Source organism: Chrysemys picta, chromosome 13 (genome assembly GCF_011386835.1).
Source record: "Chrysemys picta bellii isolate R12L10 chromosome 13, ASM1138683v2, whole genome shotgun sequence".
Lineage (NCBI taxonomy): Eukaryota > Metazoa > Chordata > Testudines > Emydidae > Chrysemys > Chrysemys picta.
In genome coordinates, this window is record NC_088803.1 from 20,705,163 (window position 1) to 20,777,251 (window position 72,089).

The window sequence follows — 72,089 nt, forward strand, 5'->3', positions numbered from 1 at the left end:
GCTGCAGCCACTGCTCTGAGACAAGGTGGCAGCCCTGCCACCACTGAGTCCAGAGGGGCGCTATAATAAGCGACGGGCTGTTGGGAGTCCCCGTGTTTTTGAGTTAACAGCCCTTGGGCTATGCCATCCTTTTCATGGCAAAAGAGGGTGAAGAGTTTGGAGTAGTCAGGCAGGCCCAAGGCGGGGGCACTAGCTAACCACTCTTTAAGCTCTTTGAAAGCGGTTTAGGCTGTCTGGGTCCAGGGAAGGGGCTCCGGCACATCCTTGTGGGTCAAGTTATGTAAGGGTTTGGCAACAGAGGCGTATTCAGCCACCCACTGGCAGCAATAGCCTGCCATTCCAAGAAAGCCACGGAGCTGCTTTTTAGTGGTGGGCCTGGGAACCTGTAGTAGCACTTTAATCCAGTCATGAGACAAATGTCTCTCCCCTGCTGCCAAATCGTGTCCTAAATAGTGGACGCGAGGGAGGCAGAGTTGCAATTTTGATTTTGAAGCTTACCAGAGCCTGTAGCAGGGCCAGAGAATCAGCCTGACAAGCCTCTAAGGTTGGGGAGGCTATCAGGAGATCGTCCACATATTGTACCAAAGTGGACCCTTTGGGAAGCGTAACATTTTCCAGGTCCTTCCAGAGGATCTGGGAAAAAATGGTAGGCGATTCCGTGTAACCTTGTGGCAGTCTGGTCCAAGTGTATTGTAGACCCTGGAAGGTAAAGGCAAACAAATACTGGCTTTCCGGGTGAATGGGAATAGAGAAAAAGGCAGAACATAGGTCCACCACGGTAAAGTAGGTGGCCGAAGGGGGAATGCAGGAGAGGATAGTAGCAGGGTTAGGCACAACCGGGAACAGCGGGTGGACGATTGCATTCACAGCTCGCAGGTCCTGAACGAAGCTCCATTTTCCCGTACCCAGCTTTCGTACGGGCAGGATAGGGGTATTACCCTCACTACTGGTATGAACAATAACCCCCTGTTGAATCAGGGATACCAAAACAGGCCTGATCCCTTCCACAGCAGCTTTAGAAAGGGGGTATTGTGGGATCCGGGGAAGGGGTTAGGTTGGGTCTAGTCGAATTTTGACGGGTTTTGTCAATGCAATACAACCCACTTGATTTGCATGGTCCTCCCACAATGATGGGGGAACTTGGGCCAATATTTCTCTCTGAGCTGGGGAGAGATCTGAGCTTGATGTTTTGTCGGGGGAGGGTATGCCTGCAGGACCCCCAAGACCTCATGCTGGGCGGTTTCAGGAGCCTCCAGGAACACCCCCTTAGGGGTACAAAAGATGGAACAATTTAGTTTACATAACAGATCCCTTCCCAGGTTGACCAGGGGACAAGGGCTGAGGAGGAAGCCATGTGTTCTGCCAGAGGGCCAATAGATACCAGCAGTGGGGTTGATACAGGATGGGGTATAGGGATATTACCGACTCCTACCGCATTAATGATCTCTCCAGACAAGGGAAGGGAGGGGAACTCCTCCACTCGGAGTGTGGACCAGGCAATTTACAGGGGTCTTGTTGATCGTACAGGTAACATAAGGGCAGGATTGGTCCAAGGAAATAGCTGGGGCAATGAGGTCACATGAAGTCTCACAGCTGTCCTATCTATAGCCCGCGGGTGCAGGTGGTGGAGATGCAGCCGGCGGGCCCGGCCACAGCGGGGTCTGAGCCCCTCCCTGCTCCCCATAATCCCACCGCTCTCGATGGGGGCAGAACTTTTTGAAATGTCCTTCCTCTTCACATTTAAAGCAACAGACTGGCAGCCCTCTGGGGACTTGGCCTGTCTGGGGCATGATGGCGGGCAGTAAGCCTCCCTTGGCATTTCCATTTCCCCCCCATAGGGTCGATTTTGTTACTTCCAGCGATACATTTTTTTCTCCTGAACTTTGGGGTTCAAATTATTGATTTGGAGAGCCATTAGGTGGGTCTCTGCTTCCTCCCTTTTCTTTTTGCTTTGGTGGAAATAATGTTGGGCCGCAGCCAGGATTTCTTTTAGACCCTTCCCTTCCCAACCCACCAGGCCCAAACGTAGCTGTTCACTGATTTTAGGGCGGAGGCCCTGGACATAGACTGCCACTATGGCTTGCTCCGCTTGGGTTTTGGCATTGTTAGTGCCCGAGTGTTTCTCAAAGACTGATTTTAGCCGGTCCAAATAATCAGCTGGGTTTTCCCCTTTACTTTGTTTGCAACTGTTTATTTTTGTCCAGTCTGCCTTGGGCGGGCAGACCTTAAGAATAGCATATAAAAGTTTTCCTCTCATTTCGGCCAGCTGTGCCCTTTCTGGCTCCACTTTGTTTTCCCACTCCATCATCTCACAAAGACGCCTCTGAGTTTCTCTGGGCATTACGCTCTGCAGGAACTGGTCTAGATCTCCCATAGTGGGGTTATAGCAGTTAATAACAACCTCCAATTCCTCCCTGAAACAGAGAGGGTCGTCCCATATTTTTGGGAATTTAAGGCCCAAAGCGCACGTATCTGTTGGGCTCCAAGGGGCATGGACCTCCATGACCCCGTCTGCCCCAGGGAGCTCTCTTAAGGGAAAATTTTTCACCTCATGGGAGGTCCCTATTTTCTCATCCGGGCTGGTTTTGAACCTCCGTACAAGCTCCTTTCGAGCTTCACTTACATCCCCCAAGATTTCTTTCTCCAGCTTTTTAAATTTACTTGGTTGGGCATCCTCCCCTGACCCCTTTAATTTATCACGGCAGGCTACTTGCAGTCTGGTACGGTAGGCCGGGCCAGGGGATATGCACAGCATCTCGGCCAGCTGATCGGCCTGATCAAAGATGCAGTGCATCCACTTTTCCATTTCCTCCTACTGGACTGTGTAGAAGACAGAGAACAGTTTACGCAGGTCTCCTGCAGTGCCGGCTTTTGGTGCCATGTAAATAATAATGAGTGACCCACAGAGAGTAGCAACCTCAAGACTTACAATGTCCTTGCCAGCGCTGGATGTAGCAGCCTGGTTGGGGATGTTACTGTTAGTGTTTTGTTGCTGCACTGCAGAGCAAATATGCACGCTATAATGTTCCCTGAACAGTTAAACAACACAAAATTACTGTGATAAGCCCAGGCGAGGCTTTCTTTGGCGAGGCCACCTTCCTAGACCTTCTTTCTTTGGCAAGGTCATCCTCCTAGATCTCCTTCTGAGATCAGCTCAACATGCACACCAATAGGGAGGATTTAAGGAGGTTAGTCCTTACACGCCCCCCTTCAGCAAAGGGCACCAGCCCGCTTCCGAGAGAACGGGATGGGAAACCCCACTGCCTCCGGTACGGTGGGCAATTTCCAGGGACTCCCCTTCTCTCCAAGTCAGGGGAGGGAGCCCACGGCTCCAAGAGGAAGATTTGGGGTAAGGTCTCGGTCATAGGTCAGCCACACAAAAGGGTTAGGAAAGGTGCGGTCCAAGCACACCCCTCCTCTGGCACAGAGCACCGGCCCACCTTCAAGAGAATGGGATGGGTTACCCTACTGCCTAGGAGTATGTGGGCGGTTTTCCGGGGCCTCCCTGCTCTCTGGGCAAGGAGGAGCTTAATCTAGCACTTTACGGAAAGGCAAGAATAGGGACACCATACGACCCACAGTCTCACAGCACACCTAAATCAGGATATCTGTTACGGCATCTCTCACCACTACCAGCCTATTGCTGGTGGGAGCCCTGCCACCCCCCTCGGCCACTCCGGGATCCTTTTTCCCAACAACACCTGTGGGAACCACTTTTCCTGGGGTCACCCAGCAGCCGGTCAATCGTCCTCCGAGGGGACCAATCCCCGAAGGCCGAGCCACACAAAGCTAATCAACACAAAGCAGAAAATCTTGCGTCCCCGTCAGGACAAAGATCGGGCCCCACAGGACGGTCCAGTCGGACATTCAGCCTCAATAAACATGCAGCAGGGGAGACCATCCCTGGACCGACCCACGAGGCCCACAACTCTGAGGGAACCGGAAGCTTCAATTTACACTCTCTCCCGCTGTCCGTGTACAGCCACTCCTCCAACTAGACAATGAACTATGCCCAGACATAGGGAGAAGGCATTGAAACGCTTATTTGACAGTTCTCTTACCCCTTAGACTCGGACCTTTCCGCCCGAGCCACAAGCAATACTATGTCAGTTTCTCCCATCTAACCCCTAGCTTATGACACAATTATATGACAGCATAGCATAAAGCAAGCAATTGTGCATTAGCCGGCAGCAAGGCAAGCATCAGGCAAATGAGTCTAATCCCAACAATAGTTCAGATCACAATGTACCCCGCCCAGGCCCAGAGCCTACGGGCAACTCCTCACCGAAGCCCAAATAGAGATAACGGTCTCTTACCTGGCGCCTGGGATCGGTGTGGAAGCGGTCCGCAGTCCTCCAGCCTGGTGGGATATTGAGTGATCCCGGACTTGCCCCCAAAATTGTCATGGAAAAGGTCACCCATGCATTGATTTTAGTTCACAGACTCAAGCCTGAGGCCAGTTTATTGCAATACATACCAACGCGTTGGGGTTGCAGTCCGAAAACTACACCACCAAGCACAGCATGCAGGCTGCCTTTTATTCTTACAAACCGCAAGCATAGTACGAATTATACGTCATTTACGTGAAATAAGAGTTGGGGTCTGTCCCTTTTCCGATACCTTCCTTATTAATTTTCCGAGAATTGGGTGCATATTGGGTGGTGGGCTCCTTGGTGGTTTCTGATATGGGCAGTACTTGGCACCAGTTGGGGTGTATTCTCGGCAGGGTGCATATTATTTTTCTGGGGTTTTACCATTTTAGGGCATAGGGTTTTATTACAGGATGCCCAAATAAGATATATGATTGGATAGCATTGCAGTTAGCTGGAATTATAGGAGAGGTTGGCCTTTTGCTAGAAGCAGTTTCTTCATGTAAGCGGTTATTATATTTCAAAAACAAGCGGTTATTATGTTACTGAGGCTTTCCGCACTACTCCTTCTCCCTCCCTCCTCTGGTCATAACCCTTGACCGAATTTGGCAGGAGACTCTGTAGCTTAGTCTTGTTCAGGCCTTAACCTATAAAGGCCCTTGTAAAGGCTGGTACACTGAACCCTTGCTGGAGTCGCATTGGGGCCTTCGATGTCAGCTTGACTGACATAGGGAAGGCCAGCCAGGCCCATTCCCTCACAGGAGCAAGATTACTGTTAAATTTAGCAGTGCTGTAGAAGAACAAAAGAGGGACTATCAAATGATCCATGCTAAGATTTTTATAGGAATTTATCACAGTTAGGTGGCCAAGGTCCATATCAGCCCAAGTTCTTGTTGAGGTCCTGGTTGAAGAAGCAGAGAACTGAGAGATCCAGGCTTTCATCATTGGCAAAGGGAAGGTGGGAGCTGGCCACGTGAGGATAGGTTGGACAGAAAAGGGGGTGGTAATTCTGGCTTTGAAAATAAGGACAAGAAATTTTCGTTGGATATGGTGAAAAAGTAGGAGCAAATGGAAGTACCCTCAATTCATTTTAACTTTAATTTCTTTAATCAGTAGGGGAGATATTCTATCACCCACACCCAGTCCACGCATGATGCCATTTTCTTCAGCGAGTCACGGGACAAAACGAGGATCTACTCAGTCTAAAAGACCCTGCGTCTGACGAAGTGGGTATTCACCCATGAAAGGTTGTGCTCCAATATGTCTGTTAGTCTATAAGGTGCCACAGGACTCTTTGTCACTTTTTACAGATCCAGACTAACACAGCTACCCCTCTGATACTCAGTCTAAAAGAGAGAGCATAGGAATTTCATTCACTTCCTTATCAAAGCAGCCAGTTTGCCTCCAGCTTTCTTCAAAGCCTCTTTGACCTCCTTGTTCCTCAGGCTGTAGATGAGAGGATTGGCCAAAGGTGTCAGGACTGTGTAGAAGACAGAGAACAGTTTGCGCAGGTCTCCTGCAGTGCCGGCTTTTGGTGCCATGTAAATAATAATGAGTGACCCATAGAAAGTAGCAACCACAATGAGGTGAGAGGAGCAGGTAGAAAAGGCCTTTTGCCTCCCAGTAGTGGATGAGATTCTCAAAATGGTGGCGATGATGCAAACATAGGACGTCAGGGTTAACAGGAGGGTAGGAAGTATAATTGCAAATGACAGGATTAGATCCACCAGTGCAATCAGGCTGGTGTCACTGCAGGAGAGTTTGAGCATTGGGGTGAAATCACAAAAGAAATGGTCAATTCTGTTGGGACCACAGAATGTTAACCTGACCATCATAAAAGTTATCACAGTGCTGCAAGAGAAGGCAATTATCCAAGAGCCAGACAATATCTGGATGCAAACCCGCCTGCTCATAAGTGCTGCATAATGCAAGGGATTGCATATTGCCAAGTAGCGGTCATAAGACATGAGTAATAAGAGTAAACACTCGGCAGTCACCATGAAGACAAAGAAGGACAGTTGTGTGATGCAGCCACTAAAGGAAATGGTTCTGTCCCCAGTCAGGAAACTGGCCAGCATCCTGGGCAGGATGGTGGAGGTGTAGCAGGTCTCCAAGCAGGACAAGTTCCCCAGGAAGAAGTACATGGGGGTGTGAAGCTGCCGATCAGTCACAACTAGGGCCACAATGAGAATGTTCCCGGCCATGGTCACAACGTAGATCACTAGGAACAGCAGGAAGAGAGGAGTCTGCAGTCCCTGGAGATCCCCGAATCCCAGTAGGATGAATTCTCTGATGGTCGTTTGATTTCTCCACTCTACATTTTCCATGTGATTTCTCTAGAGGAAAATTTGGGAGAAGAAAAATAAATAAAATAAATAAAATAAATAATAACAGTAAAACACTCCTGCTAGTCATTCAACGATTCTCTGGTCCAGAGACAATATTTTTCTTATTTAGGTCTCCACATTTCACAGTTTCTTTTCTCATCTTCCATTCAACCATGTCAGAGTTGGATGCCCTTTCATTCATTTAGTTATGTTGCTGAAGGTGAATGATGATGGAGTGATAGCAAAGCCATACATGCTGTTGCTTCAGATAATAGTGATTAGCCAGGAAAAAGAATGGGAATATCTATGGAATGGTTTACTCAAGAAAAACAAAACAAAACAGGTATCATTAAGTGTCAGAGAGCTCTGAATTTTCAGTGCCATTGGAATTTGCAGGGGAGTCACGTATTTAAAAATATTATTGACAGAGAAGCAGATGCCTTTTGAAACTGAGTCCGTAATGTCTCACTTTTTTTTTTAACCCTTTTAGAACATGCACATGCAGAGATTTTAAAGGAGATTTCCAGGGGAGGTTACTCTATATCTGTAATTTATACAAATACCACTCATATTTTTCTGTTTTGCAATTTCTGAGAAAAATGATTTTATTTTATCACTGATTTGAGCTGCATGAATTTGAAAAAGTTGCATTAATGATTGCAATTGAAGGTTCATATGAGAGACATATGAATCTTTAGCCCATCTGGCACGTAAATATCTTGTGACGCCGACTACAACAGTGCCATGAGAATGCCTGTTCGTACTTTCAGGTAACATAGTAAACAAGAAATGGGCAGCATTATCTCCTGCAAATGTAAACAAACTTGTTTGTCTGAGTGATTGGCTGAACAAGAAGTAGGGCTGAGTGGACTTGCAGGCTCTAAAATTTTACATTGTTTTATTTTTAATGCAGTTATTTTTTGTACATAATTCTACATTTGTAAATTCAATTTTAATTATAAAGAGATTGCACTACAGTACTTGTATTAGGTGAATTGAAACATACTATCTCTTTTGTGTATCATTTTGGGTTTTTGTATTTTTATAGTGCAAGTACTTGTAATCAAAAATAAATATAAAGTGAGCACTGTACACTTTGTATTCTGTGTTGTAATTTAAATCAATATATTTGAAAATGTAGAAAACATCCACAAATATTTATATAAATGGTATTCCATTATTGTTTAATAGTATGATTAATCGTGCAATTAATCGCAATTAATTGTTTTAATTGTGTGATTACTCGCAATTAATTTTTTTAAATATCTTGACAGCTCTAAATGTTATTTAACCAGTCAAGTAGAACAAAGCAAATGTTTTATACTTATGTTAATAGTATGCTATTTTAAAACACACATATTTAATGACTTCATACTGTGAAAATATCATACTGGAAATTATCTGGAGAAACTTGAATTCTAACATCAGATACATTAGTTCTTGTATATGTTACTAAAATGTATGACTGTAAGCACAAACCAGAATTGTCCACGTTCTCCATCAGATTTTTCTGGAGAACAAGGAGGAAGAGTATTTTTTCCCATTGAGATTTATTGTAGAAAAATGGGAAAGCCTTGAGTGCCAGATAATTTTAGCACCTAAGTAATAGTTTTTTTTAAATTTATTTCCCATAAGAAATGAAAGAAGAAAACCCTATATTGAAAGCAGGAGTTGTACTTTTTACATCTGATTCTTTGTATATATGTAAATCCTTGAATTTAAAAGTTCTTCTCTTCCTTTCAAAGAAAGCCAAAAGCAAAAGCATATATTAAAGCAAGGGAATATACTTTTAACATACGTCTTTCTTCTATACAAGTCAGAGTTAGAGTGCAAATTTGTAAAGCCCAGGACATTAACAATCCAGTAATAGGTAGAATCTGATATCTAGGCTTGACAGAATCTCTCTTTTTTTGTAATGTCAAGGGATTATATCAATGTTTATTTTAAGCATTTGGTAAAATATGTATTGATTTAAATTGTCACAGTTGTGGGACATTATGGGAATATAGACAATTATTTAATGACAGTAGTCACTGAGATTAAAAATATTACAGCTTTATAACCATTAAAACACAAACGATCAACATCACATGTCAGAACATACAGAGTAAATCACCTCAAATCAACCGATCATACCTGGTTTTACTATTTGTCCACTAGTCCTTTTGTAACAAGCTTACTTCAAAAGTCTAAATAGCTGGATTTGGCAGCATTTGTCTTACTTTGCCAATCTGTACATTTTGATTGTTATCAATGGAAATGTTTTTTTTTCAGTGGGTGTGTGCACTGGGAAATTTACATTTGCTGACATTCATCAATAAAAATCTTCCAAGCCGAATGACGAGTTTTATATTGGCAGAGGCAGAGAAGCAGAAGTACGGTGCATGTTCTTAACAATGTCTTCCCTATATTCTCATCATTTAAGGAAAATCTTATTAAATTAGATAGCATATTAAAAATCTTATTAACAAATATGACATGACTTTTTTTCTGTGTGAATTATTATGGTATAGCCCTACTGTAGTAGATAAACCACAAATATTTCTAAGTAAATGACTATCTCAGCCCTAAGTGGCAAACAAGATAAATCCTTTAGGTTGAAACTTCACCCAAAGGGCCAGAGTTCCATACGTATTTATCCACTTAAAGACGCAGCTAGGTAAGTAAGCAGGTTAGGCACCTAACGTCACATTAAAATCAAAGGGATTTTGGTGCCTAATCTGCTCCGGTGCTTTAGAAAATCTCTCTGGATCTGTAAGTGACTAAATAGCTTTGAAAATCTGGCTCCAAGTGAAACATTTTTAGTATTTGTTTTTTGGAGAAAAAGTTAAAAGTTGATTAACATGATTTTTTTTTCTTTTTCCTATAATTTTGTGGGGGGGGGGAGAGGGGAGGAACTCTAGACTTTATTCCATGTTGCTCTTAGTTTCTTTTCATATGATTTGTGCAGAGTCAGTTAAGACACAATCAATGATGGAGAAAATGAACACCCTTTTGGTTAATAGAAAGCATAAAACTTACCTGCAAAGCTGCAGGCCTACTAGACTGATGCTGTGACATCTCCTCTTCACATTGTCGTTTTCTAATTGCCTAAATTTTCTCCCAGAACCTTTCATGTACTTTTCCCCCCCTCAGTAGAGAAAATTAAAACAATATGTAGGATAGCTTTGTTTCATTCTAGAAGGATTTGTAAAGGGAATAATGCATCCTTTGATATTTATATCCTCTGTAAAGGAAGACGTCATCTTCCTTTGATGCACCTACTGTTGGATATTTTAGTTAAGGTGATGGGGGACTTAATTAAGAGAACATTTCATTTGTTGGCAATATTAACTCTCAAGGCAATCAAACTTCTAACCTTAGCTGAATTATTGAGGACTTACATACTAGGCTGAGGGACACTGTAGAAAATCTATCTATCTATCTATCTATCTATCTATCTATCTATCTATCTATCTATCTATCCACACAAACATAAGGATCTTCTATGGTTATCAGCTGATGGAGTTATCCTTTATCTTGAGGTGTAGAGGCTGAAATGTTAGGAAAGTTAATGGAGCACCACTGATGTACATCACTGGAGGATCTGGTCTAGGGTATAAGATCCAAACTGTCCCCCAATACAGAACTTTTCCATTCAATATAGGTTATAGACTCATGGACTCATAGACTTTAACGCCAGAAGGGACCATCATGATCATCTAGTCTCACCTCCTGCACATTGCAGGCCACAGAACCTTACCCACTAACTCCTGAAACAGACCCCTAACCGCTGGCTGAGTTACCGATGTCTGCAAATCATGGTTTAAAGATTTCAGGTTACAGAGAATCCTCCATCTGCTCTAGTTTAACCTGCAAGTGCCCCATGCTGCAGAGGAAGGCGAAAAACCCCTCCTAGGGGTCCTCCTTCAGGACAGCTCATCCTATACCCTAGAATATCTCTTCCCCACACAGCCATTCCAACCTGCTAGGAGACCCTGAAGGAAGCTGTAGTTTTTTTTTGCTAGGGGGAATGCTGAAGAGCAGCAAGAAGGTTTTGCTGCCTGGTGTCCTCCAGCCAGACAGTCAGGGCCAGAGGATGGAGAGGATTAGAGGCAGGAGCAGCAGCAGAGAGAGCTGCTCGACCAAGAGAGCTGGAGCAGGCTGATGTCTGGATAGCAGCTAAGGGGCTTACCCGCTGGTATCTCCACACTGCAGAGCTGTAGCATCCCCAGCAGAGAGGTGGTGGGCGTTCATGTTGAGAAGAGCGATAGGCAGGCCTTTTGCCAGTTTTAAGCCAGACTGTCATGCAAGCAGTGGTGGGGACAATAAAGGGTATGTCCCGTATTTGGGGATGTGTCAGTGGCCACCCTAAAGAGCGGGTTTTTTAAGGACTACATACACTGGGTGTGAGAAACAGATTTATGTTCTGGATTTTTGTTGGGAAGCATTTGAACAATGTTTTGGTAATAAACCACCCCCAAGAAGAGGTAATATTTAAGCAAGAGAGCCTGTTGTGGAGTCAATGGGGACTATAAAGGAGGGAAACTGAGGCAGATGCAGCTGTTCTGCCATGGCCTGCTGCTGGAGGGCATTCCAGGTGCGGCCGCCCTGTGACACACGGGGAAATTTCAAATTTTGCCAATCGAAAAAACCAATTTTCTATCAGGAAAATAATTTAAAAAAATATTGGGTGGGCAGTTCCACTCAAATTGTAATATCTCATTTTTAAAAAAATTGTCCACAATATTTTATTTCAAATAATTTAAAAATAAATAAACAGCATTTCCCTAGCATATTGACTTATGTCAGTCCAGCCCCCTTTGTCACCTATGGGCTGGGTTCTCTGGAGGACTACATCTCCTACATTGCAAAGTGGATCCAGCAGTTTGAATTGCACCGTGCATCAGGGAGTCTCAACTCTCATGCATCATGGGAGATGTAGTCCAGCCAAGTAGAATGGTGCCACCATTCTCCCTTAGGCCAGGTCTACACTACCACTTAGGGCACATCTTCACTACCCGCCGGATCGGTGGGTAGCAATCGATCTGTTGGGGATCGACTTATCGCGTCTTCACTAAAATCGATCCCTGATGGCTCTGCCGTTGACTCCGGAAATCCACCGCGGCAAGAGGCGGAAGCGGAGTCGACGGGGGCACGGCAGCGGTCGACTCGCCGCCATCCTCACAGCCAGGTAAGTCGACCTAAAATACACAACTTCACCTACACTATTCACGTAGCTGAAGTTGCGTATCTTAGGTCGACCCCCACCCCGTAGTGTAGACCTAGCCTTACTTCGGTACAACTTACATTTCTCAGGGGTGTAAGTTACACCAGACTAAGCACCAATGTGGACAGTGCTATGTTGGCGTGAGACCTTCTTGTGGAAGTGGATTTATTATGCCGAGGGGTAACTAATGTGTGTGAGCTACTGTGAAATAAAATACCATGAAGACAAGGCACTGTAGTTTTATTGTGAGGTAAACTAGGCAAGGCAGCACTATATGTAGCGTCAACTTCCAGCCATTGGATTGTGTTATATTTTTCTCTGCTAGATTGAAGAGCCCATTTTCAAATATTGGTTCCTCGTGTAGGTACTTATAGACTGTAATCAAGTCACCCTTAACCTTCTCTTTAGTAAAGAATAAAATTGTCAGACACATAAAAGAACATAAATTGTTGGGCAAAAGTAAAAAAAATGGTTTCTCTAAAGGGAAATCGTGTCTTACTAATCTATTAGAGTTCTTTGAAGGGGTCAACAAACATGTGGACAAGGAGGATCCAGTGGACATAGTGTACTTAGATTTCCAGAAAGCCTTTGACAAGGTCCCTCACCAAAGGCTCATAAGTAAATTAAGTTTTTATGGGATAAAAGGGAAGGTCCTTTCATTGATTGAGAACTGGTTAAAAGACAGGGAACAAAGGGTAGGAATTAATGGTAAATTCTCAGAAAGGAGAGGGGTAACTATTGGTGTTCCCCAAGGGTCAGTCCTTGGACCAATCCTATTCAACTTATTCATAAATGATCTGGAGAAAGGGGTAAAAAGTGAGGTGGCAAAGTTTGCAGATGATACTAAACTGCTCAAGATAGTTAAGACCAAAGCAGACTGTGAAGAACTTCAAAAAGATCTCACAAAACTAAGTGATTGGGCAACAAAATGGCAAATTAAATTTAATGTGGATAAATGTAAAGTAATGCACATTGGAAAAAATAACCCCAACTATACATACAATATGATGGGGGCTAATTTAGCTACAACAAATAAGGAAAAAGATCTTGGAGTCATCGTGGATAGTTCTCTGAAGATGTCCACGCAGTGTGCAGAGGCAGTCAAAAAAGCAAACAGGATGTTAGGAATCATTAAAAAGGGGATAAAGAATAAGACGGAGAATATCTTATTGCCCTTATATAAATCGATGGTACGCCCACATCTCGAATACTGTGTACAGATGTGGTCTCCTCATCTCAAAAAAGATATACTGGCACTAGAAAAGGTTCAGAGAAGGGCAACTAAAATGATTAGGGATTTGGAGAGGGTCCCATATGAGGAGAGATTAAAGAGGCTAGGACTTTTCAGCTTGGAAAAGAGGAGACTAAGGGGGCATATGATAGAGGTATATAAAATTATGAATGATGTAGAGAAAATAGATTAGAAAAAGTTATTTACTTCTTCCCATAATACACGAACTAGGGGTCACCAAATGAAATTAATAGGCAGCAGGTTTAAAACAAGTAAAAGGAAGTTCTTCACACAGCACACAGTCAACTTGTGGAACTCCTTACCTTAGGAGGTTGTGAAGGCTAGGACTATAACAGCGTTTAAAAGAGAACTGGATAAATTCATGGAGGTTAAGTCCACTAATGGCTATTAGCCATGATGGGTAAGGAATGGTGTCCCTAGACTCTGTTTGTCAGGGGGTGGAGATGGATGGCAGGAGAGAGATTACTTGATCATTACCTGTTAGGTTGACTCCCTCTGGGGCACCTGGCATTGGCCACTGTCGATAGACAGGATACTGGGCTAGATGGACCTTTGGTCTGACCCAGTACGGCCGTTCTTATGTTCTTATGTTCTCCTTATTAATCTAAATAGTCTTAAAGCTGAATTCGCTTCGCGTTTACACCAGTGTAATTCATGAGTCAGGCTGCTGAACTCCAAATATGCAAGAAACAGCCCGGTGGATTCAAGCCAGATGACAATCCTTAAAGTATAGGGGCCAGATTCCCAGCTGGTGTCAATCAGCCCTAGCCACATTTGAGTCAACAGGGCCAGATCCCCAGCTGGCGTCAATCTGCCTAGCTCCATTAATGTCAGTGGATCCACTCCAGGCTATATTTGGCCTTCAGTTACCCTGGTGTAAAGCTGGGGTATCTTGATTGTTTGCATTAGAGCTAATCAGGCCAGATTCTCCCATACTTTGCAGATTGTGATGGGACAAAATGGCTGCCAAATGGCACCCAGTGCAAATAACAAGGCCTGATTTGGATGGGAAGGGTAGTTTAGTGGATTGGGCACTGGTTTGGGGTGCAGCGGCTGTCGGTCCAATGTCCAGCCTTGCCCCATGTTCCTTTTGTCTATCTGGACAAATCATTGAAGCTGCTCCATCTCTCAGTTTTCCCCATCTTTATAATGGAGATAACAGAACTTGCCTACCTCCCAGGGGTATGTTAGGATCAGCTCTGTTACAGATTGTGAGGTGCTCAGATGTTACAATGATTGGGACCATCCAAGTACCTGGACAGGTTCTGCTCTTCCTTGCACCAGTTTCGGTGGAGTAACTCCCAACTTGAACCAATGCAGCTGAGCGTCCAGTGTGGCCAGAAGTATTTCAGCCTCACTTTGCTAAGCTATAAGCAGCTGCTCAAGGTGCCACAGAGACCCAGGCACCGAGGAATCTGAAGGCAGGATTCAGGCCCTGACTTCAGTGGAGCGATTTCTGACTCACAAGTGGGAGAACAGGATCAGGTGCAATATCCCTAGAGCATAATCACTGGTGCAAAGCACTAGGAATCTATTGGCATGACTCTGGATTTATGCTACCATCTCAGAGTGCATTGCGGCCTTGAACCCCTCTGCTTATCACACAATAGGTATATTGGTATCTGGGCAATGCAAGCTTCCCTTTACCAGCTGACTTCAGGGCTGGACTGTATTTGTGGAGCCCTGTGTGCTCAGAACAAGGCTGAGACCCGCCAGCTCGGTTCACAGGGGGTCATCAAATTGCTGCCAGCCGGCAGTGACTTTTGCCCCCTCGCAGCGAGGAGGGGGCTGGAATGGAAGCCACGCCCTTCTCTACACTATGATTCCCACCGCTGCATACATGGGCCTCCTTCCACAGCCTCCTGCCTCTTGTGCCTGCCCCTTGGCTCATGCATGCAATGTCAGCGTAAACTGAGGCTGGGTCAGAACAATGGGGCCCCATTCTCCACTCACTCAGACTGTGGAGCTGCATTGTGGAATCACTCGTGATCTACAATCAGCCTCATTGACTTCAGTAGAGTTACTCCTGATTTACACACAGGCTTAGGTCCTGCTTCTCCACTGAGTTTCTCTAGCTTTGCATCAGGGCATTTTACGCTAGCCAGGGATGTGGCCCTGTATAGCCATGCCTAGCAGTGATGGAACCATCGGTAAGCCCACTGCCCTCAAAGTTCTCAGCCCCTTTGGCTGCGAGAGGCCACACAGGGGCCGGTGAGTGTCTGAGGTGCCAGCCAGTTCTGGGATGGGTGTGTACCAAGAAGGACCAAGCCTGCATGCAGGAAACCCGCCCAAATGCCCAGGCTGATGGGCCCCAGGGCCAGTTACATGAGGGTCCATCGCTCACACTTCATGAAAGGAGTAGACCCCAGTGCTTTCTATCCACTGTAAGAGCTTTACTAGCACCAATCACACTCAGACCGCAATCCTGCCATCCAGCTCAGAAAAAGGAAAGGCCTTTGCCTTCAATGGGAGGCCTCAGGCAATTAACTGGGAGTGCCGCTAATGAGGCACCCGGGGGTTAGAGCCACAACTGGGAGTAGGAAGCTTCCCTGATAGAGATTAGCACACTGCCCGCCCTTTTGCAGATCCAAGGTTCTGGTTAACTCCCTCGGGGGTGCTGGGCTAAGCACAGAGGCCTCATTAAAACAGGCTGAAACTCCGGCCCAGTGGGATTAATCAACAAAGCAACTTGGAGCAAACTTCAGAGTCCTGGGGGTGCAGAGCAAAGTGTGTGTGTAAGGAAAATGGCGCATGAGAAAGCCAATGGCAGAGACAGGCCTTGAGACTATGGATCATTAATTCAAAAAGTAAAGCCTGAAGTTGGCTCCTGCTTGGATTTACACTCGGTTTACAATACACCCTGCTTGCCCCACTGATTGAGGGCACGTCTACACTGCAGCTGGGAATTCCATTTCCTAGTGCAGACGTATCCTAAGATCCCTGTAGCTGGGTTGGCAACCCTTCCTGGTAACCGCACCAATTCTGATCCCTGATTTCCAGCACTCAAAGTCATTGTCTAAACTATGAGGGTGTTGCTGGCAGTTCTGCTAGTATAGCTCCACTAGCAACACTTTCTTATCTGGACACAGTTGTATCACTATACACATGCCTCTGTGAGAATAGCTTCTGCTGCATTTCCTGACCAGCACAAGCTGTACTAGTCCAAGCACAGTTACAACCATGGGACTGCACCTAGAGTAGATTTCTTGGTGAAATCAATTGGAGTTAGGTGCCTGAATACATGTGGGTTTTCATTGGCACAGACATGTCGGTAAAAATCACACCCCTGATTCACACAGTTGTGCTGGTGAAATGTTAATGTGTCCACCAGGCCTAACTCTTAGTCATTCCATTGACTGAGATCAGCTGAGCATCAGAGACCCTGCAGTGATTTGGGAACCACTCGGCCCTATTTACTCCTAATGTACACCAGAAGCCAGCCCCCCAGCTGGTGTGAGTTGAGTCACCGCTTTCGTGTTCAGTGAAGATGACCAGCTGGGGGGCTGGCCATGGGAATATAGGAGATGCCACTCGGGAAATGTTTTGGACTCCGTCAAACCTGAGATCTCTCAAAATCATAGGGGCTGATTCTCATTCTGCTCACCTGGTGTAAATGAGGACTCATTAATATAGTTGAGCTCACTGCTCACCCACTGATCCCACACACAAGAGGTGTAATTTTCTGAACCAAGCATGGCATATCAGTGATCGGTACTAAACCTACCAATGGGGAATTAGTGGGTGTGAAAAATCAATACAGTGGATAACCCATGATGATGTCTTGGGGTGGGGGTGGGGGGTGGTTACTGGGGCTGTTCCAGTGATTCACATCCAACCTCACTTCTCCCAGCCCGAATCCTGTGCCATTAAACAGTATAGCTGCCCTTTCCCCGCCCCCACTCTCTGATAATCCTATTGCCCATTGTACAGTATAGACGCCCCTTCCCCACCCCCACCCTCTGCTGCCCCTACTGCCCATTATACAGTATAGCCGCCCTATCCACAACCCCTCCCTCTGCTGCACCAAGTGCCCATTATACAATATTGCCTCCCATTTCCTGCATCCACCCTCCGATGCTCCTAATGCCCATTGTACAGTATAGCCACCCCTTCCCCATCCCCACCCTCTACTGCCCCTAATGCCCATTATACAGTATAGCCGCCCCTTCCTCACCTCCACCCATTACTCCCCCGGTGCCCATTATACTATATAGCCACCCCTTCCCCACCCCTCATCCTTTGCTGCCCCTAGTGCCCGTTATACAGTATAGCCACCCTATCCAGAACCCCTCCTTCTGCTGCACCTAGTGCCCATCATGCAATATAGCCACCCCTTTCCCGCCCCCATCCTCTGCTGTCCCCAGTTCCCATTAAACAGTATAGCTGCCCCTCACCCATTCCCACCCTCTGCTGCCCCTGGTGCCCGTTATGCAGTATAGTCGCCACCTCACCACTCCTCATCCTCTGCTGCCCCTAGTGCCCATTTTACAGTATAGCTGCCCCTTCCCCACCCCCATCCTCTGCTGCCCCTAGTGCCCATTATACAGTATAGCCGCCCCTTCCCCACCCCCACCTTCTGCTGCCCCTAGTGCCCATTATACAGTATAGCCGCCCCTTCCCACCCCCACCCTCTGCTGCCCCTAGCGCCCATTATACAGTATAGCCGCCCCTTCCCCACCCCCACCCTCTGCTTCCCCTAGTGCCCATTGTACAGTATAACTGCTCCTTCCCATCCCTCTCCCTCTGCTGCCCACTGTGGCTCTAGTTGCTTGTTCATAATTGGAAGTTTATGAGTCTGCTGCAGCCTTTCTGGAGGAACACCTGCTTCTGTAGCTTAGGCTTTTAGGTCCAGGGTTGAGTGGTACCCACAGCCTGGCTTGGGATGCTGTGGGACATGCAACTTCCCCATCTCCTTCTCTCACGCACTCTCTCCTGGTCCCGTTGGTTCTCCTGGCGATATACAAGGGTGACTGACAGGAGAAACAGATTCTGTGACAATAAAACAATCTGGGAAACCCTCTTCACTGAAATGCTGCTGTTGGTTGCAGCCCTATGGAAGAGAAGCAAGGGCAATGCACCCAGAGGTATGTGGGGTGTAGGATGCTCTGGCACAATCCTGCCCCAAGGGAAATACCGCTGTGAAGCCAGCATGCTCATCCTTTGCATGCACTAAAGGAAGGAGCGGGCACTTTCCCATATGTAAGATACATTCTGTCTGAACTGAGTTATGCTGCAGTCTCTAGAGGGGTCAAGCATGAGTTATACTCCACTTAATTGTAGCCCTTCCCCTGCAAACCCCTGATACTGGGAGGGATGCTGGCTGCTGTTAATAGACCCACAACATTCAAAGTGGCTTCTCCTGCTACCCAACTGAAGCTAGTGAGATTAATGGATTTTGGGTGGTTGATTGCTTGGGTTTGTTCCATCGAAAAAACAATACCCCTCCCACCCAAAAAAAGTGTTTGGTTGTTAGCAAAATTTTCCTCTGAGAATGGAACATGTTTCAGCCACAAAGTGAAAAAATGGTGCTTTTCTTCCCATAATTTTTAATGTTCAGCTTTTTGTTCTCTGACAATGTATTATGCACTTTAAAGGAAAGCAAATTCTTTGTTTAATCAGAAAACAAAATTTCCCTGTAGAACAAAGCAATGTTTCTCAGTTTTCTAAGCGTCATGACCCTACATTCAAAATCCAAAACTCTCAGCTTCAGTTTGTTTCCCCCCGTCTCCCAGGGAAGCAGGGTTTTCTGAAAGTTCCCAAACTTCCCAGGCCTCTCCAGGCCTGATTTCCATATTGTTCAATGGAGCCTTTGGCTTGGTCTACCTACAGTTACAGTTAGATAGATAGACGTTCAATGGATGTATCTACCATCGCTTGGGGAGGTGGTACTCCTACAATGATGGAAAAAATACCTCCATGGTGTAGGCTGCGTCTACGCTACAGGGCTATGACCTCATATGGCAATGTAGCTATGCTGGTAAGTTGATGCCCCACACCGGCCATTTTGTATGAACTTGCCTGAGGGATGCAATCTGGTAGGAAGCCTCTGAGCACACCTAACAGCTTGGACCCCGCACACAAGAATGGTGCTCGTCCACCTATTGCCTCCTGGTTTGTGGACTGGTCTGGCAGGAAATAGACACCCAGGGGCCTAAAGTGAGGCACTAGAATGCGTGGCCAGAGGCAAAACATAGGTGCCAAGAGAATTTATTTACTGCAAAAAATTAGGAGCTGGATGAGGTTAGGTGTCTCCAGGGTTTGGCAGGAGCTTTCTGGTCTGCAGTGGAGCTTGAAAACAGGACTTAGGCACCTAAACCCCAAACATAAGAGCCTAAATCTGGGTCTCAGGTGCCTATGTAACTTTCCGGATTTGGGTACTAAGGCCCAGGTTTTTAAAGTTAGTTAGGGGTCTAGGTCCCATTACAAATCTGGCTGATAGGTGTGTTAGGAAATCCTGTAGGCACCTCTCTCAATACTTAAATACCTTTGAATACTTGGCCCTAATTCACACAGGAAGTTTTTATCACAGCTAGGACATGAACTCATCTCTTTTAGGCCCTGGATTATTATCCTAACCAACAGGCCATCTTTTCCCTCTGATAGGGGGTATAGAAAACAATTCATTGAACCCTTGGCAACAACTAACAATTATTGCTTATAGGGACAGATGCCCACCCCATAGAAAACTACCCTCCCATTTCCTGCTCTATGGCTGGCTATCTCATTGGAGACAGTGAGTGCACTTTGGGAACCATGCTGCAGTACTGACAATTCATTTCCATACAGGACAGTTCATGACAGATTGATAGTGGGCACATTAGAATGAAATCTATCTTTGTGTCCTGATCTTTAAAATTAGGGATGGTTGAAAAATTTTCATCAACATATTTTAAATGAAAAAAAAGGGAGTGTGTTGATTTTTGGTTCCTCAGAAAATGACTGGTTTCCTTGAAATATTTGATTTTGTCTTTACCAAAAAATCTGAAAATATTTCAGTTTTTGAACAGATTTTGTGTGTGTGTTTTGATTGCAAAAAGTATAAAAATAATAGTTTGGAGATTTGGGGGGTTTCAATGAAAATTTGAAGTTTTCCACAGAAAAAAAAAGACAAAACAAAATCCCAAATCATTTTCTCAACAGTTCTACTTAGAATGTTTAAAACCATTGATTCCAGGGTAGGATAAAGCTTAGGCATGCTATTGAGAGCTCAGCAATCAGCTGTTTGTTTGGGACATTAACATTATCCCAGAATTCTTTCCAACATGCCTCTGGAGTGAATGAGGACATTTAAAGGTTGTTAGCCCGAGCCCAAAAAAGACTTGTCAAATTTCAGGGATGTCTTCGGAAACTTCTGGAGGTCTTTATTAATTAGGAAATTCAGGCTGGCCATGATTCAATTGTACTCATGAGGTATATGTACGGCTTTCTGGATTTTGGATGGAGGTATATGTGCCAGAGTGGGAAACCATTGAAGATCTATTTAATTCCAATGTTACATAAATGTTGTGTGTGAGCTACTTGCCCAGACTGTTGCACAGTATTCAGCAGTAGAGTATACCAGTGCTACAGTCGCTGTTCAAAGTATGCACATCAGCCCTCTATGTTGTACCCAGTAGCTGGGACAAACCTAGTCCTTGCTTTTACCTTTTCATATGGACTTTAAAATATTGATTTGTCGATCTGCTGGTATGATTAACAATGTGAAATTTATTAATTGAATGGAAGAGCTGACACTGTTTTACAAATGAAAATGTATCTTAATTATTATTGCAGACTTCCCCCCCACACACATGAATGCACCCCATGGCAAATATGGAAAGTGGAAGTCAAATGTCCATCACAGAATTCATCCTCCTGGGATTTGGGAATCTCCCTCAACTTCAGATTTTTCTCTTCCTGCTGTCTCTAGTGATCTACATTGCGATCATGGTCGGGAACATCCTCTGCGTTGCGCTAGTTGTGACTGATCAGCACCTTCACACCCTCGTGTACTTCTTTCTGGGGAACCTGTCCTGCTTGGAGATGTGCTACACATTCACCATCCTGCCCAGGATGCTGTCCGGTCTCCTGACTGGGGACAGGTCTATTTCTGTTATTGGTGCATGCTGCAACTTTATTATTTTTGTTCCATAGCAGCTGTAGAATGCTATCTCTCAGCAGTCATGTCTTACAATAGGTATTTAGCCATATATAAACCATTGCAATATGCAGCCCTTATGCATGACAGGTTCTGCCTCCAGCTAGCAGCTGGGGCTTGGATAAATGGATTTGTGTCTCTTTCCATACTACTGTGTTGGATGTCACAGTTAAGGTTCTGAGGCCCTGATGAGATTGACCATTTCTTTTGTGATTTCACCCCAGTGCTAAAACTCTCCTGCAGTGACACCCAGACCATGGTTATTGTGGCCTTCACATTGTCTTCCATATTCACATTGCCCCCCTTTCTACTAACCCTGACATCCTACACTTGCATCATCACCACCAGCCTGAGAATCCCGTCCAGCACTGGGAGGCAAAAGGCCTTTTCCACCTGCTCCTGTCACTTCATTGTGGTGACTGTTTTCTATGGGACCATAATCATTGTGTATATGCTCCCAGAAACCAACATGCTGCAAGACTTAAACAAAGTTTTCTCCCTCTTCTACACAGTCCCGACTCCCGTGGTCAATTCCCTCATCTACAGCCTGAGAAATAAGAAGGTGAAGGAAGCCCAGAGGAAAGCTAGCAGGAAATTCATGTCTTTCACAATAATCTGGAGACTATAAACTGATGCTTTTAGAACAAAATTAAATAGAAACAGTTTCATGCCATTCATGTGATCTGATCATGGAGTCTGGTCCTGACTTACATGAGCAGTCCTTACTCATGAACGTGAAGCCACTGATGTCAATAAGAACTTACAGGATCAATGATTGAACATATATGGAAGGGTACCAGGATCAGCATCTTCCAGCATCAGAAATTAGGGCTGGTTGAAAAGGTGTAAGAGGTGACCACATCCACCATACACTGTGCTAAAACGGTCCCATGCCAACCATTGTTTCCAGCCTGAAAGTTCTTTTCTGTGGTTGGTAGAGAGAGAGAGATTGATTTTTTTTCCCAAAAATGTTCACCAGGAGTTAGTATTTTGTAAATATTGCAGCCAGCTCTACTCATGAATAATGCCAGCATGTGGAAGATAGATCTAGAGCTAGATGGAACATGTTTTATTTTTTTAAATTGAAATTTTTGACTTTTCATTGAAAATAATAAATAAATAAATAAATAAAGATCCAAAAACTGCCAAAATCTGTGGGGGAAAAATCAGTTTTCAGGTGTGCAATTTTCTAACAATATTTCTTTCTTTCTTTCTTTCTTTCTTTCTTTCTTTCTTTCTTTCTTTCTTAGTGGAAATCTTATATTTTCCACCAAAAAATATGTTTGTTTGAAACCCCATTGTAAAAGTGTTGATGGAACATTTTCACGTAGCCTCAGTCAGGTCAAACTCTATTTGTACTAGTGAAAAATTTATTCCATCCTACACTGTTATGCATATGATATCTGACTCATATGTAACAGAAAACATATATTTCCATTCTTCAGATGGCTAGGACTGAGTTTTGTATTTCTTTCCAGGAAGCTGGGGCTTTCCCGCTTCCAGTGGTATGAAGCTTCTATGCCTAATCCAAAGAGATATGTCATTGTCATTGGTTCAGAGAAGTGGAGAACTGCTGTATTGGGGGAAAATAAAGCAAAATTCCTCATTCAGCTTAATTCGAAAGGAGCTATTGTGGGCATTTCATACTGCTCATGCATTTGAAATAATCAAATAAATATCAAAGGAGATATATTTGTGTGCAAAGTACAGGTTGCTGGTCAAGCAAGATTGTTGTAACTCACTTATAACTATGATTACAATACTTGTTACATTGACTTTCCTTCTGCTATATGAAGATTTGATAAAAATGTAGGTATATATATGTACTGCTTAAAAAGTCTTTAAATGTATAATAAAAATAAATATTATTTACTTTTTGAGTGTCACTACTTAATCCTCATAATCATCAATAATTAACAATGTAGTTGTTGTGACATCAGGGAAGAATTTGGCACATATGTATTTCTGTTCTTCATGTAGGACACCATACATACACTGTGGCTCAGATTTACACAAGTGCTTAACTTTATGCACCCAAACAGTTGCACTGAACTCAACAGTACTATGCCGTGTACATGCTTACAGTGGAGGTTGTGCATAAGACTTTGAAGGATCATGGTTTTAATCTCTCTATCTCTGAAATCTCAGGAAAAACTTCCTAATGGTAAGAACTGTAGGACAATGGAACAGACTGCCTAGGGAAGTCATAGAATCTCCTTCACTAGAGGTTTACAAAAGGAGGCTGGATAGCCATCTGTCTTGGATGGTTCAGACACAACGAATCCCGCATCTTGGCAGGGAGTTAGACTAGATGACCCTTGTTGTCCTTTCTAACCCTATGGTTCTAGTATTACAAATTTCCCATCTGAAATGTATCCACCTTAGCTCTTGTGGACATTAATTAGGCCAGATCTACACTAGAAAGAGCTGCTGATATAATAATATTGGTTAGGGGTTTGATTTTTAAGACATTTTTGTAGCAGCCAAGCCCCTAGGATAGACACAATTACACCAGGGGAAAAAAAAAAAAAGCTCTTGCTTGAATAGCTTATGTAATATGGGGAACTGGAATATGAATGAGATTATATGAAGGGGATACCTGTGGTAGCCTGGACTGGACTTGATGGCCCAAAGGTAATCTAAGCCTATTTTAGTATTTCTGCTGGACTTGTAATGTAATGTATGAAGGTCTGTCTATGTAAAAATAGTAGGAGCAGTGCACAAAGATATTATCCCATTGGAAATTAAGGCTTTTGACAGAGTCCCACATGACATTCTCATAAGCCAACTAGGGCAATGTGGTCTAGATGAAATTATCATAAAATGGGTAGACAACCGGTTGAAAGACCATACTCAAAACATTTTCAGTGGTCCACTATTGAACTGTGAGGGTGTATCTAGTGGGCGTGTGCAGAGGTCAGGCCTGGATCTGCTGCTTTTCAATATTTTCATTAATGACTTGGACACTTTCATTAATGACTGGTGTGGGCAGTATGCTTATAATATATGTGGATGACACCAAGTTGAGAGGTGTTGCAAGAACTTTTGAGGACATTAGAATTTAAAATGATCTTGGCAAACTGGAGAACTGGTCTGAAATCAACAAGATGATATTAAATAAAGACAAATGCAAAGTACTATACTTAAGGAAGAAAAATCAAATTCACAACTACAAAATGGGGAATAACTGACTTGTAGTAATGCTGAAAAGGATTTGGGTGTTATATTGGATCATAAAGTGCATATGAGTCAACAATGTGTTGCAGTTGCAAAAATGGCTAATATCAATCTGGGGTATATTAACAGGATTGTTGTATGTAAGAGGTAATTGCCCCGCTCTACTTGGCACTGGTGAGGCCTTAGCTGGAATACTGTGTCCAATTCTGGGCACCAAACTTTAGGAAAGGTGTGGATGATTTGGAGACACACCAGGAGGGGGAAACAATGATAAGATGTTCAGAAAACCTGACCTATGAGGAATGTTAAAGCTGGACATGTTAAGTCTTGAGAAAACAAGGCTGAGGGGGGACATGAGAACAGTCTTCAAATATGTTAATGGCTGTTCTAAAGAGGGTGGTGATCAGTTTTCTCCATATCCACTGAACATAGAGCAAGAAGTAATGGGCTTAATCTGCAGCAAGGGAGATTCAGGTTAGATATTTAGGGGGAAAAAACGTTCTGACTCTCAGGGTAGCTGAGCTCTGGAACAGGTTTCCAAGGAAGGTTGTGGAATCCCCATCATTGGAGGTTTTAAAGACAGGTTGGACAAACAGCTGTCAGGGCTGGTCTAGGTTTACTTAGTCCTGTCTCAGTGCAAGGGGCCTGGACTAGATGATTTATTGAGCTCCCTTCCAGCCCTGCATTTCTCTGATTCTACTACTGCCATTCTACTCAGCAGCAGGAGTAGCTGACTTTGGGGATCTCCCTCAATTGAAGACCCTTCTCTTCCTGCTGTTTCTAGTGATCTACATTGTGACCATGGCCGGGAACATTCTCATTGTGGCCCTAGTTGTGACTGATCGGCAGCTTCACACCCCTATGTACTTCTTCCTGGGGAACTTGTCCTGCTTGGAGACCTGCTACACCTCCACCATACTTCCCAGGGTGCTGGCCAGTCTCCTGACTGGGGACAGAACCATTTCTGTGAGAGATTGCATTATACAATTTTATATTTTTGGTTCTCTGGCAGCCACAGAATGTTGTCTCTTATCTGTGATGTCCTATGATCGGTATTTAGCAATATGCAAACCACTGCATTATGCAGCCCTTACAAATGGCAGGTTCTGCACCAAGCTAGTGGCTGGGTCTTGGATAGGTGGATTTATGTCTGTGGCCATCATAATATTTATGATTTCACAATTAACATTCTGTGGCCCCAATGAAATTGATCAGTTCTTTTGTGATTTAAGCCCAATAATACCCATCTCAGGAGTGTCTGTGGACATCGTCCTGGAAGATATAGGTTAATGTCCCTGCTCTGTCTGATCCAAAGCAGAATCTTTCATCCCAGATTACTCAGAATCTGACAGAGCAGGGACTGGGCCCTGGGATCCCCCTACTCAAGACATTTTCATAACCACGAGACACACACAAAATTCCTTGGAAATGTTCTGACCAGCTCTAGTCATACTGAAAGGCAACCCAGACTTCGCCTTCTGATTCTGAAAGCACCAGCCCCTTGTGCCCTTGTTGCTATGTGCAGTACTCATGCACATCCGCCTCCCCTGACTCCATTTTAACCTAGAAACATCACCTTTGGTTTTGTAAATATTTGTGGTGAAGACAGTCAAAAGAGATGCTATGTACCTTGTGTAGTATCAGTAGGATGTTTGAAATTCATTAGTTAAGTATGTTGCAGTATGGATAGCCTGACTCATTTTCTGTAAACTCAGGTCTACACTCGAAACTTCAGCTGGTCTAGTAATGTTGCTAAGGGGCGTGATTATCTACGACATGTCTATGCTGACAAAAAGACATAATTATATTGACATATCAGCTTCTGCTGATACAGATTATTTCACTTGGGGGGAAGTGCTATAAGATATACCAACAAAGCACATTTTGGCTGGTGTGAGCTGTTTCTACACTATCCTGGCAAAGCTATCCTGGCAAATCATTTCCAAAGGGATCTAAGCTCCCTCTAATCTGCTCTGAACGTGTAAAGTGAGTATAATCATAGTTGCATTCAGTGCCAAAGAGTTGTAAAGTCGCCTTAATGTAAATGAAAATCAGGCCCTAAATATTTACCTGTTGCATGTTAATGTCATTGTATGTGGATACATTTCATTTTTATTCTAACTTTGTGTGTGTGTCTATTAAAAACCTCGGCCATTACTTTTTTATTGTCAGTGCTCCATTGTGCTAGATTCTGTGCAAACTCAAAAATAGCTTGTAGGTTTTAAAGAGATTTTTTCCCTAACCCCTCCCATATTTCTCCAGGCCACACCCCCCTCTTTTCTCATTGGCAAATCTTTGTGGGCCTTTTCCTCTAGCTATCTAGTGTCTTTCCTGTGTTGTGAGGTGGCAAGATATGCCAGGCTATGGAGGAGTCCATGACATGTATTAGAGGCATGTTTCATTATGTGTCTACACTCTTGAGTACAGCCAGTCAGAAAACTGTTTCTTTATGTATAATTTCAATAAAAATGAAAATAAAAAGTTAATTGTCAAAACTTTTGGTTGAATGCTTGAAAAATGAAAATGTTCAGGTGTTCAATAAAACTTCTGGAAATCAAAAGTTTAATCTAAAATATGCTAAAAACTGATTTTTTATGTTTTTTCTGATGACGTTTTATTTTTTCAAGAGTACGGACACTTTGCATGAAAATATTTTAGTCAAAAAATAAATTCCATCCAAAAATAATTTGTATGGAATTTTTTTGACAAGCCCTTCCCTTGAGTACACAAGCCACAAGAATGTATGATCGTAGCCTCTAATACAGGGGTGGCCATCCTTTGGCTCCGGAGCCACATGCGACTCTTCAGGAGGTAATATGCGAATCCTTGTATAGGCACCGACTCCGTGGCTGGAGCTACAGGTACCAACTTTCCAATGTGCTGGGGGGTGCTCACTGCTCAACCCCTGGCTCTGCCACAGGTATTGACTTCTAGAAGGATCTGGTGGCTGCCATCCATGGCTGTTAGGGAGAGCACAGGTTGAGAAGCTGTTTCCAGGTGATGGCAGAATGGAGGCAGAGTAATGTGAGGCTGGTAAAGAGGAGCAATCCCTGTTATGGAGTGTGATACAGAGGGAAGGACAGGGGGTGCTGAAGAAACAATACAACTGCATCCAGATCCCACTCAGGGGCTGCTCTTTTCCTGCCTGCCACAGTGTACAGAGCGGTTCAAAATATTCATGCACCGTGGATATCAGATCGTAGCACAGGAAGGTTTGGGAGATGAAGGCAGAAAGAAGACAGCATTCAGGAGGAGGAAGAGAGAGGAAAAATCTGCGTCCTCTCCCACATGCAGGAAGACTGAGGGAGAGCCTGAAATGTTGAAGAAAAGAAGTAATAGGTAAGAGGCAATGATGGACTAATTCCATCAAAGACATTGGAGATACAGCAGGAATGATAGTCTCCCTAGAGTGAAATGAGGCTGATGGAGGGTGACCTATAACCATGATCCCCCAGACTAGCTGCCCTTTGACAACATTTGGATTCTGATGCTGTATCAGCATGTCCACATCACGTAGCAGCTACGCAGCTCCATTCTACAGCACAGTCACTGCAAAGCACTGGCTAGGGAACCACAATCATGTGCCTCTCTGCTGCTTTCTTGGATGACCAATTGACTCCTCCTCATCTCTTACAGGTCCATGCATTGAAGGTCTCTGTTCTAAATCCCATCCCTGTATCAAATGTAGCAGAAAACTTTGTGTCGTTCTGGAAGATTGACCTCTCTGCCATTTATTACTTGGTTGCCAGGCAACATCACAGCAGAGTCTATTTGGGGAAAATTCCCACATGGTCAACAAAATATATAAAGGTGATTGCAACACAGCACACCGGGAATCATACTGTGAAAGTGATAATCTGTGCCGGTGCAGGTGCATTACATTGAAATATTGAGGAAGAAGAAGAGACCTCCTTTTGGTGTCATTCTCCTCTCATTTAGCCCAGTTTTATAGCTGTCCATGTCTATTGACTTCAGTTCAGTTATTCCTGATTTATACTGGGGTAAGTGAAAGCAGAATTGTTTCCTAATTGACTCCTTAAAATGCTTAAGTCTTCATTTTATTTTAAAAGGTTAACTAAGCTACTGTATTGCAATTTTTAATGTGCACATATTTTATTTATTTATTTATATTGGTTCCTCTCCTCAAAACAAACTAATATAATAATAATAATTAATAAACAGAAACCACAGAAAGGTAAAGGAATTGGATGTGAAGGGAAAGAAGGGAGGAAGGGGGCAGGGAAGGAAAAGGAGAGTAACATCTAGTTTCTATCCACTAGGGATTAATAAAAGTTTTTTGCAAGTTAGAGCTAATCATTTCAAATTTGTCTTACGCCCTTCCTTTTCTAATCATTACCTGCTCTAGTTGCTGTCACATGAGTGTAATTTGTACACTCCTGTGTTAAAAAGCCCCCAAATGACTGAGAACTTAAGAACTGGGAAGTAGCTGACTGTGAATGTCAATGATAATTGAACCTGGTGCTATTCTAAATAGAAAGAGCTATCAGCTATTCTTGGAACTGTTTCCATCATTTCGTATGGACTCAGTAGACATTCTGGGCTTCAGAATCATGTTTGTGGTTATTGTGCATGCTGGTTGAGTTGTTTGAGTGCTTGTTGTTGATTTGTGTGTGGGGTGTGTTGTATTGGGACATAAGTGTTGATTTGTGCGGGTGGCATATGAGGGGTTTGTACTGCAGTGAAGGTTCTATGTGTGTTTGGGTTTATTGTGTGTGCTCATTGCACTGTTTTGCGGGTAGTTGTGTTGATTTGTGTGGTGGTTGTGTTATACTGGGAGATTTGGGTTGATTTGTGTGGGTGTGGGCTGTGAAGAAGGGCTATGTGCACTTGTGGCTATTGTGTGTGGTGGTTCTGTTGTTGTGTGGCTAGTTGTGTTAATTTGTCAGCCTTCTTGATTTCATCTGTGATTAACTCTTTTTCCATGATAAATGGGGGACCTACGCTTTCCTTCATCTTTCTTTTCTCCTAATATACTTCTAATTCCTCTTCTTCTTGCCTTTATCTCTTGCTAGTGAAACTCATTTTGTCCTACAGTCTTTCTGATTTCGTAGTGTTCTTTTGTACTCATCCTTAGCTATTTGTCCATGTTTGCACCTTTTGTAGGACTCCTTTTTTTGATTTTCAGGCTGAATACACTTCAGGATGACACATAGAGTCACAATCCTGGAATCATATGATATAGTCTGCAATTTCAATCAAGCCAGTCATGACCAACATTTGGAATTTCAAACTACCTGCCCTACTTTTGCCATTGAAAACAATCTTTCTCTTTGACAATTAGATGAATAAGTCCCGTTGAAACACTTTCAACATTTCAAAAACATCAACCCCTTCATTCTGCATGAAGTCAAAATTCCAAACAGTGTAAATTTCCTTCTAGGTGGCCCCATTTCTTGCATTTCAGGTTCCCACTGTCTGTGAGTCATTCTCCTTCACCCAATGGGGAATTACTAGATTCCGCTGACTAGAGCATCCACACCTGAATAAGACTGTGATTGTCTGTGAAGATGTATGTAACCATTCCCAAATGTTTATTTGAAAGTTGAAATGTTGGGTTCTAGTTGTGTGTTTGATTTTGTAGTAGCTAAGTTCATGAATAGGGGATGAGCACTAATGGTGTGCCAGATTACATCTGTATTTATATTGAATAGATGAAGAACATCTTTCCACATTTTCACATATATTAGGTTATTACATCATTTACCAAATTTCAACCCTATCTGTGCTTTCTGGGTATCAGTAATGGAGTTTCAAAAAAAGTGAGGGTGAAATAACAAACCATGACAGTTGTGCTTGTAGCAGCAAATCTTTCATGGTCATCAGAAGCCTTGTGTCTAATAGGTGACTTTAGAAATCAGCAAGCCCTTTCTATGCTTTGGAATATTGTATATCCCTACGGGGTTCTTTACTGGGGTAATTCCAAATATTAATCATGGTGAAAACCTACACGCAACTGTAACATCCTGGTCTGTTTCCCGTCTTGGAAAGGACACTGGACAGTAGTCATTGGATCCATTCTCTGAATCCTATGTGCTGCTGAGCCCTCTAGATCTGGATAGTGACTGGTCACTGTTCCTACAGGTGGAGCTCTCAACACTCACATTGTTCACCAGAGATGAGCCATTCACTTTCTCTGTTTTCTCGGCATAGATTACCGATGGCCTCTGGCATGTTTCCTGCTACAAAAGAGATAATCTCTTCCAGAAAGATGTTTACAATTAGAAAAAACATTCATAAAACCAAATGGAATTAACAACTGGACCAAAATGTATTTCCCAAATTGCTGAAGCAGCCTCTCTAGCTATCCATGGTTGATAAATGCAAAGTAATGCACATTGGAAAACGTAATTCCAACTATACATATAAAATGATGGGGTATAAATTAGCTGTTACCACTCAAGAAAGATACCTTGGAGTAATTGTGGATAGTTCCCTGAAAACATACACTCAATGTGCAATGGTAGTGAAAAAAGCAAACATAATGTCGGGGGGGAAGGATAGACCAGTGGTTTGAACATTGGCCTGCTAAACACAGGGTTGTGAGTTCAATCCTTGAAGGGGCCACTTAGGGATCTGGGGCAAAAATCAGTACTTGGTCCTGCTAGTGAAGGCAAGGGGCTTGACTCAATGACCTTTCAAGGTCCCTTCAAGTTCTAGGAGATAGGATATCTCCATTAATTCATTTATTTAATCATTAAGAAAGGGATAGATAATAAGGCAGAAAATATTATATTGCCTCTATATAAACCCATGGTATGCCCACAGCTTGAATACTGCAAGCAGATGTGGTCGCCCTATCTCAAAAAAGATATATTGGAATTGGAAAAGGTTCAGAAAAGGGCAACACAAATGATTAGGGGTATGGAACAGCTTCCTTATGAGGAGATATTAATAAGACTGGAACTTTTCAGCTTGGAAAAGAGACGACTAAGGGGGGATATGACTGAGGTCTATAAAATCATGAATGGTATGGAGAAAGTAAATAAGGAAGTATTATTTACTCCTCATAACACAAGAACTAGGGGTCCCCAAATGGAATTAATAGGCAGCAGGTTTAAAATAAAGAAAAATAATTATTTTTTTCACACATCACTCAGTCAACCTGTGGAACTCTTTGACAGAGTATGTTGTGAAGGCTAAGACTATCACATGGTTCAAAAAAGAGCTAAATACATTCATGAAGGATAGGCCATCAATGGCTATTAACCAGTATGGGAAGGGATGGTGTCCCTAGCCTCTGTTTGTCAGAAGCTGGGAATGGATGGCAGGAGATGGATCACTTGATGATTACCTGTTCTGTTCATTCCCTCTGTGGCACCTGGCATTGGCCCCTGTTGGAAGACAGGATACTGGGCTAGAGGGACCTTTGGTCTGACCCAGTATGGCCTTCTTATGTTCTTATGGTATGTTCTTTAATATGGTATCTCAAGGGCAGATTTTCAAAGACCCTATCTGCAGGTTTAGAGGCATGGATAGTTTTCAAAATTTGGCCTTGGGCCTATTTGAAAATTTTATCCATAAGTGATAGGCACTGAACAGATCTCAAAAAGGATTTTGTGTATCCTTGCAGAGAAATAAACATTCTATCTGATCACACTGCTCTACAGCCAAAATGCTTCTGAAATAAATGTAGTTAAACCTTACTAATTCTGGGTCACTGAGAACGAAAATGATGTTTAAAATTGCTGATTGGCTCTAGTTTTCAAGATATGGGTCAGTATATACGACCCTTGACTTGGGAATGGTGGAGGATAAGTGAGTTATAAAGGGAAGGGATCTGAATTTAAACCAGAAATGACTAAAATACATCTTTGACTGGATCTACGAATAAATCTATGACTGGGTTTGAACAGTACTTGCTTTAACAATGAATGATGCAATCTGAAGCTGGTATTAGAATTATAGAATATCAGGGTTGGAAGGGACCTCAAGAGGTCATCTAGTCCAACCCCGTGCTCAAAGCAGGACCAATTCCCAACTAAATCATCCCAGCCAGGGCTTTGTCAAGCCGGGCCTTAAAAATCTCCAAGGAAGGAGACTCCACCACCTCTCTAGGTAACCCATTCCAGTGCTTCACCACCCTCCTAGTGCAATAGTGTTTCCTAATATCCAACCTGGACCTCCCCCACTGCAACTTGAGACCATTGCTCCTTGTTCTGTCATCTGCCACCATTGAGAACAGCTGAGCTCCATCCTTTTTGGAACCCCCCTTCAGGTAGTTGAAGGCTGCTATCAAATCCCCCCTCATTCTTCTCTTCTGGAGACTAAACAATCCCAGTTCCCTCAGCCTCTCCTCATAAGTCATGTGCTCCAGACCACTAGTAATTTTTGTTGCCCTCCGCTGGACTCTTTCTAATTTTTCCACATCCTTCTTGTAGAGTGGGGCCCAAAACTGGACACAGTATTCTAGATGAGGCCTCACCAATGTCGAATAAAGAGGAACGATCACGTTCCTCGATCTGCTGGCAATGCCCCTACTTATACAGCCCAAAATGCCATTAGCTTTCTTGGCAACAAGAGCACACTGTTGACTCATACCCAGCTTCTCGTCCACTGTGACCCCCTAGGTCCTTCTCTGCAGAACTGCTACCTAGCCATTCGGTCCCTAGTCTGTAGCAGTGCATGGGATTCTTCAGTCCTAAGTGCAGGACCCTGCACTTATCCTTGTTGAACCTCATCAGGTTTTTTTTGGCCCAAACCTCTAATTTGGCTAGGTCCCTCTGTATCCGATCCCTACCCTCTAGTGTATCTACCATACCTCCTAGTTTAGTGTCATCTGCAAACTTGCTGAGAGTGCAGTCCATGCCATCTTCCAGATCATTAATAAAGATATTAAACAAAACCGGCCCCAGGACCGACCCTTGGGGCACTCCGCTTGAAACCAGCTTCCAACTAGACATGGAGCCATTGATCACTATCCGTTGAGCCCGACGATCTAGCCAGGTTTCTGTCCACCTTACAGTCCATTCATCCAGCCCATACTTCTTTAACTTGGCGGCAAGAATAGTGTGGGAGACCGTATCAAAAACTTTGCTAAAGTCAAGGAATAACACATCCACTGTTTTCCCCTCATCCACAGAGCCAGTTATCTCATCATAGAAGGCAATTAGGTTAGTCAGGCATGACCTGCCCTTGGTGAATCCATGCTGACTCTTCCTGATCACTTTCCTCTCCTCTAAGTGTTCCATAATTGATTCCTTGAGGACCTGCACCATGATTTATCCAGGGACTGAGGTGAGGCTGACTGGCCTGTAGTTCCCCGGATCCTCCTTCTTCCCTTTTTTAAAGATGGGCACTACATTAGCCTTTTTCCAGTCATCCGGGACCTCCCCCGATCGCCATGAGTTTTCAAAAATAATGGCTAATGGCTCTGCAATCTCATCCGCCAACTCCTTTAGCACCCTCGGATGCAGCGCATCCGGCCCCATGGACTTGTGCATGTCCAGTTTTTCTAAACAGTCCCAAACCACTTCTTTCTCCACAGAGGGCTTGTCAACTTCTCCCCATATTGTGTTGCCCAGTGCAGCAGTCTGGGAACTGACCTTGTTCGTGAAGACAGAGGCAAAAAAAGCATTGAGTACATTAGCTTTTTCCACATCCTTGGTCACTAGGTTGCCTCCCTCAGTCAGTAAGGGGCCCACACTTTCCTTGACTTTCTTTTTGTTGCTACCATACCTGAAGAAACCCTTCTTGTTACTCTTAACATCTCTTGCTAGCTGCAACTCCAAGTGTGATTTGGCCTTCCTGATTTCACTCCTGCATGCCTGAGCAATATTTTTATACTCCTCCCTGGTCATTTGTCCAATCTTCCACTTCTTGTAAGCTTCTTTTTTGCGTTTAAGATCAGCAAGGATTTCACTGTTTAGCCAAGCTGGTCGCCTGCCATATTTACTATTCTTTCTACACATCGGGATGGTTTGTTCCTGCAACTGCAATAAGGATTCTTTAAAATACAGCCAGCTCTCCTGGACCCCTTTTCCCTTCATGTTATTCTCCCAGGGGATCCTGCCCATCTGTTCCCTGAGGGAGTCAAAGTCTGCTTTTCTGAAGTCCAGGGTCTATATTCTGCTGCTCTCCTTTCTTCCTTGTGTCAGGATCCTGAACTTGACTATCTCATGGTCACTGCCTCCCAGGTTCCCATCCACTTTTGCTTCCCCTACTAATTCTTCCCTGTTTGTGAGCAGCAGGTCAAGAAAAGCTCTGCCCCTAGTTGGTTCCTCCAGCACTTGCACCAGGAAATTGTCCCCTACACTTTCCAAAAACTGCCTGGATTGTCTGTGCACCACTGTATTGCTCTCCCAGAAGATATCTGGGTGATTAAAGTCTCCCATGAGAACCAGGGCCTGCAATCTAGCAACTTCTGCTAGTTGCCAGAAGAAAGCCTCATCCACCTCATCCCCCTGGTCTGGTGGTCTATAGCAGACTCCAACCATGACATCACCCTTGTTGCTCACACTTCTCAACTTTATCCAGAGACTCTCAGGTTTTTCTGCAGTTTAATACCGGATCTTTGAGCAGTCATACTCCTCTCTTACATACAATGCAACTCCCCCACCTTTTCTGCCCTGCCTGTCCTTCCTAAACAGTTTATATCCATCCATGACAGTACTCCAGTCATGTGAGTTATCCCACCAAGTCTCTGTTATTCCAATAACATCATAGTTCCCTGACTGTGCCAGGACTTCCAGTTCTCCCTGCTTGTTTCCCAGGCTTCTTGCATTTGTGTATAGGCACTTAAGATAACTCATCGATCGTCCCTCTTTCTCATTATGAGACAGGAGTCCTCCCCTCTTGCGCTCTCCTGCTTGTGCTTCCTCCCAGGATCCCATTTCCCCACTTACCTCAGGGCTTTGGTCTCCCTCCCCCGGTGAACCTAGTTTAAAGCCCTCCTCACTAGGTTAGCCAGCCTGCTGGCGAAGATGCTCTTCCCTCTCTTTGTTAGGTGGAGCCTGTCTCTGCCTTGCACTCCTCCTTCTTGGAACGCCACCCCATGGTCATACATGATATGAATTGCATCATGTTATTCCTAGAAGTCATGGATGATGCAATCACAACGAAGCTTACATCACTCTGCTGAACAAATTGCCCTATATCAGCTCTAGAAATCATACAGTGTCATGCTCTCTTATTTGTCAGTGTTTGATTTTGCAAAGGGACACCTTTCTGTTTAGCCAAAGTGAGCAGAGATGCCTCGTACTTGTGTGAACAGTGCAGATAACTTCTGCTATGTTTGTGGTGAAGTGACTTTTGCATCACAAAAGCTCAGTATAACCACTATGGTTAAGAAAGCCTATCACCTTTATTTTGGCTGCAAAATTGGAGATCAGGACAAAAGGTGGGCCCCACACATATACTGCAACACTTGTGCAACAAATCTTCACCAGTGGTTGAACAGGAAAAGGAAATCTATGCCTTTTGCAGTGCCAATGATTTGGAGAGAGCCAACAGATCATACCAGCAATTGTTATTTCTGCATGGTGCCTCCAGTTGGGAAAGGTGTGTCAAAGAACAAAAAGTGGACTGTGCATTATCCAAACATTCCATCAGCTATATGCCCAGTACCCCACGGAGAAGGACTGCCGGTTCCTGATGCACCAGAATCATTCTCACTTGAGTCAGACGAGGAAGAGGAAGAGGATGAAACTTCTGGTCCTGAACCATCAATGTCACAGGACCCACATTTTCTCCCATCCTCCTCCTCTGAACCACACCTCATAACACAAGGTGAACTGAATGACCTTGTCAGGGATTTGGAACTACCCAAGAGTAAGGCAGAGCTGTTGGGCTCCAGACTACAGCAGTGGAATCTCCTGGCAGGTGATGTTAGGGTTTCCATGTTCCGTGACCGTCAAAAGGATCTTGTCCCATTCTTCTTCATGGAAGGTGATCTTGTAGCCTGCAACAACATCGATGGTGTGATGGCAGCCCTCAACATCGTTCATGATCCAGATGAGTGGAGACTGTTCATTGATTCATCGAAGATGAGTCTTAAAGCTGTTTTACTGCATAATGGCAATGTTTTGCCATCAATTCCAGTTGGTCATGCAGTCCATATGAAGGAAACCTATGACAACATGAAACAACTTTTGAGGTGCATAAACAATGACCAACATCAGTGGCAGCTTTGTGGCGATTTGAAGGTTGTTGCTCTCTTGCTTGGTCTGCAGACTGGATACACAAAGTACTGCTGTTTTCTCTGTGAATGGGATAGTCATGCAAGAGATTCCCACTACATCAAGAAAGATTGGCCACTCCGACAGTCATTGGAGACTGGGAGGAAAAGTGTTCAGCATCCACCACTTGTTGAATCAAGGAAGATTTTGTTACCACCATTACACATCAAGCTGGGTCTGATGAAGAACTTTGTCAAGGCCATTGACAAAACACAAGCAGCTTTCAAGTACCTCCATGGAAAATTTCCAAGGTTAAGTGAAGCTAAGATAAAGGTAGGTGTCTTTGTTGGTCCTCAGATTCGTGAACTTCTTGGAGATGATGCATTTGACCATCCACTGCGTGGCAAGGAAAAGATGGCATGGAAAGCCTTCCAGTTAGTCTCAATAAATTTTCTTGGAAACAACAAGGCAGACAGCTACAGGTTATTGGTGGAAAACCTCCCCAAGGCATACAAAAGCCTTGGTTGCAACAGGTCACTAAAGATACATTTTTTGCACTCTCATCTAGATTTTTTTCCATCGAACTGCGGAGCAGTTAGCGACAAGCACAGCGAGCGATTTCACCAGGACATTGCAACAATGGAGAAATGCTATCAGGGCAAATGGAGCCCATCAATGCTTGCAGACTATTGCTGGACAGTGACAAGAGATGCTCCATTTAATGAATACAAGAGACAAGCCAAGAAGCGCCGAGTAGACACTGAATAGGACTAAACTATGTACATAATACTTTTTTGCCTTTGTTTCATAATAAATTTTATTTATATAACCCTTTTGCTGATTTTTAAAGTGTTACATAAACAGGACAGGTGAAATATTATCATGAAAGCAACCATAAACACATGAAAAGACCTAGGTTTACAATTTATGATTAAAACTCTACTATCTACACAATATACATAGACATAAAATGTAAAAACTTAAATATCTTAGTAGCCAATCAGTTGTTTTAATTGTCATATTTGAATTCAGCACATCAAAATACATAACAAATAGCACATTTTATCTCTGAAGCAGACGACTTCTCAAAAATTGTAGACCAGTGTTACCTTTAGGAGAGATTTGGGAGATATCTCTTTGTAATATGAATGAGAAAAGAAAGTGTTTAAAATATGTATTGGTAAACAAACGACTGATACCATTTCTGCAGAAACTGAGCAGCAAATTGAAAAGTTTGATGTGACTGTGGTCCATGTTTGGTTTCTCTTCGAAGAGTGCATTGGTCTTATTACAGTATGATAATACTTAAAGGTTATATAGCACTTATTTACACAGATATTAAAGAAATATCAAGAGCACATGAGCATATGAAGAGACTACTTGTTTCCTAAATCTCAAGTCACATTAAGAAAATGGAAAGCAGTGTTACACTGAAGCACAGAGACAGAAAGTGACAAACCCAGGGGCAAAGAGTGGAGAGGCAGGAATGAAACCCAGGTTTCTGGAATCAAAAATCTAGAGTCCATTTCACTGCTGCACTCTATAGTGGAAACATGTATAAATGGGGTATGAGCCCAGCAACGATGTTTCTTCTAGCATTTTCTTATGAAATTAATGGAATGGTATTTAATTCCCTTAGCCTCCAATGATAATCTCAGACACTGTAGCTAAAGTAATACACAAGCATGTTCAAGAAACAAAAGGTTAGATGTGTTCTACCAAAGAGATTCCAGACAGTCGCAATGTTTCCAAAATGAATTAACATAGGCTCTTTTAAAAAAAAATTACCTAGAATGCATCTGCCCTGCAGAGTCTTGAGTCAAACATTGGGATGGCAATCAGCAGGGGGAAGCTGAAATTAAAATGTTGATTGTTTTGAAATGGAAGTTAGATGATAAATTGCAGAATTTGTTTTATTTCCCCTAGGTGAAATCCACAGAAAACAAAATTCAGGGAAATCAAACAACCATCGCAGAATTCATCCTTCTGGGATTTGGGGTTCTCCCTGGACTGCATGGTGTTCTCTTCCTGATGTTCTTAGTGATCTACCTTGCAACAATGGCTGGAAACATTCTCATCATTGTGCTAGTTGTGACTGATCAGCACCTTCACACCCCCATGTACTTCTTCCTGGGGAACTTTTCCTGCTTGGAGACCTGCTACACTTCAGCCATCCTGCCCAGGATGCTGGACAGTGTCCTGACTGGGGACAAAGCCATTTCTGTTTCTGTCTGCATCACACAATTATATTTCTTTGGTTCTCTGGCAACCACAGAATGTTCTCTCTTATCTCTGATGTCCTATGATCGGTATTTAGCGATATGCAAACCTTTGCATTATGCAGCACTAATGAATGGCAAGTTCTGCTTCCAATTAGTGGTTGGGTCATGGATAGGTGGTTTTATGTCTGTTGCCATCTTAATATTTATGTTGTCACAATTAACATTCTGTGGCCCCAATGAAATTGATCATTTCTTTTGTGATTTAAGCCCAATAATGAAAATGTCCTGCAGTGACACTCATTGGATGGAGATTTCAGCTGTCATACATGCATCCATATTCACATTTCCTCCATTTATATTGACCCTGGCATCTTATGTTCACATTGTCTCCACCATCCTGAGAATCCCATCCACCACCGGCAGGCAAAAGGCCTTTTCCACCTGCTCCTCTCATCTCATTGTGGTGACAATTTTCTATGGAACCCTCATCATTGTGTATCTGCTATCGGATTCTGATGCACTGAGGGACCTGAACAAAGTGTGCTCTGTTTTCTATGGAGTCCTGACTCCTTTGGTTTACCCCCTCATCTACAGCCTGAGAAACATGGAGGTAAAGGAAGCCTTGAGAAAAGCTGTACTTAGATGTTTTGTCATTTACAGGAATACCTGCATTTCAAGCTAATAATATATATTTAATGGCCAATCATAGATATATGAACCTGCAAACTCTGGCTCATGTGTGTAGCCCAAATTCATGTTACTGTGCCAGTGGAACTAACGACGAGCAGGATCAGAACTTCCTGCGTCCAAGGGCAGAGCCTGGCAGTTTTTTACTTTGGCTATGTGACATATGTTGGAAAAAAATTTGTATTCCAAATCTTAAGACATTCACTGCACCCCCATTCCCACTCCCATCTCTGAAGCATACAGTGTATCCTCCTTGAACGTATAGTACTTATTCCTGGTGTGTGGATGACTTTCAAATAAATATGAGAATTAGCTTGTGTCACGGAGTATTGGGGGACTCAGGGCCCTGCACCCCCGGCTTCCTGCGATTCACCATGACTCTCAGCCAGCCAGTAAAGCAGAAGGTTTATTTGGATGACAGGAATACAGTCCAAGACAGGTCTTGCAGGCACAGACAACAGGATACCTCTCAGTTAGGTCCAGCTTGGGGTCCCAGGGCATCCCAGCCCACCCCCCTTTGGGGGGGTCAGAGCCATCTCTGCCTCCCAGCCATCTCTCCAGCTCGCTTCCCACCCTCTCTTTCAGCGACCCCTCCCACAGCCTTTGTTCAGTTTCCCGGGCTAAGGAGTCACCTGGCCTTCAACCCCTTCCTGGGTTCTCATGTTACACACTCAGGTATGCGCCCTCGGGCCATCTCCCATCCTCCAATGCAGACTATCCCAGCCACACTCCCCTGTCAGCATTCACAGACCACAGTGAGAACAGGCCCAGTTCGTCACAGCTTGTGCTAATGAAATAATTTAAAATGTGCTCTTTCAGAAAGTTAACATTTGTCCTCGCTCCTTGTTTGTCCTGAGTGATCTTAAAAGTGGGAAAAAATACACTTCAATTAGAACACATTTTAAATACTGTATAGTTTACATTTGAAGGCATTTTGTTTTAATGAAGCTAAATTGTTAAGAAAGGTTGTGATTAAATAATAGTTTTGGAATAGATGGTGCATATGATAAAGTCTGTAGCCCAGAGTCACTCTTAAGTGGGGCCATGGTGACATCAGAGGTAACTCAACCAATCTTCATGCTTTCTCTCCTCGTAATTTCCTTAAGCAGTTCTATTATCTGACAGGTAGGCCAAGAGTTCTCATTGATGACTTGACATCCATCAGTATTATTAAAGCTTCCATGGCTACATGCTACCAAGCTTCTGTGCCTCATCTGAAGGGTGGTAATTCTCTGCTACACTGCCCCTGGACCAGCCCAGGGAAGGGTTTCTGACTCAGAAAGAAACAGTTCCCTCGTCTCTGCTCCCCCTTGCTCCCTGGCAGCAGAAATTTGCTGCTGGACAAGTCATTGGGTCTGCAATTTTACCATTCCCTGATCCGTCCCACCCACCACTGCCAAAATTGTCCACTTCTTCCTTAAAGTGTGGTGCCCAAATCTGGACACAATACTCCATCTGCATCCTGACCAGTGCCAGAGCAGAACAATTCCCCCTCATGACTTGCACATAATACTCACAATAATATGCCTGTGACAAAGTGGGAATTTTTGTAATATTTTTTATGAGGCCTATGTGTGCCTTACTTTCCTCTATAAGTTTCAAGACAACTCAGTAGGGTTGCCAACCCTCCCGGATCGACCAGGAGTCTCCCAGAATCAAGCTCGATCTGCAGGAGGCTACTGAATCCAATCCAGGAGATGTTATACCACTAAAAATCTGGCGGCCCAGCAGGGCTAAGGCAGGCTCCCTAAGTGCCCTGTTTCCACGTGGCTCCTGGAAGCAAGTAACACGTCCAGATGTTAGCTACAGAGTTAGTCAGGGGGTCTCTGCATGCTGCCTCTGCCCCAAGTGCCAATTCCATAGCTCCCATTGGCTGCTTCCTGGCAGCCACTCAAGGTAAGCTCTGCCTGGATGGAGCCCATATCCCTTCCTGCATGCACCCCAAACCCCTGCCCCATCCCTGAGCCCCCACCCACACTCAAATTCCCTCCCAGACCCCGCATCCCAACTCCTGCCCCAGCTCAGAGCCCACACCCAAACTCCCTCCCAGAGCCCACACCCCAGACCCGCTCCCGCACCGCAACCGCCTGCCCCACCCTCAGTGAGTGAGGGTGGGAGAGAGAGCACGATGGAGGGATGGGGAATGGAGTGAACAGATGGCAAGACCTCAGAGAAGGGGCAGGGCAGGGGCGGGGCTTCAGGAGGAGCGGGACTGGGGTTGGAGCAAGGGTGTTTGAGTTCGTGGGATTAGACAGTTGGAAACCCTATGACCTAGTCATGGAAAAAGGGTTAAATTTGCTCTCAGGGCAGCCTAAGAGGCATAGGTGTGTGTGTCACTTCCTCTCTGGGTGGAATAAGGAGTCATTCAGAAGCTAGTTGAAACTGACCAAGATCAAAACTGGCCAGAGTGGCAAAGCAAGCTCCAATGACTCATGGAATTCTAAACCTGTCTTCCCAGGTGCATGCAACCCTTTTCAGTTTGGTGTCATCTGCAAATGTTGTAACAATTAGCATATAAGCAACATGTGTATGGGCCTAGATAGATACTATCTATCTATCTATCTATCTAGCTAGCTAGCTAGCTAGCTATTATAAATCAGGTATATTTACACTATGACACCACATTATGGAAGCTGTCTTACTGATCCACCAAACAGGAGAGATGGAAGCCAGCATGGTTTCAGCATGCACAGAAATGCCAATTGCACTCAGCTATGGGACAATTTTCTAGAGCTGATAGATGTCGAACCAGTGCTATACATCTTTTTATATTAAGTTTCAGGGAGAGTGAGTTAGGGCATAGAGTCAAAATTCAATCATCTGTAAATCCTTGGCCCTCATTGTGACTCATATGAGTTGCTCAATTAACTTCACCAGAAGTTTGCCCAAGTAAGAATTCAGTGAGTCCCTCTTTGTGTTGCACTGGCTTTTCCAAGGATTTGGGAGTTGCAGTATGTGGCTGTCATGGAGAGCACGTATTAAAGAGGCTCTTTCCAGGCTGTGGTAAAATTAAGGAAGAGTGATGGATGGATGGCAAAGAAAAGCAATCCCTGTTATTGAATGTGATAGATGAGAAAGTTCAGAGTGTGCTGAAGAAACACAACAGCTCCACCCAGATCCCACCCATGGTCCTTTTCTTCCTTATGGCACAAAATGGTTTAAACTATTCATTCATTATGGTAGGAGCATTGCACCCCAGGAAGGACTTGGAGATGAAGAGGGAAAGAGGATACTCAGCATTCAGAAGGAGGAAGAGAGAGAAGAAACATTTGCCTTCTCTGCCACATGCAGGAAGAATGAGGGAGAGCCTGAAATGTTGAAGGAAAGGAAGAATAGGAAAGAGATGATAATGAAGGTCTAACTCCATCAAAGACATTGGAGATACAGGAGGAATGAATGTGCTCCCAAAGGGGAAAGAAGAGTGATGGAGGGTCTTTTATAATCATGATGCCCCATGCTGACTTCCCTTTGTCAACATTTGCACTCTGATGCTGCATTGCCATGTCCACATCACATTACAACAGTATGGCACGACTCTACAGCACAGTCACTGCAGTGCAATGCCTTAGGAATCACGATCATATCGGCCCTCTCTGCTGCTTTGTCTGATAACCAGTCAACTTGGTCTCAGGTTTTCCAGCCCCCATACATTGAAGCTGTCCATTCTAAACCCATCGCTCTATCGGACATAGGCAAAAACCTTGTGTTGTTCAGGAAGGCTGACCTCTTCGCTTTGTTACTAAGGGTGATTCAGGTTGCCTGGCAACACCACAGTAGATTATCTTTGGGAACAATTCCCATGTGGCCACCAAAGCATATAGAGGTGATTGCAACATGGCACATGGGGAATGGTGTTGTGAAAGTGATAATCTGTGTCTGGGCAGGTGCATTAGGCAGGAATTTATATAGGAACATTAAACAATAGAAGAAGAAGAAGAAGAAGAAGAAGAAGAAGAAGAGGAGGAGGAGGAGGACACCTCTCTTTTGGTGTCATTCTCCTCTCACTTACCCCAGTTTTCTAGCAGTGCATCTCTCTTCAGTGCAGTTATTCCTGATTTATACTGGGGTAAGTGAGAGAGCAATTTTTTCACAATTAACTCCTTAAAATGTTTAAATCTTTGTTTTATTTTTCATGTTAATCCAGTTATTTTAATGAACTTTTAAGTGAGCACATTTTTCTATATTTATTGATTTATTTATATTTTATTTATTTCCAACACAAAACAAAGCTATTGGGAAAATGGAAAGAAGAGAAAAAAGAACAAAAAGCTAAGGGATTTGGATGGGAGGGAAAAAGAGGGAGGTAGGCGGACACGGAAGGGAAAGGAAAGTGACAGGTCAGTTTCCATCCATTAGTGATTAATCAAAGGGTTTTAAAAATTAGAGCTATTTCTTCCAAATTTGTCTGAGGACCTTCTTCTTCCAAATGTTATCTACTCTTTAGTTGCACTCTCAGCCAGGTCATTGTGGCAGGCTTCTATCCCTGGAGGCAATCAGTTTAGCCCTTCCCTAGAAGCTTAAAACCTCTGCTGTCATACAAGAGTAATTTGGAATCTCATGTGTGTTAAAAAGTCCCAAAATTGCCGAGAACTTAAAAACTGTCCAACGATAGACCGTGAATCCCAGGGATAATGGAACCTGGGGACGTGCTAAGCAGACAGAGCTCTGAACCATTCTTGTAGCTATTTCCATCATGTGATACAGACTCAATAAACAGTCTAGTGTTCAGAGCAATGTTTGGGGTTATTGTGTGTAATGGTTCAATTTTCTATTTGGTTGTGTTGATTTCTGTATTGATTGTGTTGTACTGGGATATTTGGGCTGATTATTTTGTGTGGTAAATAAGGGATTTGTGTTCCAGTTAGGGATTATGTATGATTGTGTATGCTGGTTGAGTTGCAGTATGAGTGGTTGTGATGATTTCTGTGGGGGTTCTGTTGTGCTGGCAGATTTTAGTTGATCTGGGTGGGTGTGTGCTGCAGTGAGAGGCTATGTATGTTTGTGGTTATTGTGTGACATAGTTGTTTTATTGTGAGAGTTGTTGTCTTGATTTGTCAGCCTTCTTGATGTCATCTACTTTCCACCTTCCCAGCTAATGTACTTATATTTACTCTTATGGGTGTTATGCCTATTGCTAAGTGTAGCTCATTTTGTACCTTAGTCTTTCTGATTTTCTTCCTATGTGCTTGTGGTTTTCTTTAATACTCGTCTTCAGCTATTTGTCCATGTTTCCACCTTTTACAGGATTCCTTTTGGTTTCTCTGGCTTAATATGCTTCAGAATGACACATAGAGTCACCATCCTGGAATCTTATTATAGAGATTTTCACCAAGTCACTCATGGGCAATGTTTGGAATTTCAACCAAACTGCCCCATTTTTCCCATTGAAATTTCTCTCTATGGCTATTTGATGAATATAGCCCATTGAAATACCTTTCAGCATTTTAAAATCTTCAGTTTCTGCATTTGATCAAAATTCTCAGATGGGTTTATTATCTTCTCGGTGGCCCCATGTTCTGCATTTCATATTCCCACTGCATGTGAGTCATGCTCTGGCACCCACTTTTGAAAATAATACCCATAAATGTTAGTTATTGGACAGCTCTCAAAAAGAGAGTTATGTATGCTTGTGAGAAATGAACATGCTATCTGATTACCCTTTTGTGAAGATTTGAAGGACTGGGAGAAGGTCTGAATTTGGGGGGAGCATGGGCTGTTATAGCAGGGATAAGGGAGAGGACTGGGGGGGATCAAATCAGTATCTTCAATATCTGTATATTAATGCGAGAAGTAGGGGGAATAAGCAGGAAGAACACAAAATGCTTGTAAATAAATACAACTATGATATAGTTGGCCTCACAGAGACTTGGTGGGATAATACGCATGAGTGGAATATTGGTATAAAAGGGTACAGCTTGCTCAGGATGGATAGGCAGGGCAAAAAAGGGAGGACATGTTTCCTTATATATTAAAATGTATACACTTGGACTGAGGTTGAGATGGAAATGGGAGACAGACTTATCAAAAGTCTCTGCATAAGGATAAAAAGGGGTAACAAGCAAGTGTGATGCCATGGTAGGGGTTTACTACAGATAACCTAATCAGGAAGAAGAGGTGCATGAGGCTTTTTTTAAACAGCTAACAGCTAACAAAATCATCCAATGCACAGGACTTGGTGATGATGGGGGACTTCAACTACTCAGACATCTGTTGGGAAAATAGCACAGCAGGGCCCAGATTATCCAACAAGTTCTTGGAATGTATTGGAGGAACAGGTTGAGCATTTGAAAGTGGAAAGCAGCTTGGGTGAAAGTGATCACGAAATTGTAGACATCATGATTCTAAGGAATGGTAGAAGGGAGAACAGCAAAATAAAGACAATGGATTTCAAGAAGGCAGACTTTAGCAAACTCGAGGAGTTGGTAGGTAAGAGCCCGTGGAAAGTCTAAGGGGAAAAACAAATGAAGACAGTTAGCAGTTTTTCAAAGAAACATTATTAAGGGCACAAGAGCAAACTATCTCACTGCAGAGGAAAGATAGGAAGTATGGCAACAGACCACCCTGGCTTAACAAGGAGATGTTCAATGATCTAAAAATTAAAAAGAGTCCAACAAAAAGTGGAAATTAGGTCAAATTACAAAGGATGAATATAAACAAATAATACAAGTATGTAGGGACAAAATTAGAAAGGCCAAGGCACTTAACAAGATCAAACTAGCTAGAGACATAAAGGGTAACAAGACAACATTCTACAAATACATAAGAAGCAAGAGAAAGATGAAGGACAAGGTTGGCCCTTTAATGAATGAGGGAGGGAAACAATAATAGAAAATGTGGAAATGGCAGAGGTGCTTAATGACTTCTTTGTTTTGGTTTTCTCCAAGAAGGTTGGTGGTGATTGGACATCTAACATAGTGAATACCAGTGAAAATGATGCTAAAATAGGGACATGCTATCTGATTACTGGATGGATGGATAGTATCTAAAATAGGGAAAGAACAAGTTAAAAATTACTTAGACAAATTAGATGTCTTCAAGTCACCAGGGCCTGATGAAATGCATCCCAGAATACTCAAGGAGTTCATGGAGGAGATATCTGAGCCATTAGCGATTACCTTTGAAAAGTCATGGAAGACGGGAGAGATGAAAATGGCAAATATAGTGCCAATGTATGAAAAGGGAAATAAGGACAAGACGGGGAATTACAGACCAGTCAGCTTCATTTCTGTACTGGGAAAGATAATGGAGCAAATAATTAACTAATCTATTTGCAGACATCTAGAAGATAATAAGATGATAAGTAACAGTCAGCATGGATTTGTCAAGAACAAATTGTGTCAAACCAACTTGCAAATTTTCTTTGATAGGATAACAAGCTTTTTGTATGTGGGGAAGCAGCAGATGTGGTATATCTTGACTTTAATAAGGCTTTTGATACTGTCTCGCATGACCTTCTCATAAACAACCTAGGGAAATGTTATCTAGATGGAGCTACTATAAGGTGGGTGCATAACTGGTTGGAAAACCGTTCCCATAGTGTAGTTATCAGTGGTTCACGGTCACGCTGGAAGGGCATAACGATTGGGATCCCACAGGGATCAGTACTGGGTCCAGTTCTGATCAATATCTTCATCAGTGATTTAGATAATGGCATAGAGAGGACACTTATAAAGTTGTGGACGATACCAAGCAGGAGGAGTTCCAAGTGCTTTGGAGGATAGGATTATAATTCCAAATGATGTAGACAAACTGGAGAAATGGTCTGAAGTCAATAGGATTAAATTCAACAAGGACAAATGCAAAGTACTCCACTTAGGAAGGAACAATCAGTTGCACACATACAAAATGGGAAATGACTCCCTAGAAAGAAGTACTGCAGAAAGGGTTATAAAAATTATAGTGGACAACAATCTAAATATGAGTTAACAGTGTAACACTGTTGCAAAAAAAGTGAACATAATTCTGGGATGTATTAGCAGGAGTGTTGTAAACAAGACACGAGAAGGAATTCTTCCTCTCCTCTCCTTGCTGATTAGGCCTCAACTGGAGTATTGTGTCCAGTTCTGGGTTCCACATTTCAGGGAAGATGGGACAAATTGAAGAAAGTCCAGAGAAAAGCAACAAAAATGATTAAAGGTCTAGAAAACATGATGTATGAGGCAAGACTGAAAAAATGTGTTTGTTTAGTCTGGAAAAGGGAAGACTGAGAGGGGACAAGATAACAGTTTTCAAGTACAGAAAAAGGTTATTACAAGGAGGAGGGAGAAAATTAGTTCTTCTTAGCCTCTGAGGATAGGAAGAAGCTATGGGCTTAAATTGCAGCAAGGAAGGTTTAGGTTGGATATTAGAAAAAAACTTCCTGTCAGGATAGTTAAACATTGGAATAAATTGCCTAGGGAGGTTGTGGAATCTCCATCATTGGAGATTTTTAAGAGCAAGTTAGACAAACACCTGTCAGTGATGGTCTAGATAATACTTATTCCTGCCATTAATGCAGGGGACTGGACTAGATGACCTCTCGAGGTCCCTTTTAGTCCTATGATTCTATGATTTGATATAGAGAGAGAGATCTCTAAATTTCAAATTACATTAAGAAAATGGTAAGTGATATCATAATCAACTAATGAACAGTGCCACAGAGAAAGGAAGTGTAAGCCCAAGGTCGGGGAAAGAAAGAGCCAGGAATAAAAACAGGATTCTGCAATCAAATTCGGCTGTCCACTCCACTGGAATCTGGTGTACTCTGTAGTTGAAATAAGGGTAAAATAGGGATGAGAGCAGCAACAGTGTTTATCTGAGGTTTTCAAATGAAGAGAATGGAATCACATAGAATTCCTTCAATCTACAATTTGCGGATACAGACTAACACAGCTGCTACTCTGAAACCTGTTCCATCTACAATGATAATCTCATTGGTGGCTAACGTAACACACAGACATGTTCAGGAAGCTGAAGGTGAGATGTGTTAAACTATAGAGATACTAGACAGCAGTAACTTTTCCAATGAAAATTAACTTAGGCCATTTTGAAATTTTACACACCATGCCTCCGCTATCTGAAGTCTTGACTCAACCACTGGGATGGCAACCAGCAGACAAAAGCCATAATGGAAATGGGACTGTTTTGAAGTGGAAACTAGACTTTGAATGGCAGAATTTGTTTTCTTTCCCCTAGATGGAACCCACAGCAAACAAACGCCAGGGAAATCAAACAACTGTGACAGAATTCATCCTCCTGGGATTCGGGGATCTTCCTCAACTGCAGATTTTTCTCTTCCTGCTGTTCCTAGTGATCTACATCGCGACCATGGCTGGGAACATCCTCATCGTTGTGCTAGTTGTGGCTGACCAACACCTCCACACCCCCATGTACTTCTTTCTGGGGAACTTGTCCTGCTTGGAGACCAGCTACACTTCCACCATGCTGCCCAGGGTGCTGGCCAGGCTCCTGACTGGGGACAGAACAATTTCTGTTACCGGCTGCATCATGCAATTATATTTCTTTTGTTCTCTGGCAGGCACAGAATGTTGTCTCTTATCTGTGATGTCTTATGATCGGTATTTAGCGATATGTAAACCATTGCATTATGCAGCACTAATGAATGGCAGGTTGTGCCTCCAGCTTGCGGTCGGGTCATGGATAGGTGGATTTGCATCTGTTGCCTTCTTAATATCTATGTCAAAAATAACATTTTGTGGCCCCAATGAAATTGACCATTTCTTTTGTGATTTTAATCCAATAATAAAACTGTCCTGCAGTGACACTCAATGGCTGGAGGTTTCGGCTGTCATACATTCCTGCTTATTCACATTTCCCCCATTTTTGTTGACCCTGGCATCTTATGTTCACATCATCACCACCATTATAAGAAACCCATCCCCCACTGGCAGGCAAAAGGCCTTTTCCACCTGCTCCTCTCACCTCATTGTGGTGACAATTTTCTATGTAACCCTCATCATTGTGTATCTGCTGTCAGACTCTGATGCACTGAGGGACTTGAACAAAGTGTGCTCTGTTTTCTATGGAATCCTAACCCCTTTGGTTAACCCCCTCATCTACAGCCTGAGAAACAAGGAGGTAAACGAAGCCTTGAGAAAAGCTCTCCTTAGATTTTTTGTCTTTTAAATGAATATAGGGATTTTAGGCGTGATAGATAGATAGATAGATAGATAGATAGATAGATAGATAGATAGATAGATAGATAGATAGATAGATAGATAGTATCGATCTACCTTAATACACATCTACCTTGTATGTTAAGTGTTATAACATTTGCAGATGACACCAAAATGAAAACATTTGAGTGCATCTAGGAAGGCAGCTTTAGAACTCTCTGAGTCATTGGATCTTGCCCCCTTGTTAATCTGGGCCACTTTCAACTAGTTTCTTAATGACTCTTCATTGGTTCCCCCCCCCACACACAAAAAAAAACTAATAGAAGAATAAATATAAAAAAATCCAGAAACCACAGAAAACTAAAGGAATTGGATGGGGAGGGAAAGAAGGGAGGAAGGAAGGGCAGGGAAGGAAAAGGAGAGTAACATCTCGCTTCTATCCACTAGGGATTAATCAAAGTTTTTTGCAAATTTCAGCGAATCATTTCAAATTTGTCTAATGCCCTTCCTTTTCTAAACATTACCTGCTCTTTAGCTGCCCTGTCAGCCAGGTTGCTTCTTTCCCTGGAGGCAACCTGTCACATGAGTGTAATTTGTACATTCGTGTGTTAAAAAGCCCCCAAATGACTGAGAACTTAAGAACTGGGAAGTAGCTGACTGTGAATGTCAATGATAATTGAACCTGGTGCTATTCTAAATAGAAAGAGCTATCAGCTATTCTTGGAACTGTTTCCATCATTTCGTATGGACTCAGTAGACATTCTGGGCTTCAGAATCATGTTTGTGGTTATTGTGCATGCTGGTTGAGTTCTCTGAGTGCTTGTTGTTGATTTGTGTGTGGATTGTTTTGTACTGGGACATATGTGTTGATTTGTGTGTGTGGCATATGAGGGGTTTGTGCTGCAGTGAGGATTCTATGTGTGTTTGGGTTTATAGTGTGTGCTCATTGCACTGTTTTGTCGATTTATGTGGTGGTTGTGTTGTGCTGGGAGATATGGGTTGATTTGTGTGGGTGTGGGCTGTGGAGAAGGGCTATGCGTTCTCATGGCTATCGTGTGTGGTGGTTCTGTTGTTGTGTGTGTAGTTGTGTTAATTTGTTAGCCTTCCTGATTTCATCTGTGATTAACTCTTTTTCTCTGCTAAATGGGGGGACCTAATCTTTCTTTCATCTTTCTTTTCTCCTAATGTACTTCTAATTCCTCTTCTTCTTGCCTCTTATATCACTTGCTAGTGAAACTCATTTTGTCCTATAGTCTTTCTGATTTTGTCCTGACATGCCTGTGTTGTTCTTTTGTACTCATCTTTAGCTATTTGTCCATGTTTCCACCTTTTGTAGGACTCCTTTTTTGATTTGCAGGCTGAACACACTTCAGAATGACATAATCCTGGAATCTTATAGTTGCAATTTCAACCAAGCCAGTCATGACCAATATTTGGAATTTCAAACTACCTGCCCTACATTTGCCATTGAAAAAAATCTCTCTCTTTGACAATTAGATGAATAAATCCCATTGAAACACTTTCAGCATTCCAAAATCATCAACTCCTTCATTCTGGATGAAATCAAAATTCTAAACAGTGTAAACTTCCTTCTAGGTGGCCCCATTTCTTGCATTTCAGGTTCCCATTGTCTGCGAGTCATTCTCCTGCACCCACTGGGAAATTACTAGATTCCCCTGACTAGAGCATCCACACCTGAATAAGAATGTGTCTGTCTGTGAAGATGTGTGTAACCATTCCCAAAAGTTTATTTGAAAGTTGAAATGTCGGGTTCTAGTTGTGTGCTTGATTTTGTAGGATCTAAGTTCATGAATAGGAGATGAGTACATCTGTACTTACATTGAATAGATGAAGAACATCTTTCCACATTTTTACATATATTAGGTTATTACATCATGTTACTAAATTTCAACCCTATCTGTACTTTCTGGTATCAGTAATGGAGTTTCAAAAAAAGTGAGGGTGAAATAACAAACCATGACAGTTGTGCTTGTAGCAGCAAATCTCTCATGGTCATCAGAAGCCTTGTGTCTAATAGGTGACTTTAGAAATCAGCAAGCCCTTTCTATGTTTTGGAATATTGAATATCCCTACGGGGTTCTTTACTGGGGTAATTCCAAATATTAATCATGGTGAAAACCTACACACAACTGTAACATCCTGGTCTGTTTCCCCTCTTTGAAAGGATACTGGACAGTAGTCATTGTATCCATTCTCTGAATCCTATGTGCTGCTGAGCCCTCTAGATCTGGATAGTATCAGAGGTGTAGCCGTGTTAATCTGGATCTGTAAAAAGCGACAAAGAGTCCTTATAGACTAAAAGACATTTTGGAGCATAAGCTTTCATGGGTGAATACTTACTTCGTCAGATGCATGTCATAAATCTGTATAGTGACTAGTCACTGTTCCTAGAGGTGGAGCTCTCAACACTCACATTGTTCACCAGAAATGAGCATTCAGTGCCTCTGCTTTCTGGGCATAGATTTCCCATGAACTCTGGCATATTTCCTCCTACAAAAGAGATAATCTCTTCCAAAAAGATGCTTACATTTAGAAATAACATTCATAAAACCAAATGGAATTAACAACTGGACAAAAATGTATTTCCCAAACTACGTTTCACTGCTACCGAGGAAGGGCTTCCCCAGGACTCATTCCATATTTCCTACTACAAAAGAGTTGATCCCATCTGAAATGATGGTTCTGATTAGAAATTACATTTATAAAAACAAAATGGAATTATAAAACAGACAAAGACATGTTCCCCAAACTATCACAGCAACCTTATCCAAGGAAAGAATGGCAGACCTCCTGAATCTAATTATCCATCCTATAATCTTTCACACGGTATCTCAGAGCCAAATGTTCAAAGGGACTGAGGGTCCATTCTGCAGATGTAGATGCATGGAAAATTTTAAAAAAAGGCCTTGGGCACTTTGGAAAATATTACCCATAAATGTTATGCACTGAATAGCTCTCAAAAAGGAGGTTCCAAATACTTGCCAATAAAGAAACTTAGTCTCTGATTCCCATTAGGAGACATTCAAGAAATCTCTTTCTGTAATATGGGGTGGAGAGAAAGGAAATGTCTAAAAAATGTTATGTGTTGTTAAACAAAAAAATGATGCCATTTCTGCGGAGATTCAGGTGGAAATATGACAAGGCATGCTTACACTTCATAGAGTGTATTCAAATTGATGCAGCTTCTCATAACAGTATGTTAACACTGTGAACTTATATAAAACTCATTTACATAAATATTAAAATGCTGTACAGTGTCTTCAGTATCATATCTCTGTTTTACACAAGAGCATGTGAGGACATATAGACAGCTCTTGTTTCCTAAATTTCAAGTCACATTAAGAAAACGGGAAGTGGTATGATCATCATCGATTACATGAGGGAGGGAAGAGAAGCACAGTAAGAGGAAGTGATAAACCCAAGATCAGGGAGAGGCTAAGCCAGGAAGAAAACCCATCTCTCTGGAATCAAATTCTAGTGTCCACTCCATTAGAATATGGTGGACTCTGCCATGTAAATATGGTTTAAAAAATGTATCAGCTCAGCAATAGGATGTTTCTGAGTTTTCCTTATGAAGCCAATGGACATTTTTTTAAATGTTTACCCCAAAGGCCTCCACCATCTGGAGTCTTGACTCAGTCATTGGGATGGCTGCCAGCAGGGAGAAGCCAGTATTGAAAATATGACTGTTTTGTAATGCACATTAGATTCTTAATTGCATAATTTCTTTCATTTTCCCTAGATGAAGCTGACGACAAACATACACAAGGGAAATCAAATTACCATCATACAATTCATCCTCCTGGGATTTGGGGATCTCCCTCAACTTCATATTCTCCTCTTCCTGCTGTTTCTCGTGATTGCAACCATGGCCAGGAACATCCTAATTGTTGCGCTAGTTGTGGCTAATCAGCAGCTTCACATCCCCACGTATTTCTTCCTGGGGAACTTGTCCTGCTTGGAGACCTGCTACACATTCACCATCCTGCCCAAGATGCTGGCCGGTCTCCTGACTGGAGACAGAACCATGTCTATCGCTGGATGCATCACTCAATTATATGCCTTTGGTTCTCTGGCAGGCACAGAATGTTGTCTCTTATCAGCGATGTCTTATGATTGGTATTTAGTGATATGCAAACCTCTGCATTACGCAGCACTTATGGATGGTAGGTTGTGCCTCCAGCTATTGGCTGGGTTGTGGATAGGTGGATTTATGTCTGCTTCCACGTTTATATTTATGTTGTCACAATTAATGTTCTATGGGCCCAACGAAGTTGACCATTTCTATTGTGATTTTCATCCCATAATAAAACTCCTGCACTGACACCCACGTGGTGGAAGTTGCTAGTTTCGTATCTTCCTCCATATTCACCCTGCCTCCATTTCTATTAACGTTGACATCCTATGTTTGTATCATCTCCACCATCCTGAGAATCCCTTCCGCCACTGGGAGGCAAAAGGCCTTTTTCACCTGCTCTTCTCACATTATCCTGGTGACAATTTTCAATGGGACCCTGATTCTGGTGTACCTGCTATTGGACTCTTATGCACTGAGGGACCTGAACAAAGTGTTCTCTGTCTTTTATGTCCTGATCCATTTGTCAAACCCCCCCCCCACCCCTCATCTACAGCCTGAGAAACAAGGAGGTAAAGGAAGATTTGAGAAAAGGTCTCCTTAGATCTTTTGTGTTTTACAAGAATTCAAAATTTTAAGCTAATATATATATGGGCCAATCATGGGGATATGATCTTGCAAATTCTGACTCACATGAGTAGCACATACTCATCTTTGTGTGCCTGCTGAACTCATGACTGTCAGAATCATAACTGCCTGTATCCAAGTGTAAGTCTGTGTGTTGCCTACCTGTAGGCATCTGACTTATTTTGGAGGAAAATGAGAACACCGAGCTGTACACCTAGACTTTCACTGCACCCTCACACCCACTCTCATGTCTGAAGAACACTGTGCATCCTCCTTGAATTGGGATAATTCTCCTTTGAGTGTGGATGAATTTCAAAGTAAATATTTTAATTAGTTCATGAGAATAAAATAATTAAAATAAGATCCTTAAGAAATTTAGCATTTGTCATTTCTAGTTGTGTCCCAAGTGATCTTAAAACTGGACTAAAACATACTCTTCACACTTTGTTTAATGTTAGAACTCATTTAAAATATTTGTGTAGGTTACATTTGAAGACATTAGGTGGTAATGAAGCTCTAGGTTAAGAAGAATGTTGTCAAATAACCAGATTAGGAATAAATTTTACTCATGGTCAGGTCAGTAGCTCAGGTTACTTTGTACTGGGACCCTGGTGACATCAGGGGTAAATCAACCAATCTCCAGTCATCATCTCCTACTCATTTGAATGTTTCAATTCTATTACATGAAACGACTGCATACGGAAAGTAGATGAACAGGTGTGTCAAGAGTTCTCATTGATATTTCGGCCCCCATCAGTGTTATTCAATTTTCCATGGCCACAAGCTACCTTCATGACAGGGTTGGTGAGTCTCTGCTACACTATTCCAGGATCAGCCAACGGAAAGATTTCTGAGTCAGGAAGAAGCAGTCTCCTCCTCTCTGCTCTCCCTTGCTCCCTGGCAACAGTAATTTTCTTCTGGCGGGTCATGGAGCTGGAAAATAAAATTGTACTGCCAAAATTGCCTATTTCTGTCTTTTCAGTTTGGTGTTATCTCCAATTTTTAAAACTATTATTATATAAGATGCATGTGTATGGGCCTAGAAAGACACTATATGAAAGATAGATATTATATTAATTCCAGAATAACCAGTAACAAAAACTCTGATCGATAAACTGACTTATAGGAATAACGTCTGTACATGAAAATTAGTGGCAGGCTGCTATACATACTTGGTCCAGACCAAGAGATGGAGAAATCATTTTCTGCATGTAAATGGTGTATATTTACACCATGGAAACACATTCACAAAGCTGTCTGATGTCTTACTGATCCACCAAAGAAGAGAGATGGAAGCCAGCATGCTTGGAGCAAGCATGAATATTCCAATTGTCCTCAGCTATGAGACAAGTTTCTGGAGCTGAAGGATGTCAAACCTGTGCTATAAATCTTTTTATATTGAGTTTGAGGGAGAGTGGGTAGGACATAGGATCAAAATTTAATTATCTGTGAATCCTTGGGCCTCGTTGTGACTCATGTGTGTTGCTCAATTAACTTCACTAGATGTTTGCCTCAGTAAGAATTCAGTGAGTCCCTCAATGAGTGGCACTGACTTTTCTAAGGATTTGGGGGTTGCCATATGTGGCTGTCATGGAGAGAATGTATTGGAGATGCTCTTTCCAGGCTGTGGTAGAATGAAGGAAGAGTGATGGATGGATGGCAAAGAGGAACAATCCTTATTATCAACTGTAATAGATGGGAAAGTTCAGGGTGTGCTGAAGAAACAGAACAGCTCCACCCATATCCCACCCAAGGTCCTGTTCTTCCTGATGGCCACAATGCACTGCATGCTTTGAACTATTCATGCATGTTGGTAGGAGGATCACACACCAAGAAGGGCTCAGAGATGAAGAGGGAATTAAGATACTAAGTGTTCAGAAGGAGGAAGAGAGAGAGGAAACATTTGCCTTCCCTCCTGCCTGGAGAAAGAATGATGGAGATACTGAAATGTTGAAAGGAAAGAAAGAATAGGAAAGAGGTAATGAGGGTGGATGGATATAAACTGTTTAGGAAGGACAGGCAGGGCAGAAAAGGAGGGGGAGTTGCACTGTATGTAAGAGAGGAGTATGACTGCTCAGAGCTCCGGTATGAAACTGCAGAAAAAACTGAGAGTCTCTGGCTTAAATTTATAAGTGTGAGCAACAAGGGTGATGTCGTGGTGGGAGTCTGCTATAGACCACCAGACCAGGGGATGAGGTGGATGAGGCTTTCTTCTGGCAACTAGCAGAAGTTACTAGATCGCAGGCCCTGGTTCTCATGGGAGACTTTAATCACCCTGATATCTGCTGGGAGAGTAATACAGCGGTGCACAGACAATCCAGGAAGTTTTTGGAAAGTGTAGGGGACAATTTCCTGGTGCAAGTGCTGGAGAAACCAACTAGGGGCACCGATTTTCTTGACCTGCTGCTCACAAACAGGGAAGAATTAGTGGGGGAAGCAAAAGTGGATGAGAACCTGGGAGGCAGTAACCATGAGATGGTCGAGTTCAGGATTCTGACACAAGGAAGAAAGGAGAGCAGCAGAATACCTGGACTTCAGAAAAGCAGACTTTGACTCCCTCAGGGAACTGATGGGCAGGATCCCCTGGGAGAATAACATGAGGGGAAAAGGAGTCCAGTACAGCTGGCTATATATTAAAGAATCCTTATTGAGGTTGCAGGAAAAAAACATCCCGATGTGTAGAAAGAATAGTAAATATGGCAGGCAACCAGCTTGGCTAAACAGTGAAATCCTTGCTGATCTTAAACGCAAAAAAAGAAGCTTACAAGAAGTGGAAGATTGGACAAATGACCAGGGATGAGTATAAAAATATTGCTCAGGCATGCAGGAGTGAAATCAGGAAGGCCAAATCGCACTTGGACTTGCAGCTAGCAAGAGATGTTAAGAGTAACAAGAAGGGTTTCTTCAGGTATGTTAGCAACAAGAAGAAAGTCGAGAAAAGTGTGGGGCCCTTACTGAATGAGGGAGGCAACCTAGTGACAGAGGATGTGGAAAAAGCTAATGTACTCAATGATTTTTTTGCCTCTGTCTTCACGAACAAGGTCAGCTCCCAGACTGCGGCACTGGGCAGCACAGTATGGGGCGAAGGTGACCAGCTCTCTGTGGAGAAAGAAGTGGTTCAGGACTATTTAGAAAAACTGGATGAGCACAAGTCCATGGGGCCAGATGCACTGCGTCCGAGGGTGCTAAAGGAGTTGGCAGATGTGATTGCAGATCCATTGGCCATTATCTTTGAAAACTCATGGCAATCGGGGGAGGTCCCAGATGACTGGAAAAATGCTAATGTAGTGCCCATCTTTAAAAAAGGGAAGAAGGAGGATCCGGGGAACTACAGGCCAGTCAGCCTCACCTCAGTCCCTGGAAAAATCATGGAGCAGGTCCTCAAGGAATCAATTATGGAACACTTAGAGGAGAGGAAAGTGATCAGGAACAGTCAGCATGGATTCACCAAGGGCAAGTCATGCCTGACTTACCTAATTGCCTTCTATGAGGAGATAACTGTCTCCGTGGATGAGGGGAAAGCAGTGGATGTATTATTCCTTGACTTTAGCAAAGCTTTTGATACGGTCTCCCACAGTATTCTTGCCAGCAAGTTAAAGAAGTATGGGCTGGATGAATGAACTATAAGGTGGATAGAAAGCTGGCTAGATCGTCGGGCTCAACGGGTAGTGATCAATGGCTCCATGTCTAATTGGCAGCCAGTTTCAAGTGGAGTGCACCAGGGGTCGGTCCTGGGGCCGGTTTTGTTCAATATCTTCATTAATGATCTGGAGGATGGCATGGTCTGCACTCTCAGCAAGTTTGTAGATGACACTAAACTGGGAGGAGTGGTAGATATGCTGGAGACTAGGGATAGGATACTGAGGGACCTAGACAAATTAGAGGATTGGGCCAAAAGAAACCTGATGAGGTTCAACAAGAACAAGTGCAGAATCCTGCACTTAGGACGGAAGAATCCCATGCACTGCTACAGACTAGGGACCAAATGGCTAGGCAGCAGTTCTTCAGAAAAGGACCTAGATGTTACAGTGGATTAGAAGCTGGATATGAGTCAACAGTGTGCCCTTGTTGCAAAGAAGGCTAATGGCATTTAGGGCTGTATAAGTAGGACCATTGCCAGCAGATCAAGAGACATGATCATTCCCCTCTATTCGGCATTGGTGAGGCCTCATCTGGAGTACTGTGTCCAGTTTTGGGTCCCACACTTCAAGAAAGATGTGGAAAAATTGGAAAGAGTCCAGCGGAGGGCAACAAAAATTATTAGGGGGCTGAAGCACATGATTTATGAGGAGAGGCGGAGAGAACTGGGATTATTTAGTCTGCAGAAGAAAAGAATGAGGGGGGATTTGATAGCTGCTTTCAACTACCTGAAAGGGGGTTCCAAAGAGGATGGATCTAGACTGTTCTCAGTGGAACCAGATGACAGAACAAGGAGTAATGGTCTCAAGTTGTAGAGGGTGAGGTTTAGGTTGAATATTAGGAAAACCTTTTTCTTTAGTAGGGTGGTGAAGCACTGGAATGGGCTACCTAGGGAGGTGGTGGAATCTCCTTCTTTAGAGGTTTTTAAGGCCAGGCTTGACAAAACCCTGGCTGGGATGTTTTAGTTGGGGACTGGTCCTGTTTTGAGCAGGGGGTTTCACTAGATGACCTCCTGAGGTCCCTTCCAACCCTGATATTCTATGATTCTATGATTCCTCTTAATTTCACTGAGTAACTCCTCGTTTTTGTGTTAAGTGAAAGAATATATAAGACTTACTTGTTCACTTTGTTCACACCATTCATGATTTTGTAGACCTCTATCATATCCCCCCTTAGTGCTCTCTTTTTAAAGCTGAAAAGTCTTTTTTAATCTCTCCTCATATGGAAACTCTTTCATACACCTAATCATTTTGGTTTCCCTTCTCTTTTTCTTTCCCAATTCTAAAATATCCTTTTTGAAATGGGGTGAGCAGAACTGCATTCTGTATTCAAGATGCGGGCATGTCTTGGATTTATATAGAGGCAATATGGTATTTTCTGTCTCAGTATCTACCCCTTTCTTAATGATTCTGAACATTCTTTACTCTTTTGACTGCAGGTGCACATTGAGTGGATGTTTTCAGAGAACTATCCACAATGACTCCAAGATCTCTTTCTTGAGTGGTAACAGGTAATTTAGTCCCCATTATTTTGTATGTATAATTGGGATTATATTTTCCAATGTGCATTACTTTGCATTTATCAACATTCAATTTTATCTGACCTTTTGGTGCCTAGTCACCCAGTTTTGTGAGGTCCTTTTGTAACTCTTCGCAGTCTGCTTTGGACTTAACTATCTTGAATAATTTTGTAAAAAGCAACAGAGGGTCCTGTGGCACCTTTGAGACTAACAGAAGTACTTCTGTTAGTCTCAAAGGTGCCACAGGACCCTCTGTTGCTTTTTACAGATTCAGACTAACACGGCTACCCCTCTGATACTTGAATAATTTTGTATCATCTGCAAATTTTGCCACCTTAATTTTTACCCCTTTTCCCAGATCATTTGTGAATATGTTAAACAGCCCTGGTCCCAGTAGAGACCCCAGGGGACACTGCTATTTACCTCTCTCCATTCTGAAAACTGACCATTTATTCCTACCCTTTCCCCCCTATCTTTTAACCAGTTACTGATCTATGAAAGGACCTTCCCTCTTATCCCAGGACTGCTTACTTTGCTTAAGAGCCTTTGGTTAGGGAACTTGTCAAAGGCTTTCTGAAAGTCTAAGTACACTAAATCCACTGGATCACTCTTGTTCACATGCTTATTGACCTCCTCAAAGTATTCTAATAGATCAGTGAGACATGATGTCCCTTTAAAAAAGCCATATTGACTCTTCCCAAACAAATCATGTTCATGTAGGTGTCTGGCAATTCTGTTCTTTGGACTTCACTATCTTGAATAATTTTGTATCATCTGCAAATTTTGCCACCTTAATTTTTAACCCCTTTTTCCAGATCATTTATGAATATGTTAAACATCCATAATTTCAACCAATTTGCCTGGTTCTGAAGTTCGTCTTACCAACCTGTAATTGCCAGTATCTCTTCTGGAGCCTTTTTTTAAAAATAGGTTTCAGATTAGCTATTCTCTAGTCATCTGGTGCAGGAGCTGATTTAAATCATACCACACTGAGTCATTTTGTAATTTCATATTGGAATTCCTTCCAAACTCTTGGATTAATATAATCTGGTCCTGTTGATTTACTAATGTTTAATTTATTGATATCCAAAACCTCCGCTATTGACACCCCAATCTTTGATGGTTCCTCAGGTTTGTCACCTAAAAAGAATGGATTATGCATGAGGAATCTCCCTTACATTCTCTCCAGTGAAGACTGAAGCAAACAATTCATTTAATGTCTCCACAATGGCCATATTTTCCTTGAATGCTCCTTTAGCACCTCGATCATCCAGTGGCCCAACTGATTGTTTAATAAGCTTCCTGCTTGTTAGGCATTTAAAAATATTTTTGCTCTTATATTTTGGTTAATTTACTCTTCGGATTCTTTTTTTTGGGGGGGGTGGGGGGAGGCTTCCTAAGTATATTTTTACACTTGTCTTGCCAGAGTTTGTGCTCCTTTCTATTTTCCTCAGTAGGATTTAACTTCCAATTTTAATAGGATATCTTTTTGCCTCTAACCACATCTTTTACTTTGTTGTTTAGCCATGGTGCCATTTTTTTGATCCTCTTACTATTTTGTTTTTTAAATTTGGGGTATATATTTAATTTGAGCCTTTATTCTGATGTTTTTTAAAAGTTTCCATGGAGCTTTCAGGCATTTCACTTTGGGGACTGTTCCTTTTAATTTTCAATTAACTAGCTTCCTCATTTCCGTGCAGTCCCCCTTTCTAAACTTAAATGCTACTGTGGTGGGCTTCTTTGATTTTTGCCACCACACAAGGATATTAAATTTACTTATTTAGGTCGCTATTACCAAACGGTTCAGCTATAGTTACCTCTTGGACCAGATCCTGTGCTCCACTTAGGACTAAATCAAGAATTGCCTCTCCTCTTGTGGTTCCAGGACTAGCAGCTCTAAGAAGCAGTCATTTAAGGTGTCAAGAAACTTTATCACTTCATCCTGTCCTTAGGTGGCATGTACCCAGTCAATATGGGGATAGTTGAACTACCCCATTATTATTATTATTATTATTGAGGGTTTTTTAATTTTATTTTAATGTCCTCTCTAATCTCCCTGAGCATTTCACAATCACCACCATGTCAGGTGGTCAGTAATATATCCCTAATTCTATATTCTTATTATTAGAGCATGGAACTACTATCCATAGAGACTCTATGGTACAGTTTGGTTCCTTTAAGATTTTTCTTTATTTGATTCTTCACTTTCTTTCACATATAGTGCCACTCCCCTACCAGCATGCCCTACTCTGTCATTCTGATATATTTTGTACCCTGGTATTATTATGTCCCATTGATTATCATCATTTCACCAAGTTTCTGGGATGTACCTGTTGGCTTTCCCAAACCCTTAGTTTAAAAACTCCTCTACAATCTTTTAAAATTTTAAATGCCAGCAATCTGGTTCCATTTTGGTTTAGGTGGAGCCCATCCTTCTGTAGAGGCACCTCCTTCCACAAAAAGTTCCCCAGTTCCTAATAAATCTAACCCCTTCCTCTCTATACTATTGTTTAATCCATGCATTGAGACCCTGCAGTTCCGCTATGTAATTGACCATGCATGTGGAACTGGAAGCATATCAAAAAATGCTCCCATGAAGGTCCCTGACTTTAATCTCTTACCTAGCTGTCTAAATTTGGTCTCCAGGACCTCTCTCCTTTCTTTTCCTATGTCACTGATACCTACATGTACCATGACCACTGGTTCCTCCCCAAAACTACACATAAGTCTATCTAGAGGTCTTCAGAGATCTGCAACCTTCGCACCTGGTAAACAATCTACCATGAGGTTCTCCCAGTCATCGCAAACCATACTATCTATGTTTTTAAGCAAAGAATCCCCCATTACTGTTACCTGGCTCTTTCTAATAACTGTGGATCCTTCCCTAGGACAGGTATCTCAGTGCAAGAGGATACTACCATGACATCATCTGGAGGGAAGGTTTCAACTATGGTACAGTTTCTTTTCTGCTCAATTTTGGTGTTCCCCTTCCCTGAGACTTTCATCCTCCTACCAACAGCACAGAGGCTGTCAGATCGGGGTTTGGGACTGTTCTACTGTGCCCCGGAAAGTCTCCTCTGTGTACCTTTCTGTCTCCCTTAGCTCCTCCAGCTCAGACGCTCTGGTCTCCAGAGCCTGTACTCGGTCTCTGAGAGCCAGGAAGTCCTTGCAGAAAATATGCACGTATACCACCTGCCCACAAGGCAGGTAATCAAACATCCTGCATTTTGTGATTTAACTGGATAGCTCCTACTCTGCTGCTGGACTTCTGCCTACATTCTATTTTTCCTCTTGCAGCTTTTTTTGTTGGATATTGTTTCTTTGTGTTTTTTGGAAGGAAGGGGGCAGGGGAGGTTTATTGCCCTATGTTTAAAGAATGTTAATCAGGTGTATCTAGCACTCCCACTCCCTCTCTAAACTCCCTCAGAAAACTCCCATTAGCTGCTCCTGGTCCTGCGATCCTCCCGTCACTTAGAAGCTAGCTTTTTAACCCCCTGTTCTCCTGAGTAGCCCCGCCCCCTGCTTATGGCTTAATGGATGCTAAAGGGCTTACGCAGACAGCTGAAGGTAAGATGTGTTTAACCATAGAGATACCAGGCAGTAGTTACATTTCCAATGTCAATTAACTTTGGCCTAAAATTTGTACCCCAACTGCCTCCATTCTCTGGAATCTTGACTCAACTGTTGGGATGGCTACTATCAGGGAGAAAATGGAATAGAAAATATGACTGTTTTGTAATGGAAGTTAGATTCTCAATTGCATAATTTCTTTTATTTCCCCTAGATGAAGCTGACGACAAACATACACAAGGGGAATCAAACAACCATCACACAATTCATCCTCCTGGGATTTGGCGATCTTCCTCAACTTCCTATTCTTCTCTTCCTGCTGTTCCTAGTGATTTATATTGTGACCATGGCTGGGAACATCCTCATCATTGCACTAGTTGTGACTGATCAGCATCTTCACACCCCATGTACTTCTTCCTAGGGAACTTTTCCTGCTTGGAGACCTGCTACACCTCCACCATCCTGCCCAGGGTTCTGGCCAGTCTCCTGACTGGGGACAGGTCTATTTCTGTTACGGGCTGCATCACTCCATTTTATTTCTTTGGTTCTCTGGCAGGGACAGTTTGCTTTTATCTGTGGTATCCTATGATCGGTATTTAGCAATATGCAAACCTCTGCATTATGCAACACGTATGAATGGCAGGTTGTGCCTCCAGTTATTGGTTGGGTTGTGGATAGGTGGATTTATGTCTGTTTCCATCTTTATATTTATGTTGTCACAATTAACGTTCTGTGGCCCCAATTAAATTGACCATTTCTTTTGTGATTTTCATCCAATAACAAAACTCTCCTGCACTGACACCCACATGGCAGAAGTTGCTGGTTTAATATCTTGCTCTATGTTCACATTGCCTACATTTCTGTTGATGCTGACATCCTATGTTTGTATCATCTCCAACATCCTGAGAATCCCTTCCACCACTGTGAGGCAAAAGGCTTTTTCCACGTGCTCCTCTCATCTCATCGTGGTGACAATTTTCTATGGGACATTGATCCTGGTGTATCTGCTCTCAGACTCTGATGCACTGAGGGTCCTGAACAAAGTTTTCTCTGTCTTCTATGGAGTCCTGACACCTTTGGTCAACCCCCTCATATACAGCCTGAGAAACAAGGAGGTAAAGAAAGTTTTGAGAAAAGCTCTCCTTAAATCTTTTGTCTTTTTCAGTAATTCAAAATTTTAAGTTAAAATATATATGATGTTGCATTCCATATGATTTTATGAAAATATGCTAATGAGTGTGAATATAATGTAACTTGAATATGCTTCGTGCAAAAGTTCTCTTGTAAGATAGCATTACAAAGTTTATAAAATTTATAATCTACTGAGTGTGGTCATTCCATTTGTATAAATGTATCATTCTTCTATCTGAAACTAGAAATATGAAATATTTCTAGTAATTTCTAGTAATATTGTAATTATTATTATTATTATTTCTAATAGTATTGTAATTATGCAAAGTGTGGGCCATTAATGGTCCCATCAACTAGGACAATTGTTTGTAAAGGCTCTGTTTACATGCAAACCTTCCTGTGAGTCAGGCCATGAAGTATGAAGGCTTTGGGTCTCACAGGACATGTGACCATGTCACCAGGTACTGGAATACATCTTAATCCTGGTGCTTTTCCATTTAGAAGGAGGGGTGAGGACCCAGAGAGACAAAAGATTCCCGCCTTGTGCCAAAGCTATGTAAGGGGGAGGAACAGAAGAAGGGAGGTTCCAGTCATGAGAAATCCCCTACTTACCACCTGAGCTGGAGCTAACAATAACTGTACAAGGGGAAAGGATTGGTCCCAGACTAGGAAGGAGTCCAGTCTGTGAAAGAAGCATATTGGAACATCTCTGAGGGTGGGATTTTATCTGTAATCAGTTTCTTAATGTATTAGGTTTAGACTTGCGTGTTTTGTTTTATTTTGCTTGGTAACATACTTTGTTCTGTCTGTTATTACTTGGAACCACTTAAATCCTACTATTTATTCTTAATAAAATCACTTTTGCTTAGTAATTAACCCAGAGTAAGTAATTAATACCTGGAGGAGCAAAAAGCTCTGCATATCTCTCTATCAGTGTTATATAGGGTGGACAATTTATGAGTTTACCCTGTATAAGCTTTATACAGAGTAAAACGGATTTATTTGGGGTTTGAGGTCCCATTGGGATCTGGGTGTATGGGTACTAGACACAAGAGCACATCTTAAGCTGTTTTCAGTTAAGTCTGCAGCTTTGCGGTGCGTGGTTCAGCCCCTGGGTCTGTGTTGGAGCAGACTGGCGTGTCTGGCTCGACAAGGCAGGGTTCTGGAGGCCCGAACTCACAGGGAAAATGGGCTCAGCATGTCAGGTGACAGTCCCAAGGGGGTGTCTGTTACTGAACCTGTCACAATATACATGAGCCAGTCATGGGGTTATGACATTCCACATTCTGACTCATGTAACCTAGGGGTTACGGTGGACGAGAAGCTGGATATGAATCAACAGTGTGCCCTTGTGGCCAAGAAGGCAAACAACATTTTGGGCTGTATAAGAAGGAGCATTGCTAGCAGATCGAAGTACATGATCAATCCCCTCTATTCGGCATTGGTGAGGCCTCATCTGGAGTATTGTGTTCAGTTTTGGGCCCCACACTACAAGAAGGATGTGGAAAAATTGAAAAGAGTCCAGTGGAGGGTAACAAAAATGATTAGGCGGATAGAGCACATGACTTATGAGGAGAGGCTGAGGGAACTGGGATGATTTAGTCTCCAGAAGAGAAGAATGAGGGGGGATTTGATAGCTCCTTTCAACTACTTGAAAGGGGGTGAGACGTTGTGCATTCTATATGGTTTTATAAAAACATAATAAGAAGTGAATATAATGTAACTGGAATAGGTTTATAAAAATATGATAAGTGAATATAATGTAACTGGAATATGCTTCATACAAAAGGTCTCTTGTAAGGTATCATTACAAAGCTTATAATCTACTGAGTGTGATTATCCTATTTGTATAAATGTACCATTCTTGAATCTAAAACTAGAAATATGAAATATAACTCTGAAGACCTATTGTAATTATGCAAAGTGTGGGCCATTAATAGTGGTTTGGAATCTTGATGACTCCCATTAACCAGGACCATTGTCTGCAGATGGCTGTGTTTATCTGTTAGTCTTCATGTATATGTGTGTGCTGGCAAGTGGGTAATGAAGTCTTGCAGTGACATGTGATCATGTCACCTGACCTGGAATCCTTCTTTAACCTGGGTGCTTTTCCAGTAAGGGAGGGTGAAAACCCATAGGGACAAAGGGTTCCCGCCTTATGCAAAAGATATATAAAGGGGTGGAAGAGAACAGAGGGTGAGAGGAGCCATCATGAAGAATCCCCTAGCTATCACCTGAGCAGCAACAAGAGCTGTATCAGGGGAAAGAATTGTGCCCAGGCCTGGAAGGTGTCCAGTCTGAGAAAAAGTTTACTGAAGCATCTCTGAGGGTGAGATTATCTGTATTCAGTTTGATTAGACATAGATTTGTGCATTTTATTTTATTTTGCTTGGTGACTTACTTTGTTCAGTCTGTTACTACTTGGAATCATTTAAATCCTACTTTCTGTATTTAATAAAATCACTTTCTACTTAGTGATTAACTCAGAGTATGTATTAATACCTGGGGGAGCAAACAGCTGTGCATATCTCTCTATCAGTGTTATAGAGGGTGAACAATGTATGAGTTTACCCTGTATAAGCTTTATACAGGGTAAAACGGATTTAGTTGGGTTTATACCCCAGAGGATGGATCTAGACTGTTTTCAGTGGTACCAAATGATAGAACAAGGAGTAATGTTCTCAAGTTGCAGAGGGGGAGGTTTAGGTTGGATATTAGGAAAAACTTTTTCACTGGGAGGGTGGTGAAGCACTGGAATGGGTTGCCTAGGGAGGTGGTGGAATCTCCTTCCTCAGAAGGTTTTTAGGTCAGGCTTGACAAAGCCCTGGTTGGGATGATTTAGTTGGGGTTTTTCCTGCTTTGAGCAGGGGGTTGGACTAGGTGACCTCCAGAGGTTCCTTCCAACCCTGATATTCTATGGTTCTACGTAAGTAGCCCATACTCATCTTTGTGTGCCTGCTGAACTCATGACTGTCAGAATCTGAACTTCCTGTATCCAAGTGTTGCCTACCTATGGGCATATCACTCATTATGGAGGAAAATTAGGACATACAGCCATATCCTTAGATATTAACTGCACACTGAGACCCACACTCATGTCTGAGGAAGCTGTGCATCCTCCTTGAATTTTGATTATTCTCCTTTGAGAGAGGATGAATCTGCAAGTAAATATTTTAATGAATTCATGACAATAAAGTAATTAAAATGACATCCTGAAGAAATTTAGCATTTGTCATCTCCAGCTTTGTCCTGAGTGATCTTAAAACTGGAGTAAAATATACTCTTCCCACTTTCCTTAATGTTATAACTCATTTACAATATTTGTGTAGGTTACATTTGAATTATTAGGTGGCAATGAAGCTCTATGTTAAGAAGAAAGTCATGAAATCACCAGATTAGGAATACATTTTACTCATGGCCAGGTCAGTAGCTCAGGTCACTTTGTACTGGGACCCTGGTAACATCAGGGGTAAATCAACCAATCCCCACTCCTCATTTCCTGCTAATTTTACTGTTTCAGTTCAATGACCAGAAATGGCTGAAGAGGGGAAGGTAAATAGACAAATGGGCCAAGAGTTCTCATTGAAATCTTAACCCCTCCAACAGTGTTATTCAATGTTCCATGGCAATAACATCTGCATTCTACCTATTCCTATGCTTCTTCAGAGTGCTGGTGGGACTCCGCTGCACTGGCCCAGGACCAGTGCAGGGAAATGTTTCTGACTCAGGAGGATGTTTTTCCCTCCTCTCTGCTCCTCCCTTACTCCCTGACAGCAGAAATTTGCTCCTTGACAGGTCATTGGGGATGGAATCTAAAATTGTAATGCCAATATAGTCTGTCTTATCAGTTTGGTGTCATCTGCATATTGTATAACAATTAGCATATAAGATACACATGTATGGGCCGAGATAGATGCTTTCTCTCTCTCTCTAAGATATTAAATCCAGAATGACCTGTAACAAAACCTCAGGCCTCTAAACTGACTTAAAGGAATAATATCTGTACATGTAAATTAGTGTCAGGCTGCTATATATGCTTGGTCGAGACTCTAGAGGGAGACAGGATTTTATGCACATCAATAGGGTATATTTACACTATGGCTCCACATTCACAAAGCTGTCTGATGTCTTACTGGTCCACCAAAGAGGAGAGATGGGAGCCAGCATGGTTGCAGCATGCACGGACATTCCAATTGCCCTCAGCCATGGGACAAGTATCTAGAGCTGAGGGATGTCAAACCTGTGCTAGACATCTTTTCACGTTAAGTTTCAGGGGAAAATGGATTAGGGCATAGAGTCAAAATTCAATCGTCTGTGAGTCCTCGGGCCTCATTGTGACTCATGTAAGTTGCCCAAATAACTTTCCTGGAAATTTGCCTAAGTAAGAATTCAGTGAGTCCCTCAATGTGTGGCATTGGCTTTTCCAAGGACTTGGGGGTTGCCGTATGTGGCGGTCATGAAGAGCACGTATTGGAGATACTCTTTCCAGGCTGTGGTAGAATGAAGGAAGAGTGATGGATGGATGGCAAAGAGAAGCAATCCCTATTATCGAATGTAATAGATAGGAAAGTTCAGGATGTGCTGGAGAAACAGGAAAGCTCCACCCAGATCCCACCCACAGCCCTGTTCTTCCTGGTGGCCACAGTGCACAACGCACTTGGAACTATTCAAGCATTGTGGTAAGAGGATCACACCCCAGGAAGATCTCGGAGATGAAGAGGAAGAGAAGATACTCAGCATTCAGGAGGAGGAAAAGAGAGAGGAAACATTTGCCTTCTCTCATGCATGCAGAAAGGGTAAGGAAGAGCCTGAAATGTTGAAGGAAAGAAGGAATAGGAAAGCAGTAATGAAGGTCTAACTTCATCAGAGACATGGGAGATACAGGAGGAATGAATGTGCTTCCAAGGGGGAAATGAGGCTGATGGAGGGTCACCTATTACCAGGGTACCCCGGGCTGGCTGCCCTATTACAACATCTGCATTCTACATAAGAACAGTCATACTGGATGAGACCAAAGGTCCATCTAGCCCAGTATCCTGTCTCTGACAGTAGCCAATGTCAGGTGCCCCAGCAGGAATGAACAGAACAGGAAATCATCAAGTGATCCATCCCCTGTCACCCAGTCCCAGCTTCTAGCAAAGAGAGGTTAGGGACACTTCAGAGCCTGGTTTTCCATCCCTATCAACCTGGCTAATAGCCATTGATGGACCTATCTTCCATTAATATATCTAGCTCTTTTTTAACCCTGTTATAGTCTTGGCCTTCACAAAATCCTCTGACAGAGAGTTCCACATGTTGACTGTGCATTGTGTGAACAAATATTTCCTTTTCTTTTGTTTTAAACCTGCAGTCTATTAATTTCATTTGGTGATCCCTACTTCTTGTGTTATGGGAAGGACTAAATAACACTTCCTTATTTACTTTCTCCACACTAGTCATGATTTTATAGACCTCTATCATAACCCCCTTAGTCGTCTCTTTTCTAAGCTGAAAAGTCCCAATTTGAATAAGCTCTCCTCATTCTGATGCTGCATCAGAATGTCCTCATCATATAACAGCACCATGGCACCACTCTACATCTCAGATGCAATGCCTTGGCAACCACATTCATATCGGGCCTCTCTGCTGCCTTGTCTCATGACCAGTCAGCTCAGTCTCTGCTTTTTCAGCCACCACAGATTGAAGCTGTCCATTCTAAACCCATCCCTCCATTGGATGCAGCAGAAAACCTTGTGTTGTTCCGGAAGGCTGACCTTTTCTCTGTTACCAAGGTGGCTCAGGTTGCCTGGCAATGCCATAGTAGATTCTATTTGGGAACAATTCCCATGTGGGCACCAAAGCATATAGAAGTGATTGCATCACGGCACATGGGGAATGGTGCTTTGAAAGTGATAATCTGTGTCTGTGCAGCTACATTAGGTAGGACTTTATATAGGGACATTATAGAACAGAAGAAGAAGAAGAAGAAGAAGAAGAAGAAGAAGAAGAAGAAGACACCTCTCCTTTGGTGTCATTCTCCTCTCACTTTCCCCAGTTTTAAAGCAGTGCATCTTTCTTGGCTTCAGTGCAGCTATTCCTGATTTATACTGTGGTAAGTGGGAGAGGAATTGTTTTCCTATCAACTCCTAAAATGCTTAAATCTTCATTCCTTTCCCATGTTAACTCAGTTATTGTAATGCACTTTTAAGTGTGCACATTTCTTTATTTATATTTTATTGATGTTCCCCATGAAACAAAATAGAAAGAAGAAGAAAAGAAAGGTAAAGGATCTGGATGGGAGAGAAGCAGAGGGAGGAAGGCAGGCAGGGAGGGGAATGGAGAGTGACATCTCAGTTTCCATCCATTAGTGATTAATCAAAGCCTTTTAAAAGTTAGAGCTATTTCTTCCAAATTTGCCTTAGGACCTTCTTCTTCTAAATGTTACCTGCTTTTTAGCTGCCCTGTTAGCCAGGTCACTGTGGCAGGCTTCTATCCCTGGAGGCAATTGGCTAAGTCCTTTGCTAGAAGCTGAAAGCCTGTGCTGTCACACAAGGGTAATTTGGAAACTCATGTATTAAAGAACTCCAAAATGGATGAGAACATTAAAAATTGGCCAACAACAGACCATGAATCCCACTGATAATGGAACCTGAAGATATGCTAAAGAGAAGGAGCTCTGAAGCATTCTTGTAGCTCTTTGCATCATGTGATACAGAGTCAATAGACAGTCTGGTGTTCAGAGTGATGTTTGGGGTTATTGTGGTACTGCTGAAGCTGCGTATTTGTTTGTGTTGATTTATTTGTAGAATGTGTTGCCCTGGAACATTTGTGTTGCTTTTTGTGGGTGGTAAATAAGGGATTTGTGTTTTGGTAGTGGGCTATGTGTGATTACGTTTATCTATATTCTGGTTGAGTTGCAGTGTGAGTGGTTGTGATGATTTGTGTACGAGTTCTGTTATGCCTGAAGATTTGGGTTGATCTGTGTGGGTATGTGCTGCAGTGAGAGGCTATGTGTGTTTCGGGTTATTGTCTGAGAAAGTTGTTTTATTGTGAGGATGGTTGTGCAGATTTGTAAGCCTTCTTGATGTCATCCGTTATTAGCTCACGTCCCCTATTAAGTAGTTGACCTGCTCTTTCATTTCTTTTTTTATTGCTGCTAATGTACTTATAATTCCTCTTCTTATTGCCTTTTATGTCCTTGCTAGGTGCAAGTCATTTTGCTCCTTAGCCTTTCAGATTGTGTCCCTACATCCTTGTTGTATACTTTTCCAGTCATCCTTATCTATTTGTCCATGTGTCCACCTTTTGTACAGCTCCATTTTGATTTTCAGTCTTAATATGCTTCAGAATGAAACACAGTCATAATGCTGGAATCTTCTTTGTATGGACTGTCACCAAGTCAATCACAGAGAAAGGTTAGAATTTCAACATATTTGCCCCATTTTTTCCATTGGAAATTTCTCTCTATGGCAATTCAGTGAATATGTCCCAATTGAAATGACTTTCAGCCTTTCACAATCCTCAGCTTCTGCATTCTGCATTTGGTCAAAATTCTAAGATGGGCTAATTATCTTCTGGGTGGCCCCAGGTTCTGCATTTCATGTTCCCACAGTATGTGAGTCATGCTCCTGCACCCACTGGAAAATTACTAGATTCTCCTGACTAGGGCATACACACCTCTATAACTGTGTGCATGGGGTTGTGTGCCTCTGTGTGTGTGTGTAACTATTCCAAAGTCTTTGTCTGAATTCTGAAATATTGGTTTCTAGCTGTAGGCTTGATTTTTTAAGGCACTGGGTTCATGAATAGGAGATGAGCACTAACTGGAGTGAGTACTCTGTACTTAGAACTTTTTAGGAATGTGTATTTTTGCAATATCAACCCTGTTTTTGCCAGAT

General features: G+C 42.7%; 3 protein-coding genes and 2 pseudogenes across 3 annotated transcripts; 4 read left to right on the forward strand and 1 right to left on the reverse strand.

Moving 5' to 3' along the window:
• Positions 1-5,743: 5,743 nt before the first annotated feature.
• LOC101944152 (olfactory receptor 6B1-like) lies at positions 5,744-9,757 on the reverse strand. Its single transcript, XM_005309038.2, has 3 exons — positions 9,719-9,757; positions 8,073-8,207; positions 5,744-6,706 (listed from the first exon to the last, which is right to left on the reverse strand). The coding sequence occupies exons 1-3, from the start codon at positions 9,755-9,757 to the stop codon at positions 5,744-5,746; spliced, it is 1,137 nt and encodes a 378-aa protein (XP_005309095.2).
• Positions 9,758-19,012: 9,255 nt separating this feature from the next.
• Positions 19,013-39,510, forward strand: LOC101943890 (olfactory receptor 6N1-like). Its single transcript, XM_024110850.1, has 2 exons — positions 19,013-19,135; positions 38,533-39,510. Exons 1-2 carry the CDS (start codon positions 19,013-19,015, stop codon positions 39,508-39,510), a joined length of 1,101 nt encoding a protein of 366 aa, XP_023966618.1.
• Positions 39,511-48,689: 9,179 nt separating this feature from the next.
• Positions 48,690-49,640, forward strand: LOC101943619 (olfactory receptor 6N1-like). Its single transcript, XM_005309036.1, has one exon. The coding sequence runs from the start codon at positions 48,690-48,692 to the stop codon at positions 49,638-49,640; it is 951 nt and encodes a 316-aa protein (XP_005309093.1).
• Positions 49,641-53,393: 3,753 nt separating this feature from the next.
• Positions 53,394-54,364, forward strand: LOC135975169 (olfactory receptor 11A1-like; annotated as a pseudogene).
• An 8,931-nt stretch (positions 54,365-63,295) lies between these two features.
• LOC135975170 (olfactory receptor 5AP2-like) lies at positions 63,296-64,262 on the forward strand (annotated as a pseudogene).
• The last annotated feature ends 7,827 nt before the right edge of the window (positions 64,263-72,089 follow it).

What these genes read in the sequence shown, in the direction of transcription:
- LOC101944152 (XM_005309038.2), bottom strand. Translation starts at nt 9,757, where the DNA reads ATGTCACAGCATCAGTCTAGTAGGCCTGCAGCTTTGCAG. An exon ending in GTAGGCCTGCAGCTTTGCAG is followed by an intron (nt 8,208 to 9,718) that starts GTAAGTTTTATG and finishes CTTGTTCTCCAG; the next exon opens with AAAAATCTGATGGAGAACGT. An exon ending in TCCAGTATGATATTTTCACA is followed by an intron (nt 6,707 to 8,072) that starts GTATGAAGTCAT and finishes ATTTTCCTCTAG; the next exon opens with AGAAATCACATGGAAAATGT.
- LOC101943890 (XM_024110850.1), top strand. Translation starts at nt 19,013, where the DNA reads ATGGATGTATCTACCATCGCTTGGGGAGGTGGTACTCCTACAATGATG. An exon ending in ATGGCAATGTAGCTATGCTG is followed by an intron (nt 19,136 to 38,532) that starts GTAAGTTGATGC and finishes TATTTCCCCTAG; the next exon opens with GTGAAATCCACAGAAAACAA.
- LOC101943619 (XM_005309036.1), top strand. Translation starts at nt 48,690, where the DNA reads ATGGAACCCACAGCAAACAAACGCCAGGGAAATCAAACAACTGTGACA.